The sequence below is a fragment of the Triticum urartu genome, chromosome 6A (assembly GCF_056163025.1).
Source record: "Triticum urartu cultivar PI428250 chromosome 6A, HENAU_Tu73, whole genome shotgun sequence".
Taxonomy (NCBI): Eukaryota; Viridiplantae; Streptophyta; class Magnoliopsida; order Poales; family Poaceae; genus Triticum; species Triticum urartu.
Window position 1 is genome coordinate 358,968,155 of NC_141878.1, and position 72,089 is coordinate 359,040,243.

Here is a 72,089-nt window from a genome sequence, read left to right on the forward strand (position 1 = left end):
GACGTCATGATGACATCAGCAGACACTATTCTGGATAATGTTGATTAAATTAAATAAATAAATCCTAAAAATGATTTAAATCTTTTAAAATTAATATAAAATAAACCGTAGCTCGGATGGAAAAACTTTGTACATGAAAGTTGCTCAGAACGACGAGATGAATTTGAATACGTAGTCCGTTTATTCGCCACGCATCCCTAGCATAGCGAACACGCAAATTTCCCCCTGTGTCATCTGTCCGAAAACGCGAAACACCGGGGATACTTTCCCGGATGTTTCCCCCTTCACCGGTATCACCTCATACCGCGATAGGGCACCCCTAGCACCGCTACTTGTCATGTCATGCATCACTATGCATATGCTTGCATTATATTTATTGTTCCTTCCCCCTCTTCTCTCGCTAGACACCGAGACTGACGCCGCTGCTACCCCGTACGACTACGGTGTTGACGACCCCTCTCTCTTGCCAGAGCAACCAGGCAAGCCCCCCCTTTGATCACCAGATATCGCCTACTCTTCTCTATACTGCTTGCATTAGAGTAGTGTAGCATGTTACTGTTTCTCGTTAATCCTATACTGATGCATAGCCTGTCCTTGCTACTACTGTTGATAACTATACCTGCAATCCTAATGCTTAGTATAGGATGCTAGTTTATCATCAGTGGCCCTACATCCTTGTCCGTCTGCCATGCTATACTATCGGGCCGTGATCACTCGGGAGTTGATCACGGGTATATACTATATACTTTATACATGATGCATGTGGTGACTAAAGACGGGTCGGCTCGTAGGAGCACCCGCGAGTGGATCTTTGAGGCGGAGCGGCAGGGCAGGTTCCGACCACCTAGGAGAGAGGTGGGCCTGGCCCTGGTCGGCGTTCGCGGATACTTAACACGCTTAACGAGATCTGGGTATTTGATCTGAGTCTGGCCATTTGGTCTATACGCACTAACCATCTACGCGGGAGTAGTTATGGGTATCCCGGCGTCGTGGTATCAGCCGAAGCCTTCTTGACGTCTGTGACGGAGCGACGCGCGCTGGATTGGACTGGAACGCCACTAGGCTAGGTCTGCTTCCGGCCGCCCACGCAACGTGCAGGTGTGCTAAGGGCGATGGGCCCAGACCCCTGTGCGCTTAGGTTTAGACCGGCGTGCTGACCTCTCTGTTGTGCCTAGGTGGGGCTGCGACGTGTTGATCTTCCGAGGCCGGGCATGACCCAGGAAAGTGTGTCCGGCCAAATGGGATCGAGCGTGTTGGGGTATGTGGTGCACCCCTGCAGGGAAGTTAATCTATTCGAATAGCCGTGATCTTCGGTAACAGGACGATTTGGAGTTGTACCTTGACCTTATGACAACTAGAACCGGATACTTAATAAAACACACCCTTCCAAGTGCCAGATACAACCGGTGGTCGCTCTCTCACAGGGCGACGAGGGGAGGATCATCGGTTAGGATTATGCTATACGATGCTGCTTGGAGGACTTCAGTCTACTCCCTTCTACATGCTGCAAGACGGAGGCTACCAGAAGCGTAGTCTTCGAAAGGATTAGCTATCCCCCTCTTATTCCGGCTTTCTGCAGTTCAGTCCACATATGAAACCCTTATTCCATTTGATACCAATGCATACATATGTAGTATAGTTCCTTGCTTGCGAGTACTTTGGATGAGTACTCACGGTTGCTTTCTCCCTCTTTTCCCCCCTATCCCTTCTACCTGGTTGACGCAACCAGATGTTGGAGCCCAGGAGCCAGACGCCACCGTCGACGACGACTCCTACTACACCAGAGGTGCCTACTACTACGTGGTGCCCGCTGACGACGACCAGGAGTAGTTAGGAGGATCCCAGGCAGGAGGCCTGCGCCTCTTTTGATCTGTATCCCAGTTTGTGCTAGCCTTCTTAAGGCAAACTTGTTTAACTTATGTCTGTACTCAGATATTGTTGCTTCCGCTGACTCGTCTATGATCGAGCTCTTGTATTCGAGCCCTCGAGGCCCCTGGCTTGTAATATGATGCTTGTATGACTTATTTTATTTGTAGAGTTGCGTTGTGATATCTTCCCGTGAGTCCTTGATCTTGATCGTACACATTTGCATGCATGATTAGTGTACGGTTGAATCGGGGGCGTCACAAGTTGGTATCAGAGCCGACTGCCTGTAGGAACCCCCCTTCCACACTCCTTGGCCGAAGTCGAGTCTAGACATTGCAAAAGCTTTTACTAACTTGGCCGTGTGCCTTACGGGCCCACGTCGCCATCGGGTGGTGCTAGGATCTTTTACTCCTCGACCTTTACTCTGGGACTCTGAACTCTCTTCTACTCGGGTTAAACGAATTTACTAACTCTGACACTAGGATCCCGTTACGACATTCACCCCAAAGTTGGATAAGCCCTAGTTATTCTTTAGAAATGTATTTGAACATTATCCACATTGTCATTTGACTCCAGTGAAAACATCTGTGTTTTCAGATGGAACCCACGAGGCAGGTCGTGCGCCACACGACGGCCATTGGTGCCTCAGGATCACCTGCTGTGTTGGCTGAGATGATGACCTATCTGGGTTATCGCTGGCACCCTGAGTACACCGTCTATGAGGAGTACCAGGACTTCAACCAGGAGCAGTACCGTGCCATCGTCCACCTCTACTCTCGAGAGTATGACTCCACTACCGTGCTGCACACTGCTCATGGTGTTGGAGTGACTATCGATATGGCGGTCCACGATGCTGCTTATGCTGCTCTGACACGTCTCCGTGGCGAGTATCAGGACTTGGACACCTCCCCCTTCAGGCACATTGCTATCGCATCCGATGTTGGTGCGGAGGGATACTACACTGCTGCCTACTCCACTGTCACCCGAGAGCCCTTCTACCATCAGAACCTGGTTCTGCATGCTGATGGGCTGGATCGCGCTAACCGAGCTCTTCGCCACGAGTTGTACACCACTCGTCAGCACCTCTACCGTGCTCTGACACTGTTGCACCCCTCTGTCCGATCTGGTGATTTATCGCGCTCTGCGATCTACCCTGCCCGGACCGTGATGCCCCAGGGCGTCGGCTGGCCAGATGTGGGAGGCTACTCTCCTGCACTTGGTCCTCTCCTGCCACCTGTGCGTCGGGTTCCGCACCAGAGTATCCGCGGACCCCAGGCTACTCGCGTGGAGGTCTTCCCTTCGCGTCACTACCAGCTGTCGGGCTACACCTACCTCTGCAGGATTTCATGCGCCTGAACCCAACAGTGTACCGCAGCTCAACTCAGCCTCTGGATGCTGATGACTGGCTCCGTGACATCACCTATGAGATGGAGTCTGCTGATGTAGCCCCTGCCAGCTATGTCACCTTTGCTTCCTTCTTCCTGAAGGGACCCGCAGCTCAATGGTGGGACAGCCACAGGCGTACACTGCCAGCTGGAACAATCATCACCTGGCCAGACTTCCAAGCTGCCTTCCGTGCTCGCTTCATTCCTCAGGGAGTCATGGACCGGAAGAAGCGTGAGTTCCGCAACCTCACCCAAGGCAACAAAACTGTGGAAGCTTATCAGCGGGAGTTTCTGGACTTGTCCCGCTATGCTGAAGAGGACATTGCAACTGATGCACGCAGACAGGAGAAGTTCCGGGATGGCCTTCAAGCTGATATCAAACTCGCACTTCTAGTGCATGATTTTGCTGATTTCGCCACTCTGGTGAACAAAGCCATCAATGTCGAAACTGGTCTGCAGGAATACCAGAGCTCTCACAGGCGCAACCGTGACACGGGCTCATCTTCGGGCCCGTCCTCGCAGAAGCGCAAGATATGGATTCCCAATAGCTTGTACCAGCCGGATGCACCTACCCCAAGGCAGACCTATGCTGCACCTCGTCTACCTACTCCTCCGACTAGGCGGCCAAGACTCCCAGCTCCACCACCACAAGCTCCTGTTCCCACTCCCAATAATGGATTGTGCTTCAGGTGTGGACAACCAGGGCATCGTGCTAGGGAATGCAACCAGAACCCGAATCAACTGGCCCTTCCAGCAACTGGCCGTGGAAGCAACCAGCCTCGCAACAACAGTGCCAAGTCTTATGGTCGTGTTCATGCCAACCACGTTGATCTGAGCGAAGCTCAAGACCAGCCTGCTACTGTGATGGGTACCCTCCTCGTAAATTCAGTACCAGCATCCGTTTTATTTGATACAGGTGCATCGCATTCATTCATGTCAGAAGGTTTTGCATGCTTGCACGACATTAAATGTGAGAACATGGATGCTTCACTATTAGTACACACCCCTGCGGGCCAATGTCGAACCTCCATGATTTGCAACGACGTCCCTGTAGAAATCGAAGGACTGGAATTCCTTGTCTCTCCCATCGTACTGAAGTCCTGTAGCATTGATCTCATTCTGGGAATGAATTGGTTAAAAGCGCATACTGCTTCTATAGTTTGCGCCACTAAGGTCGTCCATTTGCTACACCCTTCTGATGAAATAATAGCTTACCAAGCTCATCTAGTTCAGAACGCCGAGGCACGACTTTATGCCTTGAATGCGTTGAACGCTGCACCACTCGAGGGCATTGAAAACATTCCCGTCGTTCGTGAATTCCAAGATGTCTTCCCAGAAGAACTTCCAGGGATTCCCCCTACTAGAGCTGTCGAGTTCATCATCGACTTGAAACCCGGCACTACCCCTATAGCTAAACGACCCTACAAGATGCCGCCGCATGAACTCATTGAGCTTAAGGAGGAAATCGACAAATCTCTTGTCAAAGGTTTCATTCGCCCAAGTTGCTCTCCTTGGGGAGCACCTTCTCTCTTTGTTAGGAAGAAGGATGGGACAAACCGATTGGTCCAAGACTACCGTCCTATAAACCAAGCTACCATTCAGAATAAATATCCTCTTCCTCGAATCAATGATCTTTATGATCAACTGGCTGGTTCATCAGTGTTCTCCAAACTCGACTTGAGGTTGGGTTACCACCAGATCCGTGTTCGTGAAGAGGACATCCCAAAAACCGCCTTCGTGACTCGATATGGGTCATATGAGTACACCGTCATGTCATTCGGCTTAACGAATGCTCCCGCCACCTTCTCTCGTCTGATGAATTATATATTCATGGATTACCTCGACAAGTTCGTCGTGGTTTATCTGGACGATATCCTTGTATTTTCCAAGAACGAGGAAGAACATGATGGACATCTGCGTCTTGTGCTAGAGAAGCTTCGAGAACATCAGCTGTATGCTAAGTATTCCAAGTGTGAATTCTGGCTTCCCGAAGTAACCTATCTTGGGCATGTCATCTCCAAAGATGGTATTGCCGTCAACCCTGAACGAGTTCAGGCTATTCTCGATTGGACTCCTCCGAAGAATGTGAAGCAAGTCCGAAGTTTTCTCGGTCTCGCCAGCTATTGCCGTCGATTCGTCGACAACTTCTCCAAGATTGCCAGGCCTCTGACTAATTTGTTGCATAAGGGTGTCAAGTTCGACTGGACAGACAAGTGTCAGGAAAGTTTCCAGGCGCTCAAAGACAAGTTGACTTCTGCCCCCGTGCTTGCACCACCTGATACTAAGAAGGACTTCGTCATTTACTGCGACGCTTCCCGCCAAGGATTAGGCTGTGTCCTAATGCAGGAGCGCAGAGTGATTGCTTATGCCTCTCGTCAATTGCGCCCTCACGAAGAAAACTACCCGGTTCACGACCTCGAGCTTGCTGATGTCATTCATGCACTGAAGCAGTGGCGACATTACCTTCTCGGTAACCGTTGCGAGATCTTCACCGACCATCAAAGTCTGAAGTATCTGTTTACTCAGCCAGATTTGAACCTACGCCAGCAAAGATGGATGGAGACTGTTGCAGACTTTGACGTGGATATATCATATACCCCCGGCAAGGCTAATGTGATGGCTGATGCCTTGAGCCGCAAGTCTTACTGCAACCACCTCCAGGTTCATAACGTTCAGCCCTCGCTTACCGAAGAATTTAGAAGGCTGAACCTCCATATTGTTCCTCCGGGATCACTCGCCCCCCCTCCCGAAGATTTCCCCAAACAGAACCTCCATGTTGTTTCCAAGGGTTCTCTCAATACCCTGGTTGCGAAACCAGATCTTGTGGACACCATCAAATGGATACAGAAATGTGACGATGAAGTCCTCAAGATTAAGCGCGACCTCAAAAGGGGAAAGCCCTCATTCTTCACGATCGCCGACGATGGCGCCTTGTATTTCAAAGGCCGCTTAGTGGTACCATGTTCAAAGAAAAACCTGGATAAGACTAAAAGGGTTATGCAAGAAGCTCATGATACGCCTCTGTCCATCCATCCTGGTAGTACAAAGATGTATCAGGATATTCGTCAAAGATTCTGGTGGTCTAATATGAAGCAGGACATTGCTCGTTATGTTGCTGAGTGTGACATTTGTCGCCGAATCAAAGCAGAGCATCAAAGGCCTACTGGGACTCTGCAACCTATCTCTATTCCTGAATGGAAATGGGACCATGTTGAAATGGACTTCGTCACTGGATTTCCCAAATCGCAGAAAGGTAATGATGCTATTCTTGTCGTCATTGACCGGCTTTCCAAAGTTGCCCATTTTCTGGCGGTCAAAGAGACAATCACTACTAGTCAGCTTGCTACTCTCTACATGGCCAGAATTGTTTCACTTCACGGTATCCCACTGGTTATCAGCTCAGACCGTGGCAGCTTATTCACTTCAAGGTTTTGGGCGAGTTTCCAAGAAGCTATGGGGACTCATCTGTCGTTCAGTACTGCGTTCCATCCTCAGTCGCAAGGGCAAGTTGAACGTGTCAACCAAGTTCTCGAAGACGTGCTTCGAGCTTGTGTAATCTCATTCGGCAAGAAATGGGAGGAATCTCTTCCATATGCCGAGTTCTCTTATAATAATAGCTATCAAGCTAGTCTGAAGATGTCCCCCTTCGAAGTGCTATATGGACGAAAGTGTCGAACCCCTCTAAACTGGTCAGAAACTGGGGAACGCCCATTCTTCGGTCCGGATATTATCCAACAGGCCGAAGAACAAGTTCGCATTATTCGCGAGAATCTCAAGACTGCTCAGTCACGTCAGAAAAGTCAGTATGACCGTCATCACCAAGACATGGTCTATCAACCTGGCGAAAAGGCTTATCTTCGAGTTACCCCAATGAAGGGTGCTCACCGCTTCGGGATCAAGGGCAAGCTAGCTCCTCGCTATATCGGTCCCTTCACTATTCTTGAAAGGCGTGGAAAGGTGGCATATCAACTGGAGCTTCCGCCGAACCTTTCTCAGGTTCACGATGTGTTCCATGTGTCACAACTCCGCCGTTGCTTCAAGGATCCAATCCGAGCGGTGGATCATGAAGTGCTCGAATTGCAACAGGACCTCTCTTATAAAGAGCATCCGGTCCGCATTCTTGACCAAGCTGAACGCCGCACACGTCAGAAGGCGATCAAATTCCTCAAAGTCCAGTGGTCGAATCACTCTGAAGACGAAGCCATTTGGGAACGCGAGGATCGCCTGCGTGAAGAATACCCCGCGTTGTTTCCTTCTACCTCCTAAATCTCGGGACGAGATTTCTTGTAGTGGAGGAGATTTGTAACGCCCCGGTAGTTAAGCTACAGTAACCCTCCGGAAGTGATGCCACATCACCTCGGTTAGTGTTGATAGTCTCACGTTAGTTCAAAACCGGTTCGAATTCGAATTCAAAATCAAGCAAACAATAAAAGTTTTTAAATATTAAAACTAAAAATGTTCGGAGTGACCCAAATAATGCATAGGTAATTATGGTAAAGAAACCACACTTTTATAAAATGTTTAAGTAAACTAAAATGAGTAAAACAGTAGCTAAAACAATTAAATAAATGCCTTTTTCTTTTATAAAATATTAAACTGTTTTGTTCGGGGGTAAAACTTTTTAAGACAGTAGTTGGAATTGTAACTCCATTTTAGGTGTGGGTTTTATTTTTGTAAAACTATAAAGTATTAAATAAATAAAAACAAACAGAAAAGACAAGGGGGGAAAATAAAACAGAAATAAAAAGAAACCCCCCCAGGCTAGCTGGGCCTCGGCCCAGCCAGTGGCCTGCCAGGCCGGCCCACTCCCTCCCCTGGCCTATAACCCCCTGGGGGCACCGAACCCTAGCACTCTACCCATCTCTCCCCTCGCTCCCCTCCTGGCGCCGCCACCCTCCCACGACCGCACAAACCCCCCCACTCCCGATCCCCTCGCCCCCGCACGACGACCGCGGCGCCCGGCGCCCCGCTACCTACCCCGCCGCCCCGGCAACGCCAGGCGCTCGCTGGACCTCGTCGGCGCCGTCCCATCGTCTCTTCCCCGCCCCCCCCCCCTCGAGCTACGCCGCCGCCATCACGATGCAGCCTGGCCGGAACACGCCCTCGCCGGACCGCTCCGCCGTCGTCCTCGACCTCCTCCTCGTCCCCCGTTGCCACTGGCCCTACGACCTCGCCGTGAGCACCGCTCCTTCTCCTCTTCCCCGCTTCGCCACACACGCATCGGTCGGCCGCGCCGCTGGCCTCCCACAGCCACTGCCGCTCGCCCGCTGGTGCCTCACTGCGCGCGCGTCGCGCCATCCGCGCCTCGCGCGTGGCCGCCTCTGCTCCCCGTCGACGCGCCGCCGCCCGTGCCGTTCGCTGCTTCAGCCCTGCCGCAGCCTGCGCCCGCGCCATCGCCCCGCCTTGCCTCACGCCACAGCCGCTCATCGCCCGCTCGCCCGTGGCCTGCTTCCCCGCCGCCGGGCCCGCCTCCGTTGACGCCTGTAGGCCCGCGCGCCGCTGCCAGGCCCCGCTAGCCGCGACCCCTGCCCTGGTCGGCGACCTCCTCCGTCCCGGCCGGCGTCCAGGGCCAGCCGGGCTGCGCCCATCCCTGGCCGTCGTCGTGCCCCGCCGTGGCCGCCTGCGCCGACGCCCGCGTGCCCCTGGGCGTGCGTCCGTAACCGTCGCCCGCGCCCTGTATGCCCTGGGGCCTATGACGGATGGGCCCCATGCCCAGGATGTTTTAATTAAAAAAAAGAATTAAAAAAATATATAATAATAATAAAATTAATTAATTAATTAATTAAGGAATTAATTAAGTTAATTAATTATAATTAGATTAACCTAATCACTAATTAACCTAATTAACTGTTAGTTAATTAAAACAGAGTATGACGATCGGGACCCACACGTCAGTTGACTGCTGACGTCATGCTGACGTCATGATGACATCAGCAGACACTATTCTGGATAATGTTGATTAAATTAAATAAATAAATCCTAAAAATGATTTAAATCTTTTAAAATTAATATAAAATAAACCGTAGCTCGGATGGAAAAACTTTGTACATGAAAGTTGCTCAGAACGACGAGATGAATTTGAATACGCAGTCCGTTTATTCGCCACGCATCCCTAGCATAGCGAACACGCAAATTTCCCCCTGTGTCATCTGTCCGAAAACGCGAAACACCGGGGATACTTTCCCGGATGTTTCCCCCTTCACCGGTATCACCTCATACCGCGATAGGGCACCCCTAGCACCGCTACTTGTCATGTCATGCATCACTATGCATATGCTTGCATTATATTTATTGTTCCTTCCCCCTCTTCTCTCGCTAGACACCGAGACTGACGCCGCTGCTACCCCGTACGACTACGGTGTTGACGACCCCTCTCTCTTGCCAGAGCAACCAGGCAAGCCCCCCCTTTGATCACCAGATATCGCCTACTCTTCTCTATACTGCTTGCATTAGAGTAGTGTAGCATGTTACTGTTTCTCGTTAATCCTATACTGATGCATAGCCTGTCCTTGCTACTACTGTTGATAACTATACCTGCAATCCTAATGCTTAGTATAGGATGCTAGTTTATCATCAGTGGCCCTACATCCTTGTCCGTCTGCCATGCTATACTATCGGGCCATGATCACTCGGGAGTTGATCACGGGTATATACTATATACTTTATACATGATGCATGTGGTGACTAAAGACGGGTCGGCTCGTAGGAGCACCCGCGAGTGGATCTTTGAGGCGGAGCGGCAGGGCAGGTTCCGACCACCTAGGAGAGAGGTGGGCCTGGCCCTGGTCGGCGTTCGCGGATACTTAACACGCTTAACGAGATCTGGGTATTTGATCTGAGTCTGGCCATTTGGTCTATACGCACTAACCATCTACGCGGGAGTAGTTATGGGTATCCCGGCGTCGTGGTATCAGCCGAAGCCTTCTTGACGTCTGTGACGGAGCGACGCGCGCTGGATTGGACTGGAACGCCACTAGGCTAGGTCTGCTTCCGGCCGCCCACGCAACGTGCAGGTGTGCTAAGGGCGATGGGCCCAGACCCCTGTGCGCTTAGGTTTAGACCGGCGTGCTGACCTCTCTGTTGTGCCTAGGTGGGGCTGTGACGTGTTGATCTTCCGAGGCCGGGCATGACCCAGGAAAGTGTGTCCGGCCAAATGGGATCGAGCGTGTTGGGGTATGTGGTGCACCCCTGCAGGGAAGTTAATCTATTCGAATAGCCGTGATCTTCGGTAACAGGACGATTTGGAGTTGTACCTTGACCTTATGACAACTAGAACCGGATACTTAATAAAACACACCCTTCCAAGTGCCAGATACAACCGGTGGTCGCTCTCTCACAGGGCGACGAGGGGAGGATCATCGGTTAGGATTATGCTATACGATGCTGCTTGGAGGACTTCAGTCTACTCCCTTCTACATGCTGCAAGACGGAGGCTACCAGAAGCGTAGTCTTCGAAAGGATTAGCTATCCCCCTCTTATTCCGGCTTTCTGCAGTTCAGTCCACATATGAAACCCTTATTCCATTTGATACCAATGCATACATATGTAGTATAGTTCCTTGCTTGCGAGTACTTTGGATGAGTACTCACGGTTGCTTTCTCCCTCTTTTCCCCCCTATCCCTTCTACCTGGTTGACGCAACCAGATGTTGGAGCCCAGGAGCCAGACGCCACCGTCGACGACGACTCCTACTAAACCAGAGGTGCCTACTACTACGTGGTGCCCGCTGACGACGACCAGGAGTAGTTAGGAGGATCCCAGGCAGGAGGCCTGCGCCTCTTTCGATCTGTATCCCAGTTTGTGCTAGCCTTCTTAAGGCAAACTTGTTTAACTTATGTCTGTACTCAGATATTGTTGCTTCCGCTGACTCGTCTATGATCGAGCTCTTGTATTCGAGCCCTCGAGGCCCCTGGCTTGTAATATGATGCTTGTATGACTTATTTTATTTGTAGAGTTGCGTTGTGATATCTTCCCGTGAGTCCTTGATCTTGATCGTACACATTTGCGTGCATGATTAGTGTACGGTTGAATCGGGGGCGTCACAAGTTGGTATCAGAGCCGACTGCCTGTAGGAACCCCCCTTCCACACTCCTTGGCCGAAGTCGAGTCTAGACATTGCAAAAGCTTTTACTAACTTGGCCGTGTGCCTTACGGGCCCACGTCGCCATCGGGTGGTGCTAGGATCTTTTACTCCTCGACCTTTACTCTGGGACTCTGAACTCTCTTCTACTCGGGTTAAACGAATTTACTAACTCTGACACTAGGATCCCGTTACGACATTCACCCCAAAGTTGGATAAGCCCTAGTTATTCTTTAGAAATGTATTTAAACATTATCCACATTGTCATTTGACTCCAGTGAAAACATCTGTGTTTTCAGATGGAACCCACGAGGCAGGTCGTGCGCCACACAACGGCCATTGGTGCCTCAGGATCACCTGCTGTGTTGGCTGAGATGATGACCTATCTGGGTTATCGCTGGCACCCTGAGTACACCGTCTATGAGGAGTACCAGGACTTCAACCAGGAGCAGTACCGTGCCATCGTCCACCTCTACTCTCGAGAGTATGACTCCACTACCGTGCTGCACACTGCTCATGGTGTTGGAGTGACTATCGATATGGCGGTCCACGATGCTGCTTATGCTGCTCTGACACGTCTCCGTGGCGAGTATCAGGACTTGGACACCTCCCCCTTCAGGCACATTGCTATCGCATCCGATGTTGGTGCGGAGGGATACTACACTGCTGCCTACTCCACTGTCACCCGAGAGCCCTTCTACCATCAGAACCTGGTTCTGCATGCTGATGGGCTGGATCGCGCTAACCGAGCTCTTCGCCACGAGTTGTACACCACTCGTCAGCACCTCTACCGTGCTCTGACACTGTTGCACCCCTCTGTCCGATCTGGTGATTTATCGCGCTCTGCGATCTACCCTGCCCGGACCGTGATGCCCCAGGGCGTCGGCTGGCCAGATGTGGGAGGCTACTCTCCTGCACTTGGTCCTCTCCTGCCACCTGTGCGTCGGGTTCCGCACCAGAGTATCCGCGGACCCCAGGCTACTCGCGTGGAGGTCTTCCCTTCGCGTCACTACCAGCTGTCGGGCTACACCTACCTCTGCAGGATTTCATGCGCCTGAACCCAACAGTGTACCGCAGCTCAACTCAGCCTCTGGATGCTGATGACTGGCTCCGTGACATCACCTATGAGATGGAGTCTGCTGATGTAGCCCCTGCCAGCTATGTCACCTTTGCTTCCTTCTTCCTGAAGGGACCCGCAGCTCAATGGTGGGACAGCCACAGGCGTACACTGCCAGCTGGAACAATCATCACCTGGCCAGACTTCCAAGCTGCCTTCCGTGCTCGCTTCATTCCTCAGGGAGTCATGGACCGGAAGAAGCGTGAGTTCCGCAACCTCACCCAAGGCAACAAAACTGTGGAAGCTTATCAGCGGGAGTTTCTGGACTTGTCCCGCTATGCTGAAGAGGACATTGCAACTGATGCACGCAGACAGGAGAAGTTCCGGGATGGCCTTCAAGCTGATATCAAACTCGCACTTCTAGTGCATGATTTTGCTGATTTCGCCACTCTGGTGAACAAAGCCATCAATGTCGAAACTGGTCTGCAGGAATACCAGAGCTCTCACAGGCGCAACCGTGACACGGGCTCATCTTCGGGCCCGTCCTCGCAGAAGCGCAAGATATGGATTCCCAATAGCTTGTACCAGCCGGATGCACCTACCCCAAGGCAGACCTATGCTGCACCTCGTCTACCTACTCCTCCGACTAGGCGGCCAAGACTCCCAGCTCCACCACCACAAGCTCCTGTTCCCACTCCCAATAATGGATTGTGCTTCAGGTGTGGACAACCAGGGCATCGTGCTAGGGAATGCAACCAGAACCCGAATCAACTGGCCCTTCCAGCAACTGGCCGTGGAAGCAACCAGCCTCGCAACAACAGTGCCAAGTCTTATGGTCGTGTTCATGCCAACCACGTTGATCTGAGCGAAGCTCAAGACCAGCCTGCTACTGTGATGGGTACCCTCCTCGTAAATTCAGTACCAGCATCCGTTTTATTTGATACAGGTGCATCGCATTCATTCATGTCAGAAGGTTTTGCATGCTTGCACGACATTAAATGTGAGAACATGGATGCTTCACTATTAGTACACACCCCTGCGGGCCAATGTCGAACCTCCATGATTTGCAACGACGTCCCTGTAGAAATCGAAGGACTGGAATTCCTTGTCTCTCCCATCGTACTGAAGTCCTGTAGCATTGATCTCATTCTGGGAATGAATTGGTTAAAAGCGCATACTGCTTCTATAGTTTGCGCCACTAAGGTCGTCCATTTGCTACACCCTTCTGATGAAATAATAGCTTACCAAGCTCATCTAGTTCAGAACGCCGAGGCACGACTTTATGCCTTGAATGCGTTGAACGCTGCACCACTCGAGGGCATTGAAAACATTCCCGTCGTTCGTGAATTCCAAGATGTCTTCCCAGAAGAACTTCCAGGGATTCCCCCTACTAGAGCTGTCGAGTTCATCATCGACTTGAAACCCGGCACTACCCCTATAGCTAAACGACCCTACAAGATGCCGCCGCATGAACTCATTGAGCTTAAGGAGGAAATCGACAAATCTCTTGTCAAAGGTTTCATTCGCCCAAGTTGCTCTCCTTGGGGAGCACCTTCTCTCTTTGTTAGGAAGAAGGATGGGACAAACCGATTGGTCCAAGACTACCGTCCTATAAACCAAGCTACCATTCAGAATAAATATCCTCTTCCTCGAATCAATGATCTTTATGATCAACTGGCTGGTTCATCAGTGTTCTCCAAACTCGACTTGAGGTTGGGTTACCACCAGATCCGTGTTCGTGAAGAGGACATCCCAAAAACCGCCTTCGTGACTCGATATGGGTCATATGAGTACACCGTCATGTCATTCGGCTTAACGAATGCTCCCGCCACCTTCTCTCGTCTGATGAATTATATATTCATGGATTACCTCGACAAGTTCGTCGTGGTTTATCTGGACGATATCCTTGTATTTTCCAAGAACGAGGAAGAACATGATGGACATCTGCGTCTTGTGCTAGAGAAGCTTCGAGAACATCAGCTGTATGCTAAGTATTCCAAGTGTGAATTCTGGCTTCCCGAAGTAACCTATCTTGGGCATGTCATCTCCAAAGATGGTATTGCCGTCAACCCTGAACGAGTTCAGGCTATTCTCGATTGGACTCCTCCGAAGAATGTGAAGCAAGTCCGAAGTTTTCTCGGTCTCGCCAGCCGACAACCTTGCCGCCCACGCAGCTCAAGGTCCTCACCCAAGCCATGCCGACAAACAGCCCTACCTCCTGGAGCCACCGCCGCACCGCTGCCCGAGGCCGCCGCCTCGGCTTTCAACTGAAGATCCCGGAGCTGTCGCCCCGGCATACACCGCCCATGAAAACGGAAGAGACCGCACAACATCCAAAGGCTGACCCTCCAAAGCGACGCCTCCAAGAAGGTTACGACGTAAAACGCCGCCTCCGCCCACTCTAGAAAACTGAAGTTTAGGTTCTCACCCGGAGAGCCCAAGCACATGAAAGGAGATGAAGAACTTTACGACGACGCCTCCAAAAAGGTCACGACACCCGCAGGAGCCGACGTCGTCAAAAGCTTTCGCCCAAGTCCCTCATCTCCTAACAATGAGCATGCAGATCTGGGCACCATGAATACCCAGACCACCGAAGCCAAGCCTGCTATGAAGAGCACCTCCCGTCGTCAGCCACCAAAGCCCTCCCGCGACGACCCGCTGCAGCACCACATGCGACAGAGAGACGACGCGTTTGCCGGGGTCCCGATCCGCAGCACACCGCCACCACCACGGATTCCACACCACGCTGCAGCCACCGCCCGCAGCACACTGCAGCCACCACCGGACCACCATCCGCAGCACACTACAGCCACCACCGGTCGCCCTTCCGACCCGCGCCAGGGACAGCCGTCGACCGCCAGATGCAGATCTGATTGAGGAGAGACCGGTCAAGGAACCGTTGCAGCACGCACCCTCCGGCGACCTCCCACCGCCCTCCGGCGACCTCCCACCACCCTCCGAGCAAGGAGGGCACCTGAGGGAGTCCTGGATTAGGGGGTATCCGGACTGCCGGACTATATCCTTTGGCCGAACTGTTGGACTATGAAGATACAAGATTGAAGACTTCGTCCCGTGTCCGGATGGGACTCTCCTTGGCGTGGAAGGCAAGCTTGGCAATACGAATATGTAGATCTCCTTCCTTGTAACCGACTCTGTGTAACCCTAGCCCCCTCCGGTGTCTATATAAACCGGAGGGTTTAGTCCGTAGGAACAACAACAACAACAATCATACCATAGGCTAGCTTCTAGGGTTTAGCCTCTTTGATCTCGTCGTAGATCAACTCTTGTACTACTCATATTATCAAGAACAATCAAGCAGGACGTAGGGTATTACCTCCATTAAGAGGGACCGAACCTAGGTAAACATCGTGTCCCCCGCCTCCTGTTACCATCCGCCTAGACGCACAGTTCGGGACCCCCTACCCGAGATCCGCCGGTTTTGACACCGACATTGGTGCTTTCATTGAGAGTTCCTCTGTGTCGTCATCGTTAGGCTGGATGGCTCCTTCAATCATCGATAGCGATGCAGTCCGGGGTGAAACTTTTCTCCTCGGACAGATCTTTGTATCCGGCGGCTCCGCACTGCGGGCCAACTCGCTTGGCCATCTGGAGCAGATCGAGAGTTACGCCCCTGGCCACCAGGTCAGGTTTGGAAGCTTAAACTACACGGCCGACATCCGCGGAGACTTGATCTTTAACGGATTCGAACCCCTGCCGAGTGCGCCGCACGGTCACGATGAGCATGATTTAGCTCTACCATCGGACAGTGTTCAGGAGACCGCACCGGCAACCGCTCCGACCCTCAATTCGGAGACAATTGCGCCATCCATGGACGGGTGGATAGACCCCGCCACGGAGGCCGCATTCTCAGCGGTGATCGAGCCGAATATCGACCTTACCCTTCACGGGAGCCGTGACGCCGAACTGCCGGATTCTTCCCCGGCCATGGACTCCGAACCGCCTGCGCTCGTGCCTATCGAATCCAACTGGGCGCCGATCATGGAGTTCACCTCCGCGGATGTCTTTCAGCACTCGCCCTTCGGCGACACACTGAACTCATTAAGGTCTCTCTCCTTGTCAGGAGAGTTCTGGCCGAACTATGTCCGGCAGGATTGGGATGCGGATGACGAAGAAATTCGCCGCCCACCCACCACCCACTTAGTAGCCACTGTCGACGATTTTGACCGACATGCTCGACTTCGACTCCGAAGACATCGACGGTATGGACGACGATGCAGGAGACGAATAGGAACCACTGCCCACAGGGCACTGGACGTCCACTTCATCATATGATGTATACATGGTGGACACACCCAAAGAAAACGTCGACGAGGAACGAAAGGACGCAGTGAAGGATCGTTCCCTCGAGAAGCAGTCAAAGCAGCGGCATAAGCGCCGCTCCACATCCCGCATCGGCAGAAACAACGATCATATAGACCCAGGGATAGAGCAGGGTGAGCCAGCGGACGACAAACACAACATTGAACCACCGTCCGACCACGGCAACACAGAGAATCAAACCAAACAACCCGACTCCGGCGACGATAACAGTCCGGATGACATCACACCGGACAGGCACCCGGAGCAACAGAATATCCATCAAAGGCTTGTTGCCACTTCGAGGAGTCTGAAAAAGCAGAAGCAAAGGCTCAGGGCTGCACAAGACACACTCAGAATTAGATGGAGCAGAAGCAAAGCGAAAGCTGCTACCTGAATTCGGTGAGGAGGCCTTAGATCCCCCGTAATCAAAAAACAAAACAGCCATCCGGTCGGATAGACGACCTCGTGGCCAACATAGAGCGGCAAACGATGCCGCACACAAGCCAGTACGCGATCCACGTAAGGGCTCGCATCAAAAGGACGGCGCAACCAGATCTATCTACGGGCCAAGCAAGCGCGCTCCAGCATGCAATGCAACACAACAAAAATCCGAACACCACGGTACACCCAAATATAGGGGTGCCGCACACCCCCTATGTTTCACCGATGAGGTGCTGGACCATGAATTTCCAGAGGGATTCAAACCCGTAAACATAGAGGCGTACGACGGAACGACATACCCTGGGGTCTGGATTGAGGATTATATCCTCCATATCAACATGGCTCGAGGAGATGATCTCCATGCCATCAAATACTTACCCCTCAAGCTCAAAGGGCCAGCTCGGCACTGGCTTAAAAGCCTCCCCGAAAACTCCATTGGAAGCTGGGAAGAGCTCGAAGACGCTTTTTGGGCAAATTTTCAAGGGACCTATGTCCGACCACCGGATGCAAACGATTTAAGTCATATAACTCAACAGCCCGGAGAGTCAACCCGAAAGCTTTGGAACAGGTTTCTCACTAAAAAGAACCAAATAGTCGACTATCCGGACGCTGAAGCCTTAGCAGCTTGCAAGCACAGCGTTCGAGACGAATGGCTTGCCAGACACCTCGGCCAAGAAAAGCCGAGAACAATGGCAGCATTAACAAGCCTCATGACTCGCTTTTGCGCGGGCGAGGACAGCTGGTTAGCCCGATGCAGCACCAGTGACCCAAGTACATCCGAAGTCAGGGACGGAAACGGGAAGCCACGACGCAGCAAAAACAAGCGCCGGAATAAAGAAGACAGCCCGAAGAGCACGACGGTAAACGCCAGATTCAGAAGCTCTCGGCCAGGTCAGCAAAAGCTGCCCCCCAAAGACAACACAGACGAACTGTCCAGCCTGAACAAGATTCTGGACAAACTATGTCAGATCCACAGCACCCCCGATAAACCTGCAAATCATACCCATAGACAATGCTGGGTCTTCAAGCAGTCCGGCAAACTCAACGCCGAACACAAGGGGCAGGATACACCAAGCGAAGACAAGGACGAGCCTCGCAAGCAAAGCACTGGGGAACAGAAGAAATTCCCACCAGAAGTCAAAACAGTAAACGTGTTACACGTGATGAAGGGGAGAAACAGAGCGGCACTCCTAGAGACACATGCCCCAGGGCCTATCACCGCGGAGTTCTGCCACTGGTCATCCAAACCGATCACCTTTGACCATCGGGATTACTCGGCAAGTATCCGGCATGCAGGATGGGCTGCCTTGGTGTTAGACCCGATAATTGACGGATACCACTTCACACGAGTCCTGATGGACGGTGGCAGTAGTTTAAACCTGATATATCAGGACACAGTCCGCAAAATGGGGATAGACCCAACAAACATCAGCCATAGCAATACTACCTTTAAAGGAGTAATGCCAGGCCCAGAAGCCCATTATACGGGCTCCCTGCTACTAGAGGTTATATTCGGCTTTCCCGATAACTTCCGTAGCGAAAAGTTAACCTTCCACATCGCTCCGTTCCAAAGTGGCTATCAAGCACTACTCGGACGCGAAGCTTTCGCTCGCTTTAACGCAATACCGCATTACTCTTCTCTCATGCTTAAGATGCCCGGTCCACGTGGCATCATTACAGTAAATGGAAATATTGAGCGCTCCTTGCGCGCGGAAGACCGTGCGGCTGCCTTGGCAGCCGCACACTAGACGGCCTCACCAACTATAGCATCTGACATGTCATTAAGACCACGGACACGGTTAGACGAGTCCGGTGTAGCTATATATAATTGATACAGGTTTGATGGCTATACCGCTATAACAATACAAGGGGCTCAACGCGTGTAAACAAGTGACAATTAGGCTGAACTTTACTCATCTTGAATTGTACATGGTTTATTTAGTATAACCTACCTTTTGCACGACAACTTTTCAACTAAGTTCCTCTCTTTTACAGATGACCATCGTGCTACACCCGTCCAGGATACGGCACAACGGAGACACAGGCGCAGACGTGCAGCAGGGACCCGTTCCAAGGATTCTTTTTAGATTAAGACCCTGTGTAAACCTTTTTTACTGTCTCTTGTTGATACACATCCCTTGGATTATCAGTACAATTGAGAAGGATGCTGATGTATTGGCATGTGGCCACGTCAGAATATTGCACGTACCTGGACACCAGGAGCTTATTACAAATGGCACTGTTTAGCCCGGTTTACATCATAAAGACAGAATACCTTAGGGAGTGTTCGGCGTCGCATGTTTGGCCTTATATGCATCAGCTCCGAATCATGTCTTTGGTGAAATGTTGGGTTTGCCGGCTTCTGTGTTTTGCTGCCTTACGTTCCGCTCTATCGGCTAAGGCGGCACCAGGAGAACTACTGCGATTGTGCCCTGGTTCATCCGGACGAGCACCTCGGTAGAGAAAGCCGAAAATTGACTGTCATGATATAGCGTGAGACTGGTCAACCACTCGATGACCTAGCGGAATCTTCGGGATTCCTCCGCCTTAACGAAGGGCCGTTTCCCGGCCAGGCATGTACGCGCCCCGAATTCGGATGAGCGCGGAGCCACCAGGGGCTATATAGTAGCCCCATTGTCAAACTCCTCTGGCTAAGTGAAAGTGTTAAAACATTATAGTCCGGTTGCCTAGTTCCCTGCGCTATCACCTCCTTAATGGACCAAGACGTTGGATCAAATGTGAACATGCGTCTTCTGCGAGCACCCCCCGTATTATATGTGTGGGGGCTGAAGCCGACGACTGCCATCTTTCAGGTTATATACATATATATATAAACGGCCGCACAGGAGGCATCATAGTACTTTCGGGCAAAAGTATAAAAACAGTCTTGATAAACTCAATAAAACATTGTTTTTCAATGGGAATACATGTCATTAGAACATAATATTCTTCGAGCACTGCGCTTCTATCGAACGAGCGCCCTCAAGAACTTCTCGAAAGTAGTGCTTGGCAGGTACTCGGCTCTCGTCCGAATCTTGGGCTGCAATGGCGGTGGCCTCCATCTCCACCCAATATGTCTTCACACGGGCAAGGGCCATCCGCGCACCCTCTACGCACGCCGACCTCTTCATCGCGTTGATGTGCGGCACCGCACCAAGGAACTGCTGCACCAAACTAAAATAATTGTTCGGCTTTGGCCTTTCCGGCCACAGATGATCCACAACAGACCTCATGGCGAGTCCGGACAATCTATTCAGCTCGGCCCATTCGGCCAACCGATCAGTCGATGGAAGCGGACGCTCTGGAACGTTAAATTGTGACCAGAACAGCTTTTCCACTTCGCGATCTTTTTGATCTCGGAAGTATTTGGCCGCATCGGCAGCACTCACCGCTAAGTCCAGATATGCGTCCGCAGAACTCCATAGCCGGTCCAAAGGGGCATACCGAGGATGTCCAAACTTCATCCGCAGCATAAAGGGCTTCCTAGTCGCGATATCCCCGGCTTGACGCAGCTCCTACTTCATCGCTCTCATTGCAGAGCGGGTGTCTTTGGTCGCCATCGTGGCCTTCTCAAGTGGGTAGTCTGTTCGGCTTTCAGCTCCTCGATTGCCTTTAGGGCAGCCGCATCGCTTTTCTTGGCTTGTTCTTTGGCTCGGGCAAGTTCCGCCCGAAGGTTCTCCACGGCCGCAGCTCCATCTGCATTCACACACATGTTATAGATACTGGCATCATGCTCCTCTTCCCATGTGTCACCGGAGGAATCACATACCCTGTGCCTCGTCAAGCCGCTTGTTGACAAGTATGATGTCGGCGTCTGCCACGTCAAGCTGCCGCTTTAGCTCGGCAAACTCATCAGTCCGGCTGGCCACCGGACCCTCCGCCACCTGCATATTAAGGCGGCACGATTATTCCTGGGACTATGATCCTCTGTGCGCTGTCGTCTTCGACAGCACCCAGAGTCTCAGGGGCTACTATCTACACAGGGCACATCTAAAAATATGCGGTACTGTCAAAAATGTATATCATTTCACGTACCTCAAAACTCGTCAGTAGACTCATAAATGCTTCATGCAACCCGCTTTCGGCGGACGAAATCCTTTCAATCACCGTACCCATCAATGTGCGGTGCTCTTCTGAGATAGCCGCTTGCTCTAGCAGATCCCTAAGTACGTCCGACCGCACACCAGACGGTGCCGGACTCTTTTGATTGCTCTCTTCAAGAGCCGGATACCGAGGACTTCGGGTGGCCATAGGATTACCTTCTGGCCTTGCCGGATCAGGAGAAACCCTCCGCGACGACACATCGGGGTCGCCCGCCTCGTGAGGCGGTGTGGCAGGGGGAGGCGTTTTGCTCTCCATCATCTCTGGAAGAAGATCCCCTGAAGACGAGCTCTACTCAGAAGGGCTAAGATCCGAACTGCAAGATAAATGCTTCGATTATTTTCCTCAGAAGTAAGGCGAGATATTTTCATTATTAAGTACCCTTTTACTTACAGCTCGATGGAGGGCTGATCCCCTTGAGGGCATAGTGCGGCCAGGGTATCCCCCAGGGCAGGACCCTCCGGCGGAGATTTCTTCCCCCGTTTGGAGACCGTTGTTTCCGGGTCCTCAGAGGCGGTTCTCTTTCTCCCCTGGGGAGAGGAAGTTTCAGTTCCTCCTCCCCGGCTAACCTCCTTCGCGGAGGCGCTAGCCTCCTTGTTCCCCCATTTATCTTCTCCTGAGGGTGCTTGATAAGGCGCGATCTCCAACATCCTGGTTAGCATGGGATTTGGTGAGGTCTCAGGGAGGGGGGCCGGACACCTGATCAACTTTGCCTTCGCTATCCAATCCTGGTCAAAGAGCGGCTTTTTTAGGGCAACGTTGCGATAAATAAACAGACAGTGTGTTCGAATGCGGGGCTACTTACTTGGGTATCCGGACGATATCAGCTCAGACCTGCATCCTTAGTGATGTCCGGACACATTATTTGTGGTCCGAAGAACAATTTGTACATCTCTTCGTGCGTCATGCCGAGGAAATGTTGAATAGCTCGCGGTCCTTCCGGGTTAAATTCCCAAATGCGAAGGGGCCAACGTTTGCAAGGCTGGACATGACGAACTAGCATAACTTGCACTACCATAACCAGACTGAAATCTCTCTCAAAGAGATCTCGGATACGGCTTTGCAGTATTGGCACATCCTTGGCTGGACCCCAGCTCGGCCCCCTGCCGATCCATGACATCAGTTGTGGTGGGGGCCTGAGCAAAAGGTGGGGGCAGCTACCCACTTGGCACTTCGGGGAGCTGTGATGTAGAACCACTCCCGCTGCCACAATCCGGACACCTCTGGGAAGCAACCCTCAGGCCATGGAGTGTCAGCGATTTTTCTTATTAAAGCGCCTCCGCACGCTGCGTGCTGCCCCTCGATCATCTTCGGCTTCACATCGAAGGTCTTGAGCCACAGACCGAAGTGAGGGGTAATGCGGAGGAAGGCCTCACATACGACAATAAAAGTCAAGATGTGAAGAAGGGAATCCGGGGCCAGATCGTGAAGATCTAGCCCATAATAGAACATAAGACCCCTAACAAAGGGATCCAGAGCGAGGCCCAGTCCTCGGAGGAAGTGGGAGACGAACACGACGCTCTCGTTGGGTTCGGGAGTAGGGACGACTTGCCCTCGGGCAGGCAGCCGATGCGAAATTTCGGCGGTCAGATATCTGGCCTCTCTCAACTTCTTGTCCTCCTCCGTGATGGAGGAAGGCATCCACCGACCTTGAAGGTTGATCCGGACATAATTGAAGGTCCGAAGTGCCTAAACCTGAGCTTTGGGTGTTGGAACTCGAGGCGGGAGGCGGATTCGATTAAGATCGAGAGGAAAAAGCCTTGTCCCCTTTATAAAGAGGGTGAATCAAGCGTCCTCCTCGTGGCCGTTTGGTACTTGCCTAAGATCTAGGAGTCCTACCCATAGGCACGGTTGGGTTACCCACGTCCATATTGATGAAAATCCCGTAATAAAGGGGACACGATCTCTGCTTCGACAAGACGTGCCAAGGAAACCGCCTCGCAAAACACGCTGAGATTGGTTATGAAAAACGATTCGAATAAATACCTGGCTGTGGTGTGATGTTACACTACGGAGTACGTCAACAGATTAGATTTATGGAAATATTATTCTCTCTACGGTGGTATGTGGAACTTGTTTTGCAGAGCCGGACACGATCCTCGTGTTTAAAATTTTCTATGAAGTATTCGGAGGAGGAACCCGCCTTGCAATGCGGAAGACAATCTGCGCGCCGGACTCATCGTCATTGAAACCTGGTTCAGGGGCTACTGAGGGAGTCCTGGATTAGGGGGTATCCGAACTGCCGGACTATATCCTTTGGCCGGACTGTTGGACTATGAAGATACAAGATTGAAGACTTTGTCCCGTGTCCGGATGGGACTCTCCTTGGCGTGGAACGCAAACTTGGCAATACGGATATGTAGATCTCCTTCCTTGTAACCGACTCTGTGTAACCCTAGCCCCCTCCGGTGTCTATATAAACCGGAGGGTTTAGTCCGTAGGAACAACAACAATCATACCATAGGCTAGCTTCTAGGGTTTAGCCTCTTCGATTTCGTGGTAGATCAACTCTTGTACTACTCATATTATCAAGAACAATCAAGCAGGACGTAGGGTATTACCTCCATCAAAAGGGCCCGAATCTGGGTAAACATCGTGTCCCCCGCCTCCTGTTACCATCCGCCTAGACGCACAATTCGGGACCCCTACCCGAAATCCGCCGGTTTTGACACCAACAGCACCACTGTCTCCCGGGTCCGCCGCCCCTGCTTCCGTGCGCCGACGAGATGGCCGGACGACGCCCCAGCCGCTCCGCCCCTCCCCCGGCACCTCCAGACGCAAAAACAAAGCCCCCTGCCGCCTTTGGTAGAAGGGCCCGCCGCCATCGCGGCAACGGCCGGCGGCAACGGCGGAGATGGATCCCGCTGCGGGGGTCGCTGGCGGCGGAGGAGTGTCGCCCCTAGTGCCGCCTGGGGCGCGGCACGGGGGAGTTTTTTCCGCTTTCATCTTCCACCAATTCATAACCTGAAAACATAGCACAAACAGAGTACCAGAGACATCATGTACCACAAGGAAACAGCACGCCCACCCCGCAGACAGACTGAGCTAGAAACATCGGCTAAGACTGCTCACAGTGAGGAGTAACATAAAGCAGTAACTTGCCAATGTTACTAGTCTATATTACTACCTCCACAGTGGATAGTAACATATGAGTGTTATCATGAAAGAGTTTATTTATTAGGCTATAGACTTATTATGCATTGAAATGTGTGATGTTACAGTAACTACCTAAGTTACCACAAACCCCTCTCTCCTTATTAATTAGCTGCCACATAAGTAATTTTGTATTGAAATGTGTGATGTTACTAGTTAAGTTACTTCCATTGTGACTAGTCTAAGCACGGCGCAGAACTCAGAAATTACTTGACCGAGTCTTGGTGCCATGCAAGCGTAGAGTCCACCAATTCATAATCTGAAAAACATAGCTCAGATAGAGACAACATGTACGAGGAAACAACACGCCCGCCCCGCAGGTAGGCTGAACTAGAAACACCGGCAAGCACGGCGCAGAAAAGACCAAGCACTTGTAAATTACCTATAGTGACCGAGTCTTGGTGCCAGGCAAGTGGACTCACCTGCCCATCATACTGGTCAAGGCCATGCATTCACATCGCACAAGAAAATAACCTTGGTCTCCACCGGGTGCCAATCAAAACCTGACACGGCAGGCATCCTTACGAGCAGAAAAAACTTGCTCGTCAACTCTCCGATGTGATGTGGGAGCGACGTCTAACTGCTCAACATAGATAAAACTGCCGGCCTGAACGGTTCAACACCAGTTTTTTTCTCCCGTGACACAGGGCCCTGACAAATGGATGCATGCGAGAATCGTCAAAAGGACGTGATAAGCACATAATAAAACCATTACCAGAAGCAACAGCTTGGCCAACAACAATGGCGCTGCCACTGCTCTTCCTCTTCTCCCTCTTGCTTCAAGCTCCCTCGCACGCACAGGCACTCCAAAACATCACACTAGGATCCACCCTGACCACTCAAGGTCCAAACGCCTCACGGATTTCGCCCTCCGGTGAATTCGCGTTCGGCTTCCGCCCCAGCGACGCGGACGCCTCTGTCTACCTCCTCGCCGTTTGGTTCGACAAGATCACCTCCAAAACCGCTGTCTGGTACGCCAACACCAACACCAACACCACACTGCCAGCTGGCTCCCAACTGCAGCTCACGCCTGGTGGCGTGCTTTCGCTCCAGGACCCTGCTGGCACAGAGATATGGAACCCCCGGGTGACCAACGTCGACCATGCTGCCATGCTCGACACAGGCAATTTCGTGCTCTATGCCAAAGATGGATCCATCAAATGGCAGAGCTTTGAACACCCAACTGACACCATCCTGCCCTCCCAGGAGCTGCCTAAAGGGTCCGTCCTGCAAAGCCGGCTCATGGACAACGACTACTCAGCTGGAAGATTCCAAATCAGCGTACAGGATGATGGCAACCTAAGGTTTTACACCATGGCTGTTCCATCCCTTTTCCGCTATGATCCCCCATATTGGGATTCTAAGACTGGTGGAAATGGTTCAAGCCTCGTGTTCAACACAACCGGCAGCATCTACTACACTACAAGTTCTGGCGGACAATTCAATATTACATCAGAAACACTGGACTCACCGGCAGACTTTTACCGGCGCGCCACACTTGACGCAGATGGGGTGTTCAGGCAATACGTGTACCCCAAGAAGGCAGCTCAGACCAGTGGATGGAACGCTGAGTGGAAAGTTATGGACTACCTCCCACGGAACTTCTGTGAGGCTGTCAGGGTAGAGACTGGAAGTGGTGCCTGTGGGTTCAACAGCTATTGCCGCTCCAACACAAACAGGAGTGTGGAATGTAAGTGCCCAATAAACTACTCATTCATCGACAACGAGAGAACGTACAAAGGTTGCAAGCAAGACTTTGCTCCACATAGCTGTGACTTGGATGATACTGAATCTACTCAGCAATTCAAGCTACTTCCAATGAACAATATCAATTGGCCTTTTGGAGACTATGAGCGTCACAGCCCCATTGGTGAGGATTCTTGCCAAAGACTTTGCTTAACTGATTGCTTTTGTGTTGCTGCGGTGTACTATGGCGGTTCTTGCTGGAAAAAGAGGAGCCCCTTGTCCAACGGAATGGAAGGTAACATAGTGGGATCAGTTTTTATCAAGGTTCCCAGGACTAATGTTCCTGGGTCCCAGTTGGGCAGTAACTCCAATACATGGAGAAAAGAGAAGAGGTATTGGATAATAGGAAGTTCACTGCTCCTTGGAGGATCTGCCCTTGTTATTGTTTTCCTCATCTCCATTCTGTATTTTGGATCTTACCGTGTCATTAGGCGAAAGAAGCCAGCCCAGATACAATCAATGAGTCCCGAGGCATTGCCTCTTAGAGCATTCACGTACAAGGAGATTGAGAAGGCGACAGATGGATTTCGTGAAGAGCTGGGTAGCGGTGCATCTGGTATCGTATACAAGGGCCAGTTGGAAGATGAGTTTGGGACTGGCATTGCAGTCAAGAAGATTGACTGCATGCTCCAAGAGAGTGAAAAGGAGTTCGCCATTGAGGTTCAAACCATCGGAAGGACCTTCCACAGAAACTTGGTACGGTTGCTCGGTTTCTGCGCAGAAGGAAAAGAGAGGCTTCTGGTGTACGAGTTGATGACCAATGGCTCACTTAATGGATTCCTTTTTTGTGGTACAAGCCCAACCTGGAACCTTCGCGTTCAAGTCGCACTTGGGGTGGCAAGAGGCCTGCTCTACTTACATGAGGAATGCAACACTCAAATTATCCATTGTGACATAAAGCCCCAAAACATCCTTCTTGATGAGAATCTCGTGGCAAAGATCTCAGACTTTGGCCTAGCAAAGATGCTCAGGACAAATCAGACACAGACGAACACTGGCATCAGGGGAACTCGAGGGTACGTCGCGCCCGAGTGGTTCAAAAACATAGGGATCACATCCAAGGTCGACATTTATAGTTTTGGGGTGATCTTGCTGGAGATTGTGTGTTGCAGACGGAATGTGGAGCTAGAGACAGCTGATGAGGAGCAAGCAATACTGACATATTGGGCAAATGACTGCTATAGAAGTGGGAGGCTTGACTTGTTAATCAAGGGTGATGAGGAGGCAATCTTCAATATAAAGAAGGTGGAACGCTTCGTGGCCGTGGCATTGTGGTGTCTCCAGGAGGAGCCAACAATGCGGCCAACCATGCTGAAAGTGACACAGATGCTTGATGGATCCGTCACAATCCCCACACCTCCTGATCCATCTTCCTTCATCAGTTCACTCCAATAGTAGTGTGTTTTTAAATGTATAAGTTGCAGTGTGAAATAAGAGTATATTGGACTACCGCAAACGATAAATATGAGTGATGATTCCTTTAAATGTATGTAAATGGAAGCAGGAATGTAAGTACTTGATAAGAAAAAATGTATGCATATGTTACTAGGTTCCAAAATAAATGTAAATTTCTGTAATGTTCATGTACTTTTTATGTGCAGTACCACAGTGAAGCCATGAATGTACTGCTTTGTGAATCAGTGTGCATATTTTGGTATATTGCTTAGCATTAAATCATCAAACTGGAAGATGCAAGGAACCAGTGAGGTGCAGTGCAGGCTAGTTAGGAACCATCGGGTAAGAACAATGATTTAAGGTCCCTTCGGGGACATCCACTAAAATTGGAACCATATAGAGAACAATGATTTAAGCGTTCACGACTGAAATGCTAGAGATGTCAAAATATTTAAGAAATACTTCTATCCCATTTGTTACAACTAGCAGCGGGACTCCCATGTTGCTTTACGAGCGAGCACCCGGGAGTAACCCTAGCATATATCCCATTTAGATTTTCGCATTAGCATTATCCAGTGTTTTATGTCACTGGAAATTAGACACTGCATCTATGCTTTTTAGTGTAACAGTGGGTATTAACAACGAGAATTGGACTCTAGATATTGAATGCAAGCATTACAACGGAAAGAACACAAGACGTTCTTGATCTTTGTTGATCATGAGATCTAGTATGGAGAGTCTGGAGCTTTATGTGATATTCCTTATTCAATACTACACTTTCCCTCTTGAACTGCAAAATCAAAGTCAGGAGCAACATGCTTACAAATATATCCTGAATAAGGAATAAAAACAAATCAAAGACCCTGCATTAGAACGGATTCTAGCTAAAACAATTAAATAGTAGATTACACATCAAATCCATTTTTTAATTAAAAATATACCATATTTAGAATTAGTAGGCCGTTGTTTATCTTAGCGTAATAATACACCTCCTGGTGTATACCAAATATTAACATCCCAATTGAAATGAGACATCGTAAACCACATACATTTGCAGATGCTAATGAGAATAAATGCAGTAAGTAGTCCGTTTGTTAGGTGTGAGACAATGCATCTTCTTGTGTTTTCTGAAAGGTGGCTCGAATGATGCTTCCATGGAATTTTACCTTCCACCAGTGACGTAATATTCTTTTCGACGGGCGGTGATGTAAATTTGCTGTCTCTGTTGTTAGTTTATATTATGGTGGTGCGATCTCAGCAACTGCAGTAATTAGGCCAACAACATCTATAAATTCACATAAAAATACTAATTCAGTTCATGTTTCTACACGTTGCTATAGTGTTCTTATTATTCATGAATATGCACAGCACTCTGTGTTTTGCTCACCTCACAACATAGTGTTTTGCTCCATTCCACTGCCAGCAGTGAGGAGTAGAATGCACTGTAGCAAACATGAAAAGGTTTTCTGGCCGGGGTGTTACCTCTATCGATGTACTCTGAAGCAGATCCTCTGTGAGAATGATCTACTGATCTGTAGGTTCTCTTGGCATCATAAAGATCAAATTGCTCGACTGTGTGAGAGCTTTCTCAGCATACAAAGAACTGACAATTGCTCTGCTAAACTCTGCCTTTCAATTATTGTCCAGAAAATTCCATCTTTCTAGCATATATTCAGCAAATAAGAAGGACATAATCAGCAGATCTTCTAAACAGGACATAATCTGAAAAGCTATTACAGCATAATCATTCAAAATGAGAGTGTGCTAACATAGTTAGTACATGTATATGACTAAGTTGAGATGAATACCAAAGAAATGGAAGTTCACATGTTCAAGTGATTGTGAATATACAAACTCAAAATTATCATGCAGCGCTCCAATGTCTAAGGTGCCAGGAAATCTGTTAACAAAGCACAGAGGTGACTCTGCAGATCTGCGAATACTGTAACAGCGATTGTGAGCAATAGACAACAGTATAAGAAAAATACTGCTTAACATATAGATAACCTACCGGTACATGTTCTACTTTCCAGTTTGCAACTTTTCAGGAAGAGCAACGCTGTAGCCCTGCACATTGAATTATCAATTATAGTTTGGTCTTAATAAGCAATTTTCCCAAACCTTAATTATGTCCTAGTGTTCAAGGGAAATGCTAAGGTGAAATCAAACATGCACAGTTGAAAATGAGAAGACATAGGTGGTGTTCTGATGAGTACACTGAATCATCAGCGACAGTTTGTTTCAAAATAAGCCATTCTTCAAACACATGCATTGTTGTCCCTCAGACCCTCAGGTACGTGTCATTTAAACACAAATATGCAAGGTTCCACAGAGAACTCATACCCTTAGCAATTGACCCAAAAAATGGCAATTGCTATTAGGATCTCATAGGGTCAAAATGGGGTATACAATTAATAATAAAACTGCTGGCTCCATATTCCAGATTAGGATATGGTTACATGGCATTTAAACTCAAATACGCAAAGCTCCATGTAAGAACACATGCGCTTAGCAATTGACCGACAATTTTGAGATTAGTATATCTGGCGAAAGAATACATCTGAAAACAGAGGGTGATAAAGTAACTCGTGACATATAGATTGCAGATCAACTTTTTAACGTTACTGCAGAGGCAGATTCCAGTGCTTCTAATCACCCGCTTGAAGTTTATATTTGTACCCCAGTAATCATGTTGCTAATTCAGTTTGCAAAATACATCACAGGATTTTAAAACTCATTATTTACATAGCACTGTAATGGATAGCTTAGAGAGTAGAAGTAGCTCACTGGTTACCTGTTTCGTTAATTATTTTGGTGTCCAAACCAGAAAGTTGTAGCTTCCAATGAGATATCGTCCGCCACTCTCTGAAATGTAAACACAATATGCTGGTTTAAAATCCTAAACTTCCAACGAAAGAGAAAAGAAGATTTGCAAAATATCTTAGCTTTAGGAGTGCACAAACATAAACTGGTTCATATGGAACTATGGAGGAAGTGCATTATCCAAAACCGAACGGTAAAAATAAAAATATAATATTAAGATGGGCACTTCAACCCAGTTCATTTCATCTGTCTACCTAAGCAAGCACACAGCAAGAACGAAAACTACTACTAGCAAATACCACAAATTTCAGAAGAGCCGCCAGTCCATCTGAGCGCTTGCCTTGCCTCTGTTCTCTTCTCTGTTGTTTCTCATGCTCCTCAGATCGAGCCGCAGCCGCGCCACCCGGTCTGCGTCGATCTGCCCTCCTCTCCACCCACGCTCTCCGCCCTGTCGATCCCCGAGTGCTATCTTTTCCCCGTTTGTTTGTGTTTAGCTCATGGGCCGGCCCACATCGCCATGCCCCTCAAAAAAGAAAAGGAAAAACCTAGCCCTAAATAGGGGTGGACCGGACAGAAAAGACCCTAACGGTTAAGCCCTCTCGCCCCGAGACCCCCACAAGCAACCCGCTCCCGCGTCGCCGCCGCCGCCGCCGCCTCCGCAGCGCCTTCCTCGGCAGAAGCCCCAGCGCCCCACCCCCCATGGCGAAGAAGAGGAAGCGCAGCTCCGATGCTCCCGCGTCCGCCGCCGTAGAGAAGCCCGACGACTCTGCGCCGGAGCGGCCGGAGCGCACCCTCTTCGGCTTCAAGGACCAGCCGGACTCCCCCGCCGAGCCTGCTTCCAAGGACGCGGGCCCCTTCTTCCGGAACAAGGAGAAGGTGCTCATTACGTGCTCCCGCCGCATCATCTACAGGTGAGCCTCTCTCCTCCGAGCTCTGCGGCGGTCGCCGGACAGATGTTTTTGTGGCGGATGTAACAAGTGTTTCGGCGGGTTGGGTTGATGATGCGTGTGTGCGCGCAGGTACCGGCACCTGATGCAGAACGTGGTGTCGCTGCTGCCGCACGCCAAGAAGGACAGCAAGGTTGAGTCCAAGCAGAGCAAGGGCAGCGCGCTCAACGAGCTGGTCGAGCTCAGGAGCTGCTCCAGCTGCCTCTTTTTCGAGGTATGGCACATTCGCTGCTTGCCTGCTTTCTTGATGGAAATGGCTTGCCTTCCATGGGATGAAGGTTGCCTACTTTGATAGGAGAACTGCATGATGGCAACATTAAAGGTTGCTAAATCATACCACGTTTAACATGGATGGAGCAAGTAATTTGTTTCTGGTGCTAAATCAACTTCGAATTTAGCTCTGATAAATATCATTGTTCTAGCGTGAACCATGAATGTTTAAAAGGTGTTAGCTCCACGTTGTTGTTTTCTTGTCAGTGTGACATCGCTCCAAAATTAGGAAATCTGAATATGCACTATAGTTGCCAATTCTTATATTGAAGCATCTTCTGCGTGTATATTCCAGTGCAGAAAACAGAAGGATCTTTACCTTTGGATGGTCAAGTCTCCCGCAGGGCCATCAGTGAAATTTCTAGTCAATGCTGGTATGATTTCACACCTATAGTAGTTATCCAGTTGTTTTACTGACAATTCATCTACTAATGCCCAACATCCTGTAACATTTATGTGCAGTTCACACTATGGAGGAACTCAAGCTCACGGGTAACCATCTGAAAGGGTCACGTCCTCTGCTAACATTTTCTTCAAATTTTGACCAGCAACCTCACTGGAAACTCTTGAAGGAAATGATAACTCAAGTATGTTGATGGTCTCGCATGTTACATTATGTTGTGCACGTGTTATCAGCAAGCATTTTTGAACGAAGATGATATTGATCTGTATTAATGTTGTCTATTTTTTATCTGTTTTTGTGAGATCAATTTATTCGCATTTACCATGTGCGTTTAATTGGTGTAAAAAGATGTTAAACTTGGTTTCTTCACACATGTTTACGATAGTCGTATGTGTATGCCCTGTTGTTATATATTAGCATGTGGATGTGATGCATCCACTATTGGTTTTTATGTTTATAATATAATATGAACCTTTGAAGGAAGGATTCACCTTTGATAACTGTAGTTATATTCCAAGAGATCCAAGTTAATGGAAACCTTCTGGATGTTAAAAAAACGTGTATTTGTGTTTCCATTGCTTATTGTGAAGGAGTAGAGTTGTTTTATGAGGTCATCAGACCAGTATTAGTGATGCGATAATACATTCGATAGGGTCAAATTAATTCTATGGAGACGTGTTCTTCTTTTAATCAAAGAAGTTTAGAGCTAACTCATTGTCCATTGCCGTGCTTGCAGATTTTTGCTACTCCAAAAGATCATCGGAAGGCAAAACCTTTTCATGATCATGTGTTTGTCTTCTCCATTGTGGATGACCACATTTGGTTCAGAAATTACCAGGTGGTGTATTGGTCTCTTTGCATTTGTATTGCGATGAACTTTCAGTACTTAAAACCATTGAGTTATTATCACCATCTGAATTTTAGCAAATGATATACTTGGCAGATTTCTGTACCCCACAATGAGATTGATAAAGTTGATAAAGGAGGCCTAGATAAAATGACACTTGTTGAGGTAAAAGTAGAGTGAGCTTATATCTGCATAATTTATATGGCATGTGGTTGCTAATCAACATTTTAATTAAATTACCGTGTGTAGGTTGGCCCCAGATACTGTTTGAATCCAATCAAAATATTTGGTGGTAGTTTTGGTGGCCCCACATTGTATGAGAACCCATTCTATGTGTCTCCCAATCAGGTAATGCTTTCACCGGTTGCTCTAGACTATGGTACATATGTTCCTAATATATTTGTAAAGGAAATCAAGGGGTTACCTCTTCCATCATCAAGGAATGGTTATATTATGTTTTTTCTTGTGTTTCTTTGGTTGAAACAAATTTGACTCTGAGAAAACCGACGAGTGATGGAATGGTGGGTGCACAGTTAGTTTTATAATATTCTAGAATGACATTCGATATCAGTTATGGTACAACCAAGGTACACTTTATGCATCAGTGCTGTCCATTTGACTCAATCCGTTGTGTCTATTATATTTCTTTGACATATACTCCTTGTACATTGCTGCTTCATTCTGTTCTTGTTGTGTTGGACCTAACTACCTGTCATTTTTATCGATCAAACTTAGAATGGTGACATAGTCTGGTATCTTGCTGTGGTTCTGGGAGAAAAGGATTTACTGCTCATATGGCTCTGTTCACCAGGATTTATGTATTTAATTCAGTTGCAACAAAGCATTTCCCGCTGTGTTCGTGTATGCCTTCCCATCTAAACCCGTGGATCTGTTTATTTGGAGCAGATCCGCGCTCTAGAGAAGCGGAAGAAGGCAGGCAAGTACGCCAAGAAAGTGAAGGCCAAGGTGAGGAGGAAGATGCATGAGATGGAGAACACCCTGGAGCCCGATGAATTTGCTGATCTTTGGAAAGGGGAAGACTAGAGCGGACGCAGCAGCAGACTGTACCAATGAGGTTGTCTTGAAACTACTCATGCTGGCAATGACCAAGCAGTGAATTTTGCTTGATATTATGTGGTGGTTCTTGTATGACAAAGCATGTGTTTTATTACTATAATGAACAACTGGATTTCGGTCATGCCTGTATCCATATTGCCGTGTGCTTGCCAGTGTATGCTACCTCAGTATCTTGCTACCAGCTGTGTGTTTCACCTTGCCTTGTGCCTGATATAATTGCAAGCAACTCAGTTTTTATGCTGGCCTCGGTAAAAACAGTTGATTTTTTTTCAAAACTATGATATATTTTATAGCATTTTCGGAAACTATAACATGATTTTCATAAAAATCAAAAGTAGTAGCCTGTCGGCCATCTCTTGGCTGAAATAGGACTTTTTGGCCACAGTTAGGCCGAAGTGGACTTTTCGGCCATCTCTTGGCCGAAGTGGTGGGGTTCTGGCCGAAAAGGCACTTTTCGGTCAAGTCTAGACCGAAATAGACTTTTTGTCAAGCCTAGGCCGAAAAGTACTTTTTGGTCTCGTGTAGGCCGAAGTTGCATGGCTCATACATTAGGCTGAAATGTATTTTCCCGCCAACCCCTTCCCGCCATCCGTTTCCCGCCAACCCCTTCCCGCCTTATTTTCCCGCCATACCGCAGTTATTCTTTCCCGCCATTTTCTCCTCTGTATCTATAAAAACCCCTTCCGGTGGAGGTGGATAAGCATTCCAGTGTAGTGTAGTCGAGATGTCCCATTATCCATTCGATCGTAGTTTTCACCCTGAGATGAGCAGCACTCTGCTGAGTCTAACTACCGATTTCAGGATGGACAATAGGATAGTTCCATGGGACGAACTCACCGGTAGTGACACCATAATGAATGAGTTGGCTCACGAATTACGTAGGTCTGGGTGGCCTGAAAGGACCTATGAGGAGGTACGTAAAGAACTTGTTAGGTTGCATGAAAGGTGGAAGAAGGTGGTGGAGCCGAAGAGTGAAACTTTCAGAAGGACTGCAGAAAAGCATCCATTTTTATGGACTGGGGAGAGCGAGGACGACGATGATATCTTCATGCCGCCGCTTCCGGGTTCTACATCTTCGAAGGGCAAGAGTTCTGCATCGTCCAAAGGCAAGAGTTCTGCATCTTCGAAGGGCAAGAGTTCTGCATCGACCAAGGGCAAGAGTTCTGCATCGACGGAGGGCAAGAGGACCGCATCGTCGAAGGGCAAGAGGGCTGCATCAACGGAGGATGACGATGATGACTTCATGTAGTATGTAAGATGTATTCCCGTTGTACCGTTTCATTCATATGTATTTGCATTATTAGTTTGTATTGTATTATTGTAGGGCATTATGTTCTATCTGAATTTCATTTTGTAGTATGTAATATGTATTGCACAAGTTCAGTCGCACCGTTTAATTCAGATGTACTTGTATCTTAATTATCGGTTGTAGTCTATTTGGAAATGTAACTGGAATAAGAATGTGAATTAATAGTAATATGTCTCTCGCATACATAAAACAATATATGTCTCCTGATCAGATAGAAGCAAGTGCGATACTAACACATACATGAAGCATGTCTCATACATAAATACTGACACACAGCTGCGAATAGTCTGAAACTAACATAGATAATGAGTCATACATAGATAGATAAGCATATCACTGCGGGGGACGATGACGAGTCTGGATCTTCCTCGGGCGAAGACCGGAAGGCGATAAGCGCTGAGGCGGTGGACGAGGCTCGCGATAACCACGACCATAGTTAACCTCGTCTGTCACGGTCTGTGTCTCCTGTGTCGGTGGTGGTGGTGGAGTGTGAAACACTGTCTGCGAGAAGCCATAAATGTTTGTAGCTTGGTCATCATCCTCGCGGTCGCCCTCAAAGTACGAAGCACCACCACTAAGGATCGGTGACTGCTCTGAATGCATGAACGGTTGCGACTGGTTGCGGCCTGCGGTAAAGTAAAACATGTAAAATTGATACAAATGCATGAACGAAGCACTACCAGTAAGCATCAGTGACTGCTGAGAATGCAAGAACGATTACTACACTGTTCAAAAGAATGTAGTGAGTAGTGTTACCTAGTTCCATCTGTTGATGCCAGTAAGCGCTCCCTAGCTGTGAAGGAGGTGGCTCATGCCAGGAAGAGCTCCCTGGCTGTGAAGGAGGTGGCTCATGCCAGGAAGAGCTCCCTGGCTATGAAGGAGGTGGCTCATGCCAGGAAGAGCTCCCTGTCTGTGAAGGATGAGGTTCTGCACGATGCACAGAGGGTCGTGGTTCTGAACGGTGCACAGAGGGTCGTGGTTCTGAATGCTGTACAGAGGGACGTGGCGGACGATGTGCTGGAGGAGGAAGTGCAACATCCGAAGTCCGTCTACACGTAACAGCTGCGTAAATCCCGCGTAGCTTGTCATCAAGACGCCTCAACCATGAGACGCCCTCTCGCGGTGGGATAGTTTCTCCCCTCTGAAAGCGCCGTATTAAAGCGGAAACCTCCTCTCGCGCCTGTACTATCAAGTCACCCTGTACACAAAGAGTTAACCAATTATATCCTCGTTGTATGATAGACACCACGAATAGACAACCAAGCGAATATGTCCAGATTAACAAAAGACTTAACATATGAGAACCAAGGCATTTACCGCGTGGTGTCTGGTTCCCACAGCAGAGGCAGTTGGGTACATATCGCTGGTGAGAGGGGCTTCGATCTGATCAGGAGCAGCTGATGGAACCAAGTAGATCATCATTGTATGCCGGTAACGCTGCAGATACAACCCAAACATTTCCCAGTTAAAGGGCCAAATATCACCCCAGATATTTGTCGCAGCGGTAGTCCATTCGTCAACGTAAGGGGTAATGCTCTTAAGCCAATAAGCCATGGACTTGTTTCCTCCTAGGCGACTGTCCCTGAGATTGACATGCGCGATACATGATTAGGTATATTATGAATGCAGAGCTGACAACTAAAATAGTATTAGTACTTACTTGTGCACGTGTTCTGGCAAGTGTGGAATATCTGGAATCTCAGGCTCTTGATATAGACCGAACTGTCTCATCACCCTATGAAGAGACATCTCCTCAACCATCACGTCGAACACCAACTTGGTCTTGGTCATCCAAAAGTGCCGATCTCTAGTGCACAATCCAGAAATCCCAACTGGGTACCTCGATGATATAGCCTGAGGCGAGTATGGCTCCCAAATAACTTGATCCTCATGCAAACTATCAAACTGCGCCATGAAGGACGGGTAGCATCCCCTAACCTGAGTATGCGCAAACTGTCTCTGTGCATGACAACAAATAAGCATTAGTAATACTATTGAATGGCAAGAAATAATTGAATTAATTGTTACTTAATATAAAAGTACCTCTCGCCGTGCCCAAACAGATCCCATGGTAGGCAAGTCGCCGATAGCAGGCACATAAGTCCCAGCTAAGTCCTCCAAACCAAAAGGTTTATCAACGTAGACATAGGGTCGTCCAATAGGGAATCTCTCATATGACCAGAGCTGCAACAATAATGGACATCCAACAAGACTAGATTTTCTAGACTTCAACAAGCAAGCTTTGCACAGGCCTCTGTACGTAGCCGCTAACACAGCAGAACCAAAACTCCTCTGTAGAATATCCGCAGGGCAACGTGTGTCAGCTATCTCTCGTGCAATACCGATGAGTCGTGCATCGACAGTGGTCATGTGGTTCTCCGTAAACATAGTTTTGCCGAACAGCCAAGAATATATGCCTCTAGGGACTGGTCAATCTGTGCCTCCGACAACTGAACGTCGGGATATCCTAACGAGACAATCTACATAGAAACGTAATAATTGTATGAACATCGGACAACTAAAAAACAACATTTGTTTAAGTGGCCGTGATGGTTACCTGAAACTGGCTCAACCATCTAAAAAGAGGTCCATGAGGATCGTTGTCTATGGCCCTAGCAGTCGGGACCGCAGCCAAAAAACGGGTCTGCATCGCTGCTTGCCACCCAGATTCTACCTCTAAGGGACCTATGGCAGCATCGGCCAGAGGTAATCCCAACAAGTAAGACACATCCTGTAAAGTAGGCGCCATCTCTCCCCAGGGAAAGTGAAACGTATGTGTCTCTGGTCTCCATCTATCTACTAAGCAGGTAAGGAGTGACTTGTCGTAAGAGAAACGTCTCGCTTGCCTCTTGTGTAACTGCAATGGTTCACCTGCCTCATCTAAGTCCGGATCATCAATCCACTCATCCAATGTACCCTCAACCAGCCGTGCCAAGGGTAGAAGTCCAGCCCAACTTAACCTACAAAATAAAGAGATTGTTAGCGGCTATGAGAAGTATGTCAAACATAGTAAGTCATTATATGGACTCCATTATATGCACACATACCTGTCAACCCATGAATCGTGTATCAGCCAGTTAGTCTTTGGGGTACGAGTGACCAACACGTCTAAGTTGTTGCCCGCTTCCGTAAGGGCGCCCCGGTGCTTTCTATCGATGTTACCATTAAGCAACGGATATGAAGACATATCTGCAATTCAAACAACAAATCTCAGGTGCAAATAAAAACATAGTACGACATATTACAAATTATAACATAGTCCTGACATATTACGAATTAAAATATAGTCCTGACATATTACATATTAAAACATAGTCCTGACATATTACAAATTAAAACATCCTGACATATTACAAATTAAAACATAGTCCTGACATCTTACATATTAAAACATAGTCCTGACATATTACATATTAAAACATAGTTCTGACATATTACATATTAAAACCCACTGCGACACATTATATAGCTTGTGAGTCATTTCTTCCTCGTCCGCCCCTTCGGCCTCGACTACCACGACCACGTCCGCCTCTTACTCTTGTTGTCGCAGCCGTCGATGTGGAAGCACTCGTCGATGCGGAAGCACCATCTTTGTTCAGGTCGGGACAATATTTCATCCTATGCCCATAAGCCGCGCATAACAAACATTGTCTGGTTGCTCCACCAGCTTCAGACTGGTCCATATCGTTCCGGATGCGACAGGCCTTTCGTCTGCCCCTACTTGTTCACCGAAGGTCTGGATGCGGGATGTATACTCTCTCACCGTCGTTTACCTTGTTGAAATTGCCGACGACTCAAAACCCTGTCATCTCGCCTGTCCAGGTGTTGAGCACTGCCTCTTTTAAATACTATGGGGACACGAAGGAGATAGCATCCAACTCAATCTGGCCACAGGCAGCCAACACATGAGAGCAAGGTAGGTGCAACAACTTTGGTTTGTTGCATTTACACTCACACGTTGGATAAAATTCCGTTCCAATTTTTACCTCGTGTGTCTTCACCTCATTTCCAGAACCAAAACCATCGGTAGGAAGTTGAACCTCATACCTCCTTTCTTGATTCCCTATGAGTCTGACAGTGTGCTTCTTTGCTTTCTCTATCTTCTTTGCCATGTATTCCATGACACGGCTACAATAAGGTGTGTTCTGATTATCTTTAAGCTTCTTTGCTAACTCGTGCCTTTCTCTGAAATATCTCAAAGTGCCATGGAATACAGCCTCCATAATAGCTGTGAGTGGCAATGCTCTATTCCCTCTCAGCACAAAGTTATACACCTCTGCAAGATTGGTTGTCATGTGGCCATACCTAGCTCCATGTGTGTCATGCAGCAAAGACCAATTCACTGGAGGCTCTTTCTCTATCCACTCAGAAAAATTCTTTATTGCCCTTCCCTTCTTTCTCTTAGTATTAGGAGGGTCAATTGCTGGCAAGTCACAAAGACCTACTGGCTCCTCTAGCTCCGCGATGAGTGCTGCTAATTTAACCTGATCTTCTTTCATTTTCTTCCTCGCGCGGACCTTCTTCTTAGTAAACTCATCTAGTTTTGACCAAATAAATTCGTATTTGCGCTGCTGGCTCTGCTTGCATAATTTTTTGAACAAGTTCATCAACCGCTTGTTCTTGAACTGTGAGAAAAAATTAGCCCCAAGATGGCGCATGCACCACCGGCTCTGCAAGTCCCTCCAAGGTCTTGGTTCGTCATCTGTTGGATTACGAAGTGTCTTCATGGCCTTCAATATACCAGCATGTCTGTCATGAATGACACACACGTTTGGTCGGTCCTTCACGATGGCAATTTTCACTTGGCGGAAGAACCATACCCAGTTGAGAAAGTTCTCACCCTCCACAAATGCCATGGCAAGTGGGATGATTTGATTGTTCCCGTCCACACCAATAGCAGTCAGGATTTGCCCTCTATACTGACCGGTCAGGAATGTACCATCCACAAACATAACAGGAGGACAATGCCAGAAAGCTTCGATGCACATACCAAAAGAGAAGAATACTCGTTTCAACACCTTGAAATCTGGTATACTCAGCAGCCTCATGTGTTGTACGTTCACATAAGTGCCGGGATTCCTCTCCTTCAGTATGCCCAGGAGACGGACAACATTATCATATGAGTCGAAGAACGTCCCAAACCTTTCCTCCATAGCCTTCTGCTTAGCCCTCCAAGCCTTCCCATAAGGAATGACATAATTCCATCTGACCTTCACTGCTGTCTGGATGTGTTTTGCTTCCATATCTTTCTTCTCTACTATCTCAGTATACATGAGTTGCGCAATGAGACTTGAAGTCAGGTTCGGATGCTTCACCAGCAGGTTCTTCCTCACACAATTATGTGGGACGACAATGGTGACAACCCAGTGGATGTCATACTTCGGCATGTGCCCGTGCACCTTCCCAGGACAACTTGTTTCAACACATTTCACGGTATAGTTTGTTGGACTTGATATGTGTGTCCGGAAAACCCTCTGCGTAGACATAGCCCACTTTATCACCGCATACTTTAATTTTTGCTTTGTATCAAGCATAGCCCCTATCTGTACTTGGTTCAGATTATACTGCCATGGAGTCTCATGGCCATCGTTGACCGTAAGGCCGATGGATATGTCCTGCTCCCATGCAGAAGGAATCGGTACCTCCACTTCATCCTCAGAATTTTTAGAATCCAGTTCCTCCACCAATCCATCCTCGTCCTCTTTGTTGGAAATATGCCCTAGAGGCAATAATAAAAGCATTATTATTATATTTCCTTGTTCATGATAATTGTCTTTATTCATGCTATAATTGTATTATCCGAAAATCGTAATACATGTGTGAATAATAGACACCAACATGTCCCTGGTAAGCCTCTAGTTGACTAGCTCGTTGATCAAAGATAGTCATGGTTTCCTGACTATGGACATTGGATGTCATTGATTACGAGATCACATAGGAGAATGATGTGATGGACAAGACCCAATCCTAAACATAGCATAAGATCGTATAGTTCGTTTGCTAGAGTTTTCCAATGTCAAGTATCCTTTCCTTAGACCATGAGATCGTGTAACTCCCGGATACCGTAGGAGTGCTTTGGGTGTATCAAACGTCACAACGTAACTGGGTGACTATAAAGGTATGCTACGGGTATCTCCGAAAGTGTCTGTTGGGTTGACACGGATCAAGACTGGGATTTGTCACTCCGTATGACGGAGAGGTATCACTGGGCCCACTCGGTAATGCATCATCATTATGAGCTCAAAGTGACCAAGTGTCTAGTCACGGGATCATGCATTACGGTACGAGTAAAGTGACTTGCCGGTAACGAGATTGAACGAGGTATTGGGATACCGACGATTGAATCTCGGGCAAGTAACATACCGATTGACAAAGGGAATTGAATACGGGGTTGCTTGAATCCTCGACATCGTGGTTCATCCGATGAGATCATCGTGGAGTATGTGGGAGCCAACATGGGTATCCAGATCCCGCTATTGGTTATTGACCGGAGAGTCGTCTCGGTCATGTCTACATATCTCCCGAACCCGTAGGGTCTACACACTTAAGGTTCGGTGACGCTAGGGTTGTAGGGATATGTATATGCAGTAACCCGAATGTTGTTCGAAGTCCCGGATGAGATACCGGACGTCACGAGGAGTCCCGGAATGGTCCGGAGGTAAAGAATTATATATAGGAAGTGCTATTTCGGCCATCGGGACAAGTTTCGGGGTTACTGGTATTGTACCGGGACCACCGGAAGGGTCCCGGGGGTCCACCGGGTGGGTCCACCTGCCCCGGGGGCCACATGGGCTGTAAGGGGGTGCGCCTTGGCCTTCATGGGCCAAGGGCACCAGCCCCAAGGGGCCCATGCGCCTAGGGTTTCCAAAGGGGAAGAGTCCCACAAGTGGAAGGCACCCCTAGGTGCCTTGGGGGGGAGGGAAACCTCCCTTGGCCGCCGCCCCCCTAGGAGATTGGATCTCCTAGGGCCGGCGCCCCCCCCTAGGCCCTCCTATATATAGTGGGGGAAGGAGGGCTTTTTCATCGATGCCTTTGGTTGCCTCCTTCTCCCTCTCCAACACCTCCTCCTCCTCCATAGCGCTTGGCGAAGCCCTGACGGAGTACTGCAGCTCCATCACCACCACGCCGTCGTGCTGCTGCTGGAGCCATCTTCCTCAACCTCTCCTTTCCCCTTGCTGGATCAAGAAGAAGGAGACGTTACGCTGACCGTACGTGTGTTGAACGCGGAGGTGCCGTCCGTTCGGCGCTAGGTCTCCGGTGATTTGGATCACGTCGTGTACGACTTCCTCATCCCCGTTCTTTGAACGCTTCCGCTCATGATCTACAAAGGTATGTAGATGCAATCCAATCACTCGTTGCTAGATGAACTCCTAGATGGATCTTGGTGAAACCGTAGGAAATTTTTTGTTTTCTGCAACGTTCCCCAACAGTGGCATCATGAGCTAGGTCTATGCGTAGTTCTTCTTGCGCGAGTAGAACACAATTTGTTGTGGGCGTAGATGTTGTCAACTTTCTTGCCGCTACTAGTCTTATCTTGCTTCAACGGTATTGTGGGATGAAGCGGCCCGGACCAACCTTACACGTACGCTTACGTGAGACCGGTTCCATCGACTAACATGCACTAGTTGCATAAGGTGGCTGGCGGGTGTCTGTCTCTCCCACTTTAGTTGGAGCGGATTCGATGAAAAGGGTCCTTATGAAGGGTAAATAGAAATTGACAAATCACGTTGTGGCTTTCACGTAGGTAAGAAAACGTTCTTGCTAGAACCCTAATTCAGCCACGTAAAACTTGCAACAACAATTAGAGGACGTCTAACTTGTTTTTGCAGCAAGTGCTTTGTGATATGATATGGCCAAAGTTGTGATGAATGATGAATGATATATATGTGGTGTATGAGATGTTCATGCTATTGTAATAGGAATCACGACTTGCATGTCGATGAGTATGACAACCGGCAGGAGCCATAGGAGTTGTCTTTATTTTTGTATGACCCGCGTGTCATTGAGAAACGCCATGTAAATTACTTTACTTTATTGCTAAACGCGTTAGCCATAGTAGTAGAAGTAATAGTTGGCAAGCAACTTCATGGAGACACAATGATGGAGATCATGATGATGGAGATCATGGTGTCAAGCTGGTGACAAGATGATCATGGAGCCCCAAGATGGAGATCAAAGGAGCTATGTGATATTGGCCATATCATGTCACTATTATTATTTGATTGCATGTGATGTTTATCATGTTTTTGCATCTTGTTTACTTAGAACGACGGTAGTAAATAAGATGATCCCTCATAATAATTTCAAGAAGTGTTCCCCTAACTGTGCACCGTTGCGACAGTTCATTCGTTTCTAAGCATCACGTGATGATCGGGTGTGATAGATTCCAACGTTCACATACAATGGGTGTAAGACAGATTTACACATGCAAACACTTAGGTTGACTTGACGAGCCTAGCATGTACAGACATGGCCTCGGAACACGGAAGACTGAAAGGTCGAGCATGAGTCGTATAGAAGATACGATCAACATGAAGATGTTCACCGATGTTGACTAGTCCGTCTCATGTGATGATCGGACACGGCCTAGTTGACTCGGATCATGTTATACTTAGATTACAGGAGGGATGTCTATCTAAGTGGGAGTTCATTGAATAATTTGATTAGATTAACTTAATTATCATGAACTTAGTCTAAATATTTTACAATATGTCTTGTAGATCAAATGGCCAACGTAGTCCTCAACTTCAACGCGTTCCTAGAGAAAACCAAGCTGAAAGACGATGGCAGCAACTACACGGACTGGGTCCGGAACCTGAGGATCATCCTCATAGCTGCCAAGAAATATTATGTCCTACAAGCACCGCTGGGTGACGCACCTGTTCTCCCTGCAGAACAAGACGTTATGAACGCTTGGCAGGCACGTACCGATGACTACTCCCTCGTTCAGTGCGGCAGGCTTTACAGCTTAGAGCTGGGGCTCCAAAAGCGTTTTGAGAGACATGGAGCATATGAGATGTTCGAAGAGCTGAAAATGGTTTTTCAAGCTCATGCCCGGGTCGAGAGATATGAAGTCTCCGACAAATTCTTCAGCTGTAAGATGGAGGAAAATAGTTCTGTTAGTGAGCACATACTCACTATGTCTGGGTTACATAACCACTTGACTCAGCTGGGAGTTAATCTCCCGGATGACGCGGTCATTGACAGAATCCTCCAGTCGCTTCCACCAAGCTACAAGAGCTTTGTGATGAACTTCAATATGCAGGGGATGGAAAAGACCATTCCTGAAGTATTTGCTATGCTGAAATCAGCAGAGGTAGAAGTCAAGAAGGAACATCAAGTGTTGATGGTGAATAAAACCACTAAGTTCAAGAAGGGCAAGGGTAAAAAGAACTTCAAGAAGGACGGCAAGGGAGTTGCCGCGCCCGGCAAGCAAGCTGCCGGGAAGAAGCCAAAGAATGGACCCAAGCCCGAGACTGAGTGCTTTTATTGCAAGGAAAGTGGTCACTGGAAGCGGAACTGCCCCAAATACTTAGCGGACAAGAAGGCCGGCAAAACAAAAGGTATATGTGATATACATGTAATTGATGTGTACCTTACCAGTACTCGTAGTAGCTCCTGGGTATTTGATACCGGTGCAGTTGCTCACATTTGTAACTCAAAGCAGGAGCTGCGGAATAAGCGGAGACTGGCAAAGGACGAGGTGACGATGCACGTCGGGAATGGTTCCAAGGTTAATGTGATCGCCGTCGGCACGCTACCTCTATATTTACCTACGGGATTAGTTTTAAACCTCAATAATTGTTATTTACTGCCAGCTTTGAGCATGAACATTGTATCGGGATCTCGTTTAATTCGAGATGGCTACTCATTTAAATCCGAGAATAATGGTTGTTCTATTTATATGAGAGATATGTTTTATGGTCATGCTCCGATGGTGAATGGTTTATTCTTCCTCGAACGTAATGCTACACATGTTCATAGTGTGAAAACCAAAAGATGTAAGGTTGATAATGATAGTCCCACATACTTGTGGCACTGCCGCCTTGGTCACATAGGTGTCAAACGCATGAAGAAGCTCCATGCAGATGGACTTTTAGAGTCTCTTGATTATGAATCATTTGACACGTGCGAACCATGCCTCATGGGTAAAATGACCAAGACTCCATTCTCAGGAACAATGGAGCGAGCAACCAACTTATTGGAAATCATACATACTGATGTGTGCGGTCCAATGAGTGTTGAGGCTCGCGGTGGCTATCGTTATGTTCTCACCCTCACTGATGACTTGAGTAGATATGGGTATATCTACTTAATGAAACACAAGTCTGAAACCTTTGAAAAGTTCAAGGAATTTCAGAGTGAGGTTGAGAATCAACGTGACAGGAAAATCAAGTTTCTACGATCAGATCGTGGAGGAGAATACTTGAGTCAGGAATTTGGCTCACACTTAAGAAAATGTGGAATAGTTTCACAACTCACGCCGCCTGGAACACCTCAGCGTAATGGTGTGTCCGAATGTCGTAATCGCACTCTATTAGATATGGTGCGATCTATGATGTCTCTTACCGATTTACCGCTATCTTTTTGGGGCTATGCTTTAGAGACTGCCGCATTCACTTTAAATAGGGCTCTGTCGAAATCCGTTGAGACGACACCGTATGAATTATGGTTTGGGAAGAAACCTAAGCTGTCATTTCTAAAAGTTTGGGGATGCGATGCTTATGTCAAGAAACTTCAACCTGAAAAGCTCGAACCCAAGTCGGAAAAATGTGTCTTCATAGGATACCCTAAAGAAACTATTGGGTATACCTTCTACCTCAGATCCGAAGGCAAGATCTTTGTTGCCAAGAATGGATCCTTTCTAGAGAAAGAGTTTCTCTCGAAAGAAGTAAGTGGGAGGAAAGTAGAACTTGATGAAGTATTACCTCTTGAACCGGAAAATGGCGCAACTCAAGAAAATGTTCCTGAGGTGCCTGCACCAACTAGAGAGGAAGTTAATGATAATGATCAAGATACTTCTGATCAAGCTCCTACTGAAATTCGAAGGTCCACAAGGACACGTTCCGCACCAGAGTGGTACGGCAACCTTGTCTTAGAAATCATGTTGTTAGACAATGGTGAACCTTCAAACTATGAAGAAGCGATGGCGGGCCCGGATTCCGACAAATGGCTAGAAGCCATGAAATCCGAGATAGGATCCATGTATGAAAACGAAGTATGGACTTTAACTGACTTTCCCGTTGAGCGGCGAGCCATAGAAAATAAATGGATCTTTAAGAAGAAGACAGGCGCGGATGGTAATGTGACCATCTATAAAGCTCGGCTTGTCGCTAAGGGTTATCGACAAGTTCAAGGGGTTGACTACGATGAGACTTTCTCACCGGTAGCGAAGCTAAAGTCCGTCCGAATCATGTTAGCAATTGCCGCTTTCTACGATTATGAGATATGGCAAATGGACGTCAAAACGGCATTCCTTAATGGTTTCCTTAAGGAAGAATTGTATATGATGCAGCCGGAAGGTTTTGTCGATCCTAAGAATACTAACAAGGTGTGCAAGCTCCAACGCTCGATTTATGGGCTGGTGCAAGCATCTCGGAGTTGGAACATTCGCTTTGATGAGATGATCAAAGCGTTTGGGTTTACGCAGACTTATGGAGAAGCCTGCGTTTACAAGAAAGTGAGTGGGAGCACCGTAGCATTTCTCATATTATATGTAGATGACATACTTTTGATGGGAAATGATATAGAACTCTTGGACAGCATTAAGGCCTACTTGAATAAGAGTTTTTCAATGAAGGACCTTGGAGAAGCTGCTTATATATTAGGAATCAAGATCTATAGAGATAGATCGAGACGCCTCATAGGTCTTTCACAAAGCACATACCTTGATAAGATATTGAAGAAGTTCAATATGGATCAGTCTAAGAAGGGGTTCTTGCCTGTGCTGCAAGGTATGAAATTGAGCTCAGCTCAATGTCCGACCACGGCAGAAGATATAGAAGAGATGGGTGTCATCCCCTATGCCTCAGCCATAGGTTCTATTATGTATACCATGCTGTGTACCAGACCTGATGTAAACCTTGCCGTAAGTTTGGTAGGAAGGTACCAAAGTAATCCCGGCAAGGAACACTGGACAGCGGTCAAGAATATCCTGAAGTACCTGAAAAGGACTAAGGAAATGTTTCTCGTTTATGGAGGTGACGAAGAGCTCGTCGTAAAAGGTTACGTGGATGCTAGCTTCGACACAGATCTGGATGACTCTAAGTCACAAACCGGATACGTGTATATTTTGAATGGTGGGGCAGTAAGCTAGTGCAGTTGCAAGCAGAGCGTCGTGGCGGGATCTACATGTGAAGCGGAGTACATGGCAGCCTCGGAGGCAGCGCATGAAGCAATTTGGGTGAAGGAGTTCATCACCGACCTAGGAGTCATACCCAATGTGTCGGGGCCGATCAAGCTCTTCTGTGACAACACTGGAGCTATTGCTCTTGCCAAGGAGCCCAGGTTTCACAAGAAGACAAGGCACATCAAGCGTCGCTTCAACTCCATTCGTGAAAATGTTCAAGATGGAGACATAGAGATTTGTAAAGTACACACGGACCTGAATGTAGCGGATCTGTTGACTAAACCTCTCCCTAGAGCAAAACATGATCAACACCAGAATTCCATGGGTGTTCGATTCATCACAATGTAACTAGATTATTGACTCTAGTGCAAGTGGGATACTGTTGGAAATATGCCCTAGAGGCAATAATAAAAGCATTATTACTATATTTCCTTGTTCATGATAATTGTCTTTATTCATGCTATAATTGTATTATCCGGAAATCGTAATACATGTGTGAATAATAGACACCAACATGTCCCTGGTAAGCCTCTAGTTGACTAGCTCGTTGATCAACAGATAGTCATGGTTTCCTGACTATGGACATTGGATGTCATTGATTACGAGATCACATCATTAGGAGAATGATGTGATGGACAAGACCCAATCCTAAACATAGCATAAGATTGTATAGTTCGTTTGCTAGAGTTTTCCAATGTCAAGTATCCTTTCCTTAGACCATGAGATCGTGTAACTCCCGGATACCTTAGGAGTGCTTTGGGTGTATCAAACGTCACAACGTAACTGGGTGACTATAAAGGTATGCTACGGGTATCTCCGAAAGTGTCTGTTGGGTTGACACGGATCAAGACTGGGATTTGTCACTCCGTATGACGGAGAGGTATCAGTGGGCCCACTCGATAATGCATCATCATTATGAGCTCAAAGTGACCAAGTGTTTGGTCACGGGATCATGCATTACGGTACGAGTAAAGTGACTTGCCGGTAACGAGATTGAACGAGGTATTGGGATACCGACGATCGAATCTCGGGCAAGTAACATACCGATTGACAAAGGGAATTGTATACGGGGTTGCTTGAATCCTCGACATCGTGGTTCATCCGATGAGATCATCATGGAGTATGTGGGAGCCAACATGGGTATCCAGATCCCGCTGTTGGTTATTGACCGGAGAGTCGTCTCGGTCATGTCTACATATCTCCCGAACCCGTAGGGTCTACACACTTAAGGTTCGGTGACGCTAGGGTTGTAGGGATATGTATATGCATTAACCCGAATGTTGTTCGGAGTCCCGGATGAGATCTCGGACGTCACGAGGAGTTCCGGAATGGTCCGGAGGTAAAGAATTACATATAGGAAGTGCTATTTCGGCCATCGGGACAAGTTTCGGGGTTACCGGTATTGTACCGGGACCACCGGAAGGGTCCCGGGGGTCCACCGGGTGGGTCCACCTGCCCCGGGGGCGACATGGGCTGTAAGGGGGTGCGCCTTGGCCTACATGGGCCAAGGGCACCAGCCCCAAGGGGCCCATGCGCCTAGGGTTTCCAAAGGGGAAGAGTCCCACAAGTGGAAGGCACCCCTAGGTGCCTTGGGGGGGAGGGAAACCTCCCTTGGCCGCCGCCCCCCTAGGAGATTGGATCTCCTAGGGACGCCCCCCTAGGCCCTCCTATATATAGTGGGGGAAGGAGGGCTTTTTCATCGATGCCTTTGGTTGCCTCCTCCCTCTCCAACACCTCCTCCTCCTCCATAGCGCTTGGCGAAGCCCTGACGGAGTACTGCAGCTCCATCACCACCACGCCGTCGTGCTGCTGCTGGAGCCATCTTCCTCAACCTCTCCTTTCCCCTTGCTGGATCAAGAAGAAGGAGACGTTATGCTGACCGTACGTGTGTTGAACGCGGAGGTGCCGTCCGTTCGGCGCTAGGTCTTCGGTGATTTGGATCACGTCGTGTACGACTTCCTCATCCCCGTTCTTTGAACGCTTCCGCTCGTGATCTACAAAGGTATGTAGATGCAATCCAATCACTCGTTGCTAGATGAACTCCTAGATGGATCTTGGTGAAACCGTAGGAAATTTTTTGTTTTTTGCAACGTTCCCCAACACTCTTCCTCCATCACCCTCTGCATTTCATCCCCTTCCTCATCCCCATCAGCAAAACCAGAACCAGCTAATATTATCGACTGGCTACTCTGCCCAGTATCAGTACCACAAACATTGTGTGGCACATAGTCTGACTCTTTCTCGGGTTGGCTAGCATCCACATCTTGTGGCTGTGACCCGGATAAAACAATCTCGTTAGCCACTTCACTGCCTTGGCCGGGTTCATACCCCCTGTGGAGTTGTACGGCATTCTCCTCCTTCGGCACAGGTTGCACAAGTGCATATGGGTGGATTCTTCAGTCTCGGCAGCATCTTAACAGGGACAACCAATGTTGGCTCCTATCTACCGGCATCAACTCCCACTTGACATTTTTACAAGATTTGGTCCACAATGCATGAATACTGACGGAGCATACTTCAGGATCCAGCCCGAAACTAGTTGTCAACCAGTACTTCAATTGTCTAATGTCCAGTCTGTCCGGGTCTGCTAGTGTCATGACGCCATTTTTAAACTCGCTAAGATCAACTCCCAACTCATTATATCTGTGACGCCCCCGATTTGACCGTACACTAATCATGCACGCAAATGTGTACGATCAAGATCAAGGACTCACGGGAAGATATCACAACACAACTCTACAAATAAAATGAGTCATACAAGCATCATATTACAAGCCAGGGGCCTCGAGGGCTCGAATACAAGAGCTCGATCATAGACGAGTCAGCGGAAGCAACAATATCTGAGTACAAACTTAAGTTAAACAAGTTTGCCTTAAGAAGGCTAGCACAAACTGGGATACAGATCGAAAGAGGCGCATGCCTCCTGCCTGGGATCCTCCTAACTACTCCTGGTCGTCGTCAGCGGGCAGCACGTAGTAGTAGGCACCTCCGGTGTAGTAGGAGTCGTCGTCGATGGTGGCGTCTGGCTCCTGGGCTCCAACATCTGGTTGCGACAACTAGGTAGAAGGGATAGGGGAAAAGAGGGAGAAAGCAACCGTGAGTACTCATCCAAAGTACTCGCAAGCAAGGAGCTACACTACATATGCATGGGTAAAAGTGAAAAGGGCCATATCGGTGGACTGAACTGCAGAAAGCCAGAATAAGAGGGGGGATAGCTAATCCTTTCGAAGACTACGCTTCTGGCAGCCTCCGTCTTGCAGCATGTAGAAGGGAGTAGACTGAAGACCTCCAAGTAGCATCGCATAGCATAACCCTAACCGATGATCCTCCCCTCGTCGCCCTATGAGAGAGCGACCACCGGTTGTATCTGGCACTTGGAAGGGTGTGTTTTATTAAGTATCCGGTTCTAGTTGTCATAAGGTCAAGATACAACTCCAAGTCGTCCTGTTACCAAAGATCACGGCTATTCGAATAGATAAACTTCCCTGCAGGGGTGCACCACATACCCCAACACGCTCGATCCCATTTGGCCGGACACACTTTCCTGGGTCATGCCCGGCCTCGGAAGATCAACACGTCGCAGCCCCACCTAGACCAACAGAGAGGTCAGCACGCCGGTCTAAACCTAAGCGCCCAGGGGTCTGGGCCCATCGCCCTTAGCACACCTGCACGTTGCGAACGCGGCCGAAAGCAGACCTAGCCTAGTGGCCTTCCAGTCCAATTCGGCGCGCGCCACTCAGTTGCTGACGTCACGAAGGCTTCGGCTGATACCACGACGCCGGGATACCCATAACTACTCCCGCGTAGATGGTTAGTGCATATAGACCAAATGGCCAGACTCAGATCAAATACCCAGATCTCGTTAAGCGTGTTAAGTATCCGCGAACGCCGACCAGGCCCAGGCCCACCTCTCTCCTAGGTGGTCGGAACCTGCCCTGCCGCTCCGCCTCAAAACTCCACTCGCGGGTGCTCCTCAAGCCGACCCGTCTTTAGTCACCACATGTATCATGTATAAAGTATATAGTATATACCCGTGATCAACTCCCGAGTGATCACGGCCCGATAGTATAGCATGGCAGACGGACAAGGATGTAGGGCCACTAATGCTAAACTAGCATCCTATACTAAGCATTAGGATTGCAGGTAAAGGTAACAACAGTAGAGGCTATGTATCAGTATAGGATTAACGGGAAGCAGTAACATGCTACACTACTCTAATGCAAGCAGTATAGAGAAGAGTAGGCGATATCTGGTGATCAAAGGGGGGGCTTGCCTGGTTGCTCCGGCAAGAGAGAGGGGTCGTCAACTCCACAGTCGTACGGGGTAGCAGCGGCGTCGGTCTCGGTGTCTAGCGGAAGAAGAGGGGAAGAAACAATGAATACAATGCAAACAGATGCATAACGATGCATGACAAGACAAGTATCGGTGCTAGAGGTGCTTTAACGCGGTATGAGGTGATACCGGTGAAGGGGGGGGGGAACATCTGGGAAAGTATCCGGTGTTTCGCATTTTCGGACAGATGAACCGGAGGGGAAATGTTGCAGGTTCACTATGCTAGGGACGCGTGGCGGGCGAACGGGCTGCGTATCCGAATTCGTCTCGTCGTTCTGAGCAACTTTCATGTACAAAGTTTTTTTCATCCGAGCTACGGTTTATTTTATATTAATTTTAAAAGATTAAAATCATTTTTAGTATTTAGTTAATTATTTTAATTAAACATTATCCAGAACAGTGCACGCTGACGTCAGCATGACGTCAGCAGCCAACAGACGCGTTGACTGGTCAACTGATGTGTGGGTCCCGTTCGTCATACTCTGTTTTAATTAACTAACAAATTAGGTTAATTAGTGATTAGGTTAATCTAATTATAATTAATTAACTTAATTAATTCCTTAATTAAATTAATTAATTAGTTACTTTTATTTTTATTATTATTTTATTTATTTATTTCCCCCCCTTTTTTTTTATTAAACGTTCTGGGGCTCAGCCCCACTTGTATATCTTTATTTCTTTATTTTAGTTGCATTTTAATTTAGTAGAATATACACTTAGTATCTAATTCAGTATTTTGACTTAGTCCATAGTCACAAAAAGTCTAGACCCCAAATAACTTAGTTTGACATTTTATTAATCATAAAAGTTATTCAAATAATCATTTTTACTACTGTTTTATTCATCTTATAGTATTTAAACATTTTATAAATGTGTGGTTTTTCCCCAATAATTATCTATGCAATATTTGGTTCACTCCGAACATTTTAGTTTTAATATTTGAAAACTTTTATCGTTTGCCTATTTTTGAATTTGAATTTGAATCGGTTTTGAACTAACTCGAGATTAGCAACTATAAACGAGGTGACGTGGCATCATTAGCAGAGGTTCACTGTAGCTTAATTACCCGGGCGTTACAATATCGAACATTACCAGCGCCTTAGTAAATAGTCAAATTTACTGATTCAGACATTTTCACCTGTCAGACACTGTCATCTTCTCATTAATCACAACGAACACTAATATTACCCGCTACACTAACTACGCGCTAAAATGCCACCACAAACATATTAACACTAACTAATAAACTATACAATTTAGAGAAAATTTGTGACGCCATGGTTATACCTTCGAAGCGTGCGTCTCTTCCGGTCAGCGGCACCGACCACCGGACAACGGCAGCGCCGCCCACTCGACAACCGGAGGTTCAACTCCGGTCACCCCCCAAGCTGCTCCTCCTCCTCACCACCACCTCCTCCACAGCTGCTGCTCCTCCTCACCACCACCTCCTTCCCAACCGCACCTCCTCCAACCCACCATGGCTCCTCTCCCAAGCGCACAAAAAACTATCCTGTAACAAAAAAAGCACCGTAGGCCGGTGGAGAATGCTATGATCTATCTATTCTGTGCCTTGGTTGTGAAAATGAGTGCAAATTGGAGGAGATCAGGGAGGAGACGCGAGCTCTACAGAGAAGAACGAGAGGAACGAGAAAGAACAGAGGCGAGCACGAGGAGGAAGGTGACGATGCGGATTGGCCTTATCCAGACCTTTTCGGTCTAGGCCTGGCCGAAAAGCTTTTCGGCTGCGGGCTGGCCGAAAACGGCCCATTTCGGTCTAGGCCAGGCCGAAGCTACTATTTTCGGCCCACCCCCACCCGACGACACCTCTTCGGCCCAACTAAGGCTCATTTTGGCCTACTGCTGGACGAAATATCCTTTTCGGCCAAGTTCCGGCGGAAAACTACCACTTCGGCCACCACAAGGCCGACATGGTCATATTTTTGATATTTTGGCAATGGGTACTATAGTTTCCGAATTAGCTATAAAAAAGGTGATAGTTTTGAAAAAAAATCAAAACGGTTGATATGATCTCATGTTGTGTTCTGCTCGGATCTGTTGATGAGTGATACTTGGAGAAGATGTTTAGGCCTCCTTTGGTTTAAATGATTTTTGTTCTGTTGATAAGGCTGATACTTGGAGAAGATGTTTAGGCCTCCTTTGGTTTAAAGGAATTTTGTAGGAATACCATAGGATAGGGTTCTTACTTCGTTTGCAGGAATGGATTTCTATTCCTATGGAGTATTGATTCTTATCCTTATGCCTCATTTGGTTTACAAGAATTTTGTAGGAATTCATAGGAAAAATATCCTTTGTTAATTATTTGGAACACATGATAGGAAAAATACAGTGCAGGTTCCTATTCCTTCCGTTCCCAAATATTCGTCTTTCTAGAGATTTCAACAAGTGACTACATACGAAGCAAAATGAGTGAATCTACACTCTAAAATATGTCTACATATATCCGTATGTTGTATTCCATTTGAAATGTTTAGAAAGACAAATATTTGGGAACGGAGGGAGTACATGATTCTAAAACAGCATGGGTTTGATATGTTTCTAAAAAAGGGGTATTCTTTTGTAGATGAGATGCACATTTATTTAACTGCTATACTTTTTATGAACATATTTAAATTGTTGGGAATTGAGCTGCTATAGAAGAAGCCAATAGTAAAACACTTCATTCTACAATAATCAAATTGTTCTTGCAAAAGGTATAACAATCGTCAATGACACCTGGCCTGTAGACTCATAGTGCATTTGGCAGAATCGATTCTGCGAAGCTGAGGCAAGAATCCGAATGTTTGTTTGACAATCTGATTTTGGGAGGTCTAGAATCTGAGAATCACTATCTATAGCCCAAAACACGAAGCACCCACATGGGAGAATTTGAGGGGGGGGTCGCGTATGCATCTACCATCGAAGGACCCCGCGCAGAGGAGTTCGGTCAGTTTAGGAGGAAGAGGGGCGGACTGGATTGGCGTCCCTGCAACCCAAATCAAACTCTCCATTGAGGTCACCACCAATAAAATGATGCTACCACAACCAGCCATGGATTAAGAAGGTCGCGAGTACGGATGTAAATGGCACAGTAAACGGCGCTTGCAAATCCTGTTTAGTTAGCTCGATAGTCCATTTTCCATGGAAAGAAACTTCATTGAACTGTTAGGCCATTAAGTGGGCTTATATGCGCCCTGGTTTACATCCCTAGTTGCGATGAGGTGGTGGAGGAGGGATCCGCAAGAGAGCAGGCAGAGGAGACATGGAGATGAGGGCGATTTGATAAAGGAGATGACATAGGTCGCAAAAGGCAACTGAGGCAGCGACAGATAAATCGGATTGTTGCACGCAACTACCTTGGTCGGCTAGGGGTAGACCGTGAAGAGGAAGGATCAATGCCCAGCAACCGTCATGCTCCAGTGGCCCCACCACGCGCCATTCCAGTGGGAGGGGCTAGCTCTAGAAGAGAGATAAGGACACAGTTACCTGATTCACCACCACCACCGACAACCACCATTCTAGGAGAGGATCGATATGAATGAGTGAGTGGGGATATAGAGATCTCCTTGGGTGTGTTTTTTCTAATGATAATGGGATGGCCCATGTAACACCCCGGTGTAATGATGCTACAGTAATCCCTGAGATCAAGCTAATCAATTTGCTATAACAGTGCTTAGTCACTTTGATCAATATTCCATTTCAAATTCCAGTTGAATTCAATTTCAAATTATGTGTGAAATTCAAAAATGCTCAAACATGAAAACTAAAATGTTCATCATGTGGAAAGTATTCTTCTGGTAATATTGGTGGTGAACCAACATTTTTGCAAAGTGTCTAAATGGCCTAAAATAGCTAAACCAGAAAGTTGTTAAAAGAAAAGCAAAAGTTAAAAAAAAGAAAAAGAAAAGGGAGAGAGAAAGAGCAACCCCCTCCCTGGACCGAACCCACCTGGGCCGGCCCACCTAACCCACCCGAGCCAGCCCAGTTGCCCCCCTCGCACCCGTCTCTCCCCCGCCCTGTTCCTCGGTCTTAGACCGCAACAGGGGCGTCGCCGCCGAACCCACCTCGCTGGCCACGCCGCTGTAGGCGCCGCGGGGAGGATCAGGACGCCAGCGTCAAACCCCTGCCCCCCGAGAGATCTTTTCCCCCCTTCCCCACGAGCTGGTGCTTGCCCTCTCCGCCTCTCCCATTCCCCATCACATCCGAGCGCCGCCGTGGCCCCACCGCCGTAACGCACGCGGTCCCCGACACCGCCTCGCCTCGCCTCCTCGCCAAGAAGGACCGCCTCGACCTCCTCTTCCTCCCCGACGAATCACCCGAGCAGGAGCGCCTCTGCATCATCCCCTATGTCGCCGTCTTCTTCCTCTGCTCCGACGAGCTTCGCCATCGATTCCGCCGCACCGAGCCCTCCTCGAGCACGCTTGAGCACATCTGCAGGAGCACTATGAGCATGCGCTTATTTCCCCTCTCTCTCCCAAGCTATTCCGCCGCCGTAGCCGCTGCTCCGCTAGCACCCGCACGCATCGCCGCCGACGATCTTGCCGTCATGGCCTTCGCCACTGTAACGTGCGGCTGAGCCTCGCATCGAGCTCCGGGAGCTCGTGCGAGTCCAACGCCACCACTAGCGCGCCTCCCCGTTCCTCCTAGCTCAGTTTCCACTAGCACCCGAACTCTGGCGCCGCTTTAGCTCGTCGCCGGCATCGCTCCGCTCGTTCCCGGCGCTCTTGCTAGCCTAGGTGGACGTGACACTCTCTTCTCGTTCGAACGCGCCAAGTCCCGCGACTAAAGACCCCCCCCCCCTTGCGTGATTTCCGGCGAAGTCCGACGAGCCCCGCTGCTGTTTTGGTCGCCGGCGGCGAAACCCCGCCGCCGCCGACGTGGCACACCTGGGGCCCGCCTCTGGGTCATTGCCCGTGGGCCCCCTGGCCCCAGTTGACCACGTTGACCGTGGTCAACTGTGCTGACTAGGCACACAGTGTCACTGACACGCGGGTCCCACCGCATATTTTGTTAAATAAACGTTTTTATAAAAAAAATAAGTTAAGCAAATTAGTCACTGACATGTGGGGCCCAGCTGCTAATTAACCATGTTTAATTAAAATAACCCACTGTTAGCCCTCTGTGTATTACATGTGGGGCCCAGTAGTTAGGTTTGACCTGGTCAGTCGCCCTGCTGACTGCTAATGTCACTGTGACATCATGCTAACGCAATAAACCTTTCTGTTAATTTATTTAATTCCAGAAAATGTTTAAAACTTTGAAAATTCATAGAAATTAAACCATAGCTCGGATCGAAAAACTTTATACATGAAAGTTGCTCAAAAAAATCCAACGAATTCGAATATGCAGTCCGTTCATCTGTCACATGCCCCTAGCATGCTGAACATGGAACATTCCCCTCCGGTCATCTGTCTGACACAGGTCCGAAACCGGGAAAACATTCCTGATTGTTTTCCCCCTTCACCTTTATCGTGTAGCCATACGTTAGGTCACACCCCGGCACAACATATTGCCATGTTATGCTTTGTGATGCTCTGTTTGCTTTATATTTATTGCTTCTTCCCCCTCTTCTCTCCGGTAGACCCCGAGACCGATGCCGCCCCTGTGATCGACTACGTCGACGACACTTCTTCCTTTTCAGCAGAGCTTCTAGGCAAGCAAACCACCCTTGAGCATTCCGATATTGCCCATTTCTTTCCCTCTCATGCTTGCATTAGAACTGCTACTGCTTTCTATATGATCCTACTCTGATGCATAGCCTGTTTTTGTTACTTGCTTTCATACGTTACCTGCTTATTCTAAACTGCTTAGTATAGGTTGGTTAGAGATCCATCAGTGACCCCCACCTTGTCCCAGTTGCCCCGCTTTATGTTTGATGACTCGATCAACGTGATCGACGTCCAGGCCCCGACACCGCCCCTAGGATCGAATGCGTCGATGACACTTCTTCCTTTTCAGCAGAGCTTCCAAGCAAGCAAACCTCCCTTGAGCATTCCGATATCACCCATTTCTTCCCTCTAATGCTTGCATTAGAACTGCTACTGCTTTGTATATGATCCTACTCTGATGCATAGCCTGTTTTTGTTACCTGCTTTCATACCTTACCTGCTTATTCTAAACTGCTTAGTATAGGTTGGTTAGAGATCATCAGTGACCCCCACCTTGTCCCAGTTGCCCCGCTTTATGTTCGATGACTTGATCAACGTGATCGACGTCTAGGCCCCGACACCGCACATCACCCCCCTTAGTTGTACGAATCTGTAGAGTTACTATCAAGTGCCGAGGGTGACACCTCATTAGCACTCCTGATGTTAATCATGTAGTGTAGCTATTTGGTCGTGGTCATCGAGGGTGATTTCCTCCTTAACCACTTCCGATATGACTCTGTCGTGCAACCCCTCAAGTGTGAACCTCGAGGGTGGTTCCTCCTACGTTCACCTTGATGATTACATCGAGTGGAATCCACCGAGGGTGGTTCCTCGGAGTTTCCCCTTGGTGTTTGGACAAACGAATACTTGGACTTTACAACTGTTACTTGGAAAGGCGGGTCGACCCTAAGGGGTACCCGCGAGTGATGTGGAGACGGGTTGACCTGGAGGGTACCTGAGAGTTGAACATGAGGCGTGGCCAGGAATTCTTAGCCCTTGCCGCAAGTACTCGAGACGGGGCAACGGGGTCACATCTTTCGTGAGTCTCTGCTCGTGACGGCACTACCAACACACTAACGGTTTGGATATTTGATCCGAGGGGCCTCTGGTCTGATAGCACTAACCATCACGTGGGCATAGTATGGGCGTTCTGCGTCATATGCATCAGCCGAAGCTTAATTGACTTCATGCGATCGAGGCGCATGCCGGGTTGGACTAGTAAGCACCTACCTTTTAAGGAGGTAGCTAGGTCTGCTCACCGGCCGCCCACGCAACGTGCAGGAGTTCCCGGTACGATGGCCCAAGACCCCTGGGGGCATAGGTTTAGTTCAGCGTGCTGACCTCTCTATTAAGCCTAGGTCGGGTTGCAGCGTATTGTTTGGCCAAGGCCAGGCATGACCCAGGAATGTGTGTCCGGCCGGAGTTAATCGAGCGTGGTGGGTAAGTTGGTGCACCCTTGCAGGGAAGAAAACATCTATCGATAGCCTGTCCTACGGTAATGGACACTTGGAGTTGTATCCCGATCGATACAACTAGAACTGGATACTTGTGATGAGAAATGGATAGTATGGCTCTGGGATTACATTCTCGCAGGGAGTTGATACGTCTCCAACGTATCTATAATTTTTATTGCTCCATGCTATATTATCTACTGTTTTGGACATTATTGGGCTTTATTATCCACTTTTATATTATTTTTGGGACTAACCTATTAACCGAAGGCACAGCCCAGAATTGCTGTTTTTTTGCCTGTTTTAGGGTTTCGAAGAAAAGGAATATCAAACGGAGTCCAAACGGAATGAAACCTTCGGGAACGTGATTTTCTCAATGAACAAGACCCGGGAGACTTGGACCCTATGTCAAGAAAGAAAAGAGGAGGCCACGAGGTAGGGGGGGCGCGCCTGCCTACCCCAGGCGCGCCCTCCACCCTCGTGGGCCCCCTATTGCTCCACCGACGCACTCATTCCTCCTATATATATCCACGTACCCCCAAACGATCAGATACGGAGCCAAAACCCTAATTCCACCACCGTAACTTTCTGTATGCACGAGATCCCACCTTGGGGCCTGTTCCGGAGCTCCGCCGGAGGGGGCATCGATCACGGAGGGCTTCTACATCAACACCATAGCCCCTCCGATGAAGTGTGGGTAGTTTACCTTAGACCTACGGGTCCATAGTTAGTAGCTAGATGGCTTCTTCTCTCTTTTTGGATCTCAATACAACGTTCTCCCCCTCTCTTGTGGAGAACTATTCGATGTAATCTTCTTTTTGCGGTGTGTTTGTTGAGGTCGATGAATTGTGGGTTTATGATCAAGTCTATCTATGAACAATATTTGAATCTTCTCTGAATTCTTTTATGTATGATTGGTTATCTTTGCAAGTCTCTTCGAATTATCAGTTTGGTTTGGCCTACTAGATTGATCTTTCTTGCAATGGGAGAAGTGCTTAGCTTTGAGTTCAATCTTGCGGTGTCCTTTCCCAGTGATAGTAGGGGCAGCAAGGCACGTATTGTATTGTTGCCATCGAGGATAACAAGATGGGGTTTTCTTCATATTGCATGAGTCTATCCCTCTACATCATGTCATCTTTCTTAAGGCGTTACTCTATTTTTAACTTAATACTCTAGATGCATGCTGGATAGCGGTGGATGAGTGGAGTAATAGTAGTAGATGCAGGAAGGAGTCGGTCTACTTGTCTTGGAAGTGAGGACTATATACATGATCATACCTAGATATTCTCATAACTTTGCTCAATTCTGTCAATTGCTCAACAGTAATTTGTTCACCCACCGTAGAATACTTATGCTCTCGAGAGAAGCCACTAGTGAAACCTATGGCCCCCGGGTCTATCTTTATCATATTGATCTCCTACTACTTAGTTATTTCCTTTGCTATTTACTTTGCCTTTATTTTACTTTGCATCTTTATGACAAAAATACCAAAAATATTATCTTATCATATCCATCAGATTCACTCTCGTAAGTGGCCTTATAGGGATTGACAGCCCCTATCTGCGTTGGTTGCGAGGATTTATTTGTTTTGTGCAGGTACGAGGGACTCGCGTGTAGCCTCCTACTGGATTGATACCTTGGTTCTCAAAAACTAAGGGAAATACTTACGCTACTTTGTTGCATCATCCCTTCCTCTTTGGGGAAAACCAACACAGTGCTCAAGAGGCAGCAAGAAGGATTTCTGGCGCCGTTGCCGGGGAGGTCTATGCAAAAGTCAACATACCAAGTACCCATCACATACCCTTATCTCCCGCATTACATTATTTGCCATTTGGCTCTCGTTTTCCTCTCCCCCACTTCACCCTTGCCGTTTTATTCGCCCTCTCTCCCTCTCTATCCTCCCTCTCTTTCTCTATTTGCCTCTTTTTGCCCGCTTGCTTTTTGTTTGCTTGTGTGTTAGTTTGCTTTCTTGTCACGATGGCTCAAGATAATACTAAATTGTGTGACTTCACCAATACCAATAACAATGATTTTATTAGCACTCCGATTGCTCCTCTTACCGATGCTGAATCTTGTGAAATTAATACTGCTTTGCTGAATCTTGTCATGAAATATCCGTTTTCCGGCCTTCCTAGTGAAGATGCCGCTACCCATCTAAATAGCTTCGTTGATTTGTGTGACATGCAAAAGAAGAAATATGTGGATAATGATATTGTTAAATTGAAGTTATTTCCTTTTTTGCTTAGAGATCGTGCTAAATCTTGGTTTTCGTCTTTGCCTAAAAATAGTATTCAGTCATGGAACAAGTGCAAAGATGCTTTTATATCTAAGTATTTTCCTCCCGCTAAGATCATCTCTCTTAGAAACGATATTATGAATTTTAAGCAACTTGATCATGAATATGTTGCACAAGCTTGGGAGAGAATGAAACTAATGATACGTAATTGCCCTACTGATGGTTTAAATTTGTGGATGATTATACAAAATTTTTATGCCGGATTGAATTTTGCTTCTAGAAATTTTTTAGATTTGGTCACGGGAGGCACTTTTATGGAAATCACTTTAGGAGAAGCTACTAAACTCCTAGATAATATTATGGTTAATTATTCTCAATGGCATACTGAAAGATCTACTAATAAAAAGGTGCATGCGATAGAAGAAATTAATGTTTTGAGTGGAAAGATGGATGAACTTATGAAATTATTTGCTAATAAGAGTGTTTCTTCTGATCCTAATGATATGCTCTTGTCTACTTTGATTGAGAATAATAATGAATCTATGGATGTGAATTTTGTTGGTAGGAACAATTTTGGTAACATCGCGTATAGAGTAAATTTTAATCCTAGGCCTTATCCTAGTAATCCCTCTAATAATTATGGTAATTCCTACAACAATTCTTATGGAAATTATAATAAGATGCCCTCTGATTTTGAATCTAATATTAAAGAATATATTACTTCGCAAAAGAATTTTAATGCTATGATTGAAGAAAAATTGCTCAAGATTGATGATTTGGCTAGAAACATTGATAGAGTTGCTCTTGATGTTGATTCTTTGAAACTTAGATCTATACCACCTAAGCATGATATCAATGAGTCTCTCAAAGCCATGAGAATTTCCATTGATGAGTGCAAAGAAAGAACCGCTAGGATGCGTGCTAAGAAAGATGCCTTTATAAGAGCGTGTTCTTCTAGTTCCTATGAAAATAAAAATGAAGATCTAAAAGTTATTGATGTGTCCCCTATTAAATCTTTGTTTTGCAATTGAATCTTGATAATGATGGGACTGAATATGATCCACCTTTACCTAGAAGGCGTTCCAAGAGTTCGGAATTTGTTGATCTTGATGCTAAATTTGATAAAAGTGGAATTGAAGAAATTAAAACCCTAGATATTGCTAAACCCACTATTATGGATTTCAAGGAATTTAACTATGAAAATTGCTCTTTGATCTATTGTATTTCTTTGTTGCAATCCGTGCTAAATTCTCCTCACGCTTATAGTCAAAATAAAGCGTTTACTAAACATATCGTTGATGCCTTGATGCAATCTTATGAAGAAAAACTTGAATTGGAAGTTCCTATCCTTAGAAAACTTTATGATGAGTGGGAACCAACTACTAAAATTAAAATTAAAGATCATGAATGATATGCTTTATGTGATTTGGGTGCTAGTGTTTCCACGATTCCAAAGACTTTGTGTGATTTGTTAGGTTTCCGTGATTTTGATGATTGCTCTCTAAACTTGCACCTTGCGGATTCCACTATTAAGAAACCCATGGGAAGAATTAATCATGTTCTTATTGTTGCAAATAGGAATTATGTGCCCGTAGATTTTATTGTTCTTGACATAGATTGCAATCCTTCATGTCCTATTATTCTTGGTAGACCTTTCCTTAGAACGATTGGTGCAATTATTGATATGAAGGAAGGAAATATTAGATTCCAATTTCCATTAAGGAAAGGCATGGAAAACTTTCCTAGAAAGAAAATTAAATTACCTTATGAATCTATTATGAGAGCCACTTATGGATTGCCTACCAAAGATAGCAATACCTAGATCTATTCTTGCTTGTTATGCCTAGCTAGAGGCGTTAAACGATAGCGCTTGTTGGAAGGCAACCCAATTTTATTTTTATTCCTTGCTTTTTGCTCCTTTTTAGTAATAAATAATTTATCTAGCCTCTGTTTTGGTTGTGTTTTTTGTGTTTAATTAGTGTTTGTGCCAAGTAGAACCATTGGGAAGACTTGGGGAAAGTCTTGTTGAACTTGCTGTAAAAAACAGAAACTTTAGCGCTCACGAGAACTGCTGTCATTTTTATTTGGAAAGTGATATTTAGTTAATTATTTTTGCAGATGATTAATATATAAATTCCTCACGTCCTTCAATTTATTTTAGAATTTTTTGGGTTCCAGATCTTGCGCTAGCTACAGATTACTACAGACTGTTCTGTTTTTGACAGATTCTGTTTTTCGTGTGTTGTTTGCTTATTTTGATGAATCTATGGCTAGTAAAATAGTTTATAAACCATAGAGAAGTTGGAATACAGTAGGTATAACACCAATATAAATAAATAATGAGCTCATTACAGTACCTTGAAGTGGTCTTTTATTTTCTTTCGCTAACGGAGCTCACGAGATTTTCTACTTCAAGTTTTGTGTTGTGAAGTTTTCAAGTTTTGGGTAAAGATTTGATGGATTATGGAACAAGGAGTGGCAAGAGCCTAAGCCTGGGGATGCCCATGGAACCCCCAAGATAATCTAAGGACACCTAAAAGCCAAAGCTTGGGGATTCCCGGAAGGCATCCCCTCTTTCGTCTACTTCTATCGGTAACTTTACTTGGAGCTATATTTTTATTCGCCACATGATATGTGTTTTGCTTGGAGCGTCTTGTATTATTTGAGTCTTTGCTTTTTAGTTTAACACAATCATCCTTGCTGTACACAACTTTTGAGAGAGCCATACATGATCTGGAATTTGTTAGAATACTCTATGTGCTTCGCTTATATCTTTTGAGTTATATAATTTTGCTCTAGTACTTCACTTATATCTTTTAGAGCACGGTGGTGGATTTGTTTTATAGAAACTATTGATCTCTCATGCTTCACTTAGATTATTTTGAGAGTCTTAATAGCATGGTAATTTGCTGAAAATCCTAATATGCTAGGTATTCAAAGTTAGTAAAATTTTCTTAAGAGTGTTTTGAATACTAAGAGAAGTTTTATGCTTGATGATTGTTTTGAGATATAGAGGTAATAATATCAAAGTCGTGCTAGTTGAGTAGTTGTGAAATTGAAAAATACTTGTGTTTAAGTTTGCAAGTCCCATATCATGCACGTATGGTAAACGTTATGCAACAAATTTGAAACATGAGGTTGTTGGGGAACGTAGCATAAATTCAAAATTTTCCTACGTGTCACCAAGATCTATCTATGGAGTCATCTAGCAACGAGGGAGGAGTGGATCTACATACCATTGTAGATCGCGCGCGGAAGCGTTCAAGAGAACGGGGTTGATGAAGTCATACTCGTCGTGATCCAAATCATCGATGATCCTAGCGCCGAACGGACGGCACCTCCGCGTTCAACACACGTACGGAGCAGCGACGTCTCCTCCTTCTTGATCCAGCAAGGGGGAAGGATAGGTTGATGGAGATCCAACAACACGACGGCGTGGTGGTGGAAGTAGCGGGATTCCAACAGGGCTTCGCCAAGCGCTGCGGGAGGAGGGAGATGTGTCACGGGAGGGAGAGGGAGGCGCCAGGCCTTAGGTATGGTTGCTCCTCCTTTTCCCCACTATATATAGGGCCAAGGGAGAGGGGGAGGCGCAGCCCTTGCCCCTTCCTCCAAGGAAGGGTGCGGCCAAGGGGGGGGGGAGGAGTCCATCCTCCCCAAGGCACCTCGGAGGTGCCTTCCCCCTTTAGGACTCTCCCCTTTTCCTCTTCTCTTGGCGCATGGGCCTCTTGGGGCTGGTGCCCTTGGCCCATGTAGGCCAAGGCGCACCCCCTACAGCCCATGTGGCCCCCCGGTGCAGGTGGCCCCACCCGGTGGACCCCCGGGACCCTTCCGGTGGTCCCGGTACAATACCGGTGACCCCGAAACTTGTCCCGATGGCCGAAATAGCACTTCCTATATATAATTCTTTACCTCCGGACCATTCCGGAACTCCTCGTGACGTCCGGGATCTCATCCGGGACTCCGAACAACTTTCGGGTTACCGCATACTAATATCTCTATAACCCTAGCGTCACCGAACCTTAAGTGTGTAGACCCTACGGGTTCGGGAGACATGCAGACATGACCGAGATGACTCTCCGGTCAATAACCAACAGCAGGATCTGGATACCCATGTTGGCTCCCACATGTTCCACGATGATCTCATCGGATGAACCACGATGTCAAGGACTTAATCAATCCCGTATACAATTCCCTTTGTCTAGCGGTACGATACTTGCCCGAGATTCGATCGTCGGTATCCCGATACCTTGTTCAATCTCGTTACCGGCAAGTCTCTTTACTCGTTCTGTAACACATCATCCCGTGATCAACTCCTTGATCACATTGTGCACATTATGATGATGTCCTACCGAGTGGGCCCAGAGATACCTCTCCGTTTACACGGAGTGACAAATCCCAGTCTCGATTCGTGCCAACCCAACAGACACTTTCGGAGATACCTGTAGTGTACCTTTATAGTCACCCAGTTACGTTGTGACGTTTGGTACACCCAAAGCATTCCTACGGTATCCGGGAGTTGCACAATCTCATGGTCTAAGGAAATGATACTTGACATTAGAAAAGCTTTAGCATACGAACTACACGATCTTTGTGCTAGGCTTAGGATTGGGTCTTGTTCATCACATCGTTCTCCTAATGATGTGATCCCGTTATCAATGACATCCAATGTCCATGGTCAGGAAACCGTAACCATCTATTGATCAACGAGCTAGTCAACTAGAGGCTTACTAGGGACATGGTGTTGTCTATGTATCCACACATGTATTTGAGTTTCCTATCAATACAATTATAGCATGGATAATAAACGATTATCATGAACAAGGAAATATAATAATAACTAATTTATTATTGCCTCTAGGGCATATTTCCAACAGTCTTCCACTTGCACTAGAGTCAATAATCTAGTTCACATCGCCATGTGATTAACACTCACAGGTCACATCGCCATGTGACTAACACCCAAGAGTTTACTAGAGTCAGTAGTCTAGTTCACATCACTATGTGATTAACACTCAATGAGTTCTAGGTTTGATCATGTTGCTTGTGAGAGAGGTTTTAGTCAACGGGTCTGAACCTTTCAGATCCGTGTGTGCTTTACAAATCTCTATGTCATCTCCTAGATGTAGCTACCACGTTCTATTTGGAGCCATTTCAAATAATTGTTCTACTTGGAGCTATTCTAAATTGTTGCTCCATTATACGTATCTGGTATCTCTACTCAGAGCTATCCGGATAGGTGTTAAGCTTGCATCGACGTAACCCTTTACGACGAACTCTTTTACCACCTCCATAATCGAGAAAATTCCTTAGTCCACTAGTTACTAAGGATAATTTTGACCGCTGTACTGTGATCCATTCTTGGATCACTCTTGTACCCCTTGACTGACTCATGGCAAGGCACATTTCAGGTGCAGTACACAGCATAGCATACTGTAGAGCCTACGTCTTAAGCATAGGGGACGACCTTCGTCCTTTCTCTCTATTCTGCCGTGGTCGAGCTTTAAGTCTTAACTTCATACCTTACAACTCAGGCAAGAACTCCTTCTTTGACTGATCCATCTTGAACACCTTCAAGATCATGTCAAGGTATGTGCTCATTTGAAAGTACTTTTAAGCGTTTTGATCTATCCTTATAGATCTTGATGCTCAATGTTCACGTAGCTTAATCCAAGCTTTCCATTGAAAAACACTTTCCAAATAACCCTATATGCTTTCCAGAAATTCTACGTCATTTCTGATCAACAATATGTCAACATATACTTATCAGAAATTCTATAGTGCTCCCACTCACTTCTTTGGAAATACAAGTTTCTCATAAACTTTGTATAAACCCAAAATCTTTGATCATCATCAAAGCATACATTCCAACTCCGAGATGCTTACTCCAGTCCTTAGAAGGATTGCTAGAGCTTTGCATACTTATTAGCATCTTTCAGGATTGACAAAAACCTTCCGGTTGTATCATATACAACCTTTCCTCAAGAAAATCGTCGAGGAAACAATGTTTTGACATCCTATCTGCAAGATTTCATAAATAATGCAGTAATCGCTAATATAATTCCAACAGACTCTTAGCATCGCTACGAGTGAGAAAGTCTCACCGTAGTCAACTCCTTGAACTTGTCGGGAAACACCTTAACTACAAGTCGAGCTTTCTTAATGGTGACACTTACCATCATTGTCTGTCTTCCTTTTAAAATCCATCTGTACTCAATAGCCTTACGACCATCGAGCTGTTCTGCCAAAGTCTACACTTTGTTTTCATATATGGATCCTCTCTCGGATTATATGGCCTCGAGCCATTTTGGAATCCAGGCCCATCATCGCTTCTCCATAGCTCGTAGGTTCATTGTTGTCTAGCAACATGACTTCCAAGACAGGATTACGTACCACTCTGAAGTAGTACGCATCCTTGTCATCCTACGAGGTTTGGTAGTGACTTGATATGAAGTTTCATGATCACTATCACAAGCTTCCACTTCAATTGGTGTAGGTGCCACAGGAACAACTTCCTGTGCCCTGCCACACACTAGTTGAAGAGACGGTTTAATAACCTCATCAAGTCTCCACCATCCTCCCACTCAATTCTTTCGAGAGAAATTTTTTCTCGAGAAAGGACCCGATTCTAGAAACAATCCCTTATTGCTTTCGAATCTGAGACAGGAGGTATACCCAACTGTTTTGGGTGTCCTATGAAGATGCATTTATCCGCTTTGGGTTTGAGCTTATCAGCCTGAAACCTTTTCACATAAGCGTCGCAGCCCCAAACTTTTAAGAAATGACAGCTTAGGTTTCTCTAAACCATAGTTCATACGGTGTCATCTCATCGGAATTACGTGGTGCCCTATTTAAAGTGAATGTGGTTGTCTCTAATGCCTAACCCATAAACTATCGTGGTAATTCGATAAGAGACATCATGGTATGCATCATATCCAATAGGGTGCAGTTATGATGTTCGGACACACCATCACACTATGGTGTTCCAGGCTGTATTAGTTGTGAAACAATTTCCACAATGTCTTAATTCTGTGCCAAACTCGTAATTCAGATATTCATCTCTATGATCATATCATAGATATTTTATCCTCTTGTCACGAAGATCTTTCAACTTCACACTGAAATTACTTGAACCTTTCAATAATTCAGACTCGTGATTCATCAAGTAAATATACTCAACATCTACTCAAAACATCTGTGAAGTAAGAACATAACGATATCCACTGCATGCCTCAGCACTCATTGGACTGCACACATCAAAATGTATTACTTCCAACAAGTTGCTTTCTAGTTCCATTTTACTGAATACGAGGCTTTCAGTCATCTTGCCCATGTGGTATGATTTGCATGTCTCAAGTGATTCAAAATCAAGTGAGTCCAAACGGTCCATTTGCATGGAGTTTCTTCATGCATATACACCAATAGACATGGTTCGCATGCCTCAAACTTTTCAAAAACGAGCGAGCCCAAAGATCCATCAACATGGAGCTTCTTCATGCGTTTTATACCGATATGACTTAAGTGGCAGTGCCACAAGCAGGTGGTACTATCATTACTATCTTTTGGCATGAACATGTGTATCACTACGATCGAGATTCAATAAACTATTCATTTTAGGTGTAAGACCATTGAAGGTATTATTCAAATAAACAGAGTAACCATTATTCTCCTTAAATGAATAACTGTATTGCGATAGACATAATCCAATCATGTCTATGCTCAACGCAAGCACCAATCTCTATGGTAGAGGGAGCGCACGATATTTGATCAACCTTGGAAATACTTCCAACACATATCGTCATCTCACCTTTAGCTAGTCTCCGTCTATCCCGTAGCTTTTATTTCGAGTTACTAACCCTTAGCAACCGAACCGGTATCTAATACCCTGGTGCTACTAGGAGTACTAGTAAAGTACACATCAACACAATGTATATCCAATATACTTCTATCGACCTTGCCAGCCTTCTCATCTACCAAGTATCTAGGGTAATTCTGCTCTAGTGGCTGTTCCCCTTATTACAAAAGCACTTAGTCTCGGGTTTGGGTTCAACCTTGGGTTTCTTCACTAGAGCAGCAGCTGAATTGCCGTTTCATGAAGTATCCCTTCTTGCCCTTACCCTTCTTGAAACTAGTGGTTTCACCAACCATCAACAATTGATGCTGCTTCTTGATTTCTACTTTCGCGGTGTCAAACATCGCGAATATCTCAAGGATCATCATATATGTCCCTGATATATTATAGTTCATCACGAAGCTCTAGCAGCTTGGTGGTAATGACTCGGAGAACCATCACTATTTCATCTGGAAGATCAACTCCCACTCGATTCAAGCGATTGTTGCACTTAGACAATCTGAGCACAAGCTCAACAATTGAGCTTTTCTCCCTTAGTTTGTAGGCTAAGAAAAATCGTCGGAGGTCTTATACCTCTTGACATGGGCACAAGCCTGAAATCCCAATTTCAGCCCTCGAAACATCTCATATGTTTCGCGATGTTTCAAAACGTCTTCGGTGCCTCAACTCTAAACCGGTTAACTGAACTATCACATAGTTATCAAAATGTGTATGTCAGATGTTCGCAACATCCACAGACAACGTTCGAGGTTCAGCACACTGAGCGGTGCATTAAGGACATAAGCCTTCTATGACGCAATGAGGACAATCCTCAATTTACGGACCTAGTCCGCATAATTGCTACTATCAACTTTCAACTAAATTTTCTCTAGGAACATATCTATACAGTAGAACTGAAGCGCGAGCTACGACATAATTTGCGAAGACCTTTTGACTATGTTCAGGATAATTAAGTTCATCTTATGAACTCCCACTCAGATAGACATCCCTCTAGTCATCTAAGTGATTACATGATCCGAGTCAACTAGGCCGTGTCCGATCATCACGTGAGACAGACTAGTCATCATCGATGAACATCTTCATGTTGATCGTATCTACCATACGACTCATGCTCGACCTTTCGGTCTTCTGTGTTCCGAGGCCATGTCTATGCACATGCTAGGCTCGTCAAGTTAACCCTAAGTGTTTTGCATGTGTAAAACTGTCTTACACCCGTTGTATGTGAACGTAAGGATCTATCACACCCGATCATCACGTGGTGCTTCGAAACGACGAACTGTAGCAACGGTGCACAGTTAGGGGAGAACACTTCTTGAAATTTTATTGAGGGATCATCTTATTTACTACCGTCGTTCTAAGCAAATAAGATGTATAAACATGATAAACATCACATGCAATCAAATAATAGTGACATGATATGGCCAATATCATATAGCTCCTTTGATCTCCATCTTGGGGCTCCATGATCATCTTGTCACCGGCATGACACCATGATCTCCATCATCGTGTCTTCTTGAAGTTGTCTCGTCATCGACATGCAAGTCGTGATTCCCTTGACAAGAACATGATCAATCTCATACATCACATATATCATTCATCACATCCTTTTGGCCATATCACATCACATAGCACACCCTGCAAAAACAAGTTAGACGTCCTCTAATTGTTGTTTGCATGTTTTACGTGGCTGCTATGGGTTTCTAGCAAGAACGTTTCTTACCTACGCAAAGACCACAACGTGATATGCCAATTGCTATTTACCCTTCATAAGGACCCTTTTCATCGAATCCGATCCGACTAAAGTAGGAGAGACAGACACCCGCTAGCCACCTTATGCAACTAGTGCATGTCAGTCGGTGGAACCAGTCTCACGTAAGAGTACGTGTAAGGTCGGTCCGGGCCGCTTCATCCCACGATGCCGCCGAATCAAGATAAGACTAGTGACGGCAAGCATATTGAACAAAATCAACGCCCACAACTACTTTGTGTTCTACTCGTGCATAGAATCTACACATAGACCTAGCTCATGATGCCACTGTTGGGGAACGTAGCATAAATTCAAAATTTTCCTACGTGTCACCAAGATCTATCTATGGAGTCATCTAGCAACGAGGGAGGAGTGGATCTACATACCCTTGTAGATCGCGCGCGGAAGCGTTCAAGAGAACGGGGTTGATGAAGTCATACTCGTCGTGATCCAAATCACCGATGATCCTAGCGCCGAACGGACGGCACCTCCGCGTTCAACACACGTACGAAGCAGCGACGTCTCCTCCTTCTTGATCCAGCAAGGGGGAAGGAGAGATTGATGGAGATCCAACAACACGACGGCGTGGTGGTGGAAGTAGCGGGATTCCAACAGGGCTTCGCCAAGCGCTGCGGGAGGAGGGAGATGTGTCACGGGAGGGAGAGGGAGGCGCCAGGCCTTAGGTATGGTTGCTCCTCCTTTTCCCCACTATATATAGGGCCAAGGGAGAGGGGGAGGCACAGCCCTTGCCCCTTCCTCCAAGGAAGGGTGCGGCCAAGGGGGGGGGAGGAGTCCATCCTCCCCAAGGCACCTCGGAGGTGCCTTCCCCCTTTAGGACTCTCCCCTTTTCCTCTTCTCTTGGCGCATGGGACTCTTGGGGCTGGTGCCCTTGGCCCATGTAGGCCAAGGCGCACCCCCTACAGCCCATGTGCCCCCCCGGGGCAGCTGGCCCCACCCGGTGGACCCCCGGGACCCTTCCGGTGGTCCCGGTACAATACCGGTGACCCCGAAACTTGTCCCGATGGCCGAAATAGCACTTCCTATATATAATTATTTACCTCCGGACCATTCCGGAACTCCTCGTGACATCCGGGATCTCATCCGGGACTCCGAACAACTTTCGGGTTACCGCATACTAATATCTCTATAACCCTAGCGTCACCGAACCTTAAGTGTGTAGACCCTACGGGTTCGGGAGACATGCAGACATGACCGAGATGACTCTTCGGTCAATAACCAACAGCGGGATCTGGATACCCAT

General features: G+C 47.2%; 2 protein-coding genes and 1 long non-coding RNA gene across 4 annotated transcripts; 2 read left to right on the forward strand and 1 right to left on the reverse strand.

Moving 5' to 3' along the window:
- The first annotated feature begins 24,333 nt into the window (after nt 1-24,333).
- Nucleotides 24,334-28,333, forward strand: LOC125513420 (G-type lectin S-receptor-like serine/threonine-protein kinase LECRK2). The gene has a single exon (XM_087527987.1). The coding sequence runs from the start codon at nt 25,069-25,071 to the stop codon at nt 27,541-27,543; it is 2,475 nt and encodes an 824-aa protein (XP_087384113.1). The 5' UTR covers nt 24,334-25,068; the 3' UTR covers nt 27,544-28,333.
- A 7-nt stretch (nt 28,334-28,340) lies between these two features.
- On the reverse strand, nt 28,341-30,888 carry LOC147965239 (uncharacterized). 2 transcript variants are annotated; one of them, XR_015608219.1, is made up of 6 exons: nt 30,666-30,888; nt 30,338-30,408; nt 29,555-29,610; nt 29,352-29,485; nt 28,931-29,204; nt 28,341-28,828 (listed from the first exon to the last, which is right to left on the reverse strand). It is a non-coding gene; the product is annotated as an uncharacterized LOC147965239 (long non-coding RNA). The 2 variants fall into 2 exon arrangements; XR_015608218.1 differs by having other exon boundaries at nt 28,341-29,204; nt 30,666-30,880.
- Nucleotides 30,889-30,933: 45 nt separating this feature from the next.
- Nucleotides 30,934-34,031, forward strand: LOC125513421 (ribosome biogenesis protein BRX1 homolog 2). The gene is made up of 8 exons (XM_048678542.2): nt 30,934-31,277; nt 31,386-31,527; nt 31,879-31,957; nt 32,046-32,170; nt 32,723-32,824; nt 32,930-32,998; nt 33,083-33,181; nt 33,740-34,031. Exons 1-8 carry the CDS (start codon nt 31,066-31,068, stop codon nt 33,875-33,877), a joined length of 966 nt encoding a protein of 321 aa, XP_048534499.2. The 5' UTR covers nt 30,934-31,065; the 3' UTR covers nt 33,878-34,031.
- Nucleotides 34,032-72,089: the final 38,058 nt, after the last annotated feature.

Coding starts and splice junctions, on each gene's coding strand:
- LOC125513420 (XM_087527987.1), top strand. CDS start 25,069: ATGCGAGAATCGTCAAAAGGACGTGATAAGCACATAATAAAACCATTA.
- LOC125513421 (XM_048678542.2), top strand. CDS start 31,066: ATGGCGAAGAAGAGGAAGCGCAGCTCCGATGCTCCCGCGTCCGCCGCC. Junction 31,958..32,045: donor GAAATTTCTAGTCAATGCTG/GTATGATTTCAC, acceptor ATTTATGTGCAG/TTCACACTATGGAGGAACTC. Junction 33,182..33,739: donor TCTATGTGTCTCCCAATCAG/GTAATGCTTTCA, acceptor TATTTGGAGCAG/ATCCGCGCTCTAGAGAAGCG.